A 60,948-nucleotide genomic window follows, 5' to 3' on the forward strand; every position below is an offset into this window, starting at 1 on the left:
ATGAATAACAACACAATTTCATTCGTGTCACGTCGTAAGTGAGGACAATTATCCCCCCATACATGCTGTTTATTTTTTTTCCATCAGTCATAACTTCTTTTTCTGCGTCACATGTAGTCGTGTCATTTTCTAAGACGTCCCCCATGAGAATTCTGTAGCGGTCTTAAACGTATTTTTCGATTTTTTTTTCACTGCTGTGGACGACGAATATCTCCTCGTTTGTTTGTTTTTTCTTTGTTTTTTTTGTGTTGTTGTTTTCTCCGGGTGCGTATAATATGCTTCAAAATATTGTTTAAGAATAGAATTTTGCGGCATACAATATCATTTCTCAGTTTACACAAAAGAGATAATGATAAAATTCAGTGGCTTTTCCCTATCGTTTGTAAAAATTCTGGGATATCTTTCTTCCTCATTCTTAAACTTCTAGATTACGTAGCATTCGCCATAGACACGTGACGTTTTCACAGGGTTTTTTTTTTTCACGTGTCGTATAACACAGTCAAGATCGATGGCAAAAGCCGAAGAAGGGCTTTGAATCAGTTTGTCTTTAGTCGATATGGAGGGGTCATTTTGAAGTCAGAAAACATGTTGAACACAGCGTCAACTACACGCAGGTTTTCTTCAAAATTGCACAAACGAATTGAAAGAGTGAATGGGTTTTATTCTTCCTTTGAAAATGCAACGGCTCATGTTATTGTTTTATGTGAGTGATAACCGTAGGACGGATGAAGAAAATGGGAAAGTCTTCCTTTCATTTAATGACTAATGTATAGTGGTTACATCCTGAGCATATTGCCTCAGTGTTTGGTTTTGAGACAGCCTTAGTATTAATATTGGTCGTAAAATGAAGATTAATCGAACACTGCACGTTCCATCGTACATTTTATCATGTACAACCTTGTGAATATGTATGTGCGTTTTCGTGTGTGAGTGTGTGTGTGTGTGTGTGTGTGTGTGAGTGTGAGTGGGTGTGTGTGTGTGTGTGTGTGTGTGTGTGTGTGTGTGTGTGTGTGTGCGTGTGGTGTGTTTGCTAGCGTGTGTGCGTGTGTACAAGATCGTAAAACGGCTCTCGAACCAAACAATTTCCGCAAAATCAGGAAGCAGCGCATGTAACGGTACGGTTGAGTGCAAAATACCACAGCAAAGTTATCTTGACGATCAAGAGTGATTACGTCGTAGCACGGAGAGAAACTCGATGATGTCGTTAATCAATACAGAGAAGTGCAAACACAAAGATCTAATATCCTCAGGTACATGTGACGATAAGTCACGTGCGTTCTAAGTGCTGTTATCCATTACAGGAAATTAAACGTTGTTGTGAATTTTCTGATAAACGAACAGCGACTAATACAGCTTCCAGTGGCTTATACTTGTACCGTTCTTCCGAAAAGTTATCTAATTAAAGGCTTAAACCACTGGCTAACAGAAAACAAACGAGTGAAAATTACAAATCAAGCAAGAGTAAGAAGAGGTATAGGAAAGATATATACACAGTCTCATTTATATCTGACTGAACTGAGCATTGTGTACAGTTTTCATTTCATGTTTATTACCTGAATTTTATTAAAGCCTTTCTTGCCTTCTGTATGCAATTCTGTAGAATCAGGAAGTACCAAAATTAGCAATGGTACGGCCAAGTTCCTCACTCCGTTAGAGCAGGCCTCATAGAAAAATGAGTACTTTCGGTGAAACAATAAAAGAATAATATAAATGTGTTAATGCCCCCTTTGTATATGTGCCTAGTGTACATCATAATTTTATGGATGAAACTTTTAGAGTTGCTCACAAACCATTGATCTCATTGTACATGACATTGTATTTCTTACTCTCTCTAAAAAAAGAGTGACAAACTTCACTCTTGAAGGAGTAAATAACAGAAAAGAATGAGTTTAGAGTGACATTAGAGTGAATTTTGAGTGAAAATGTTTATTTTCACTAAATTTGGAGTGACCTCAGGAATCACTCGAAGATTTAGGAGTGATCCTTGTCACTCCAGAAGTAATGACGCACTCATATTATAGGCCCTATTGGATATTGGAATATACATTAGTGAGAGTATCCCAGCTTTGTGAGTATCAATACCTACAATTTCTCTTTCTAGATGATCTTATGTGATTCTATGTCCATATTTCTGTTTTTTAATTTGTCATTTGACACTTATGTAGTCTCCCCTCCCTCCCTTATCCACTTGTTTCTCCTTCCAATATTGTTCTCAAGCCATCAACGCATAAGGTTTTCACAAACGGGGAAAGTGTTAACACACGGCCGAAATTCAAGACAACTATTTCCAAGCTTTATGTATGGTCTGACTCTCCTACTTATGTCTACGAATAATTACGACACCATGACGTCATTAAGTCCTTGAAATTGGGGTTCATTTATCTTTTTGTATTATTCGTTATGATTTTACTGTTGATTTCGTGGGAATGTCGCACAAAAAAAAATTGTTGATGGGCTTCGATAAAAACTGGGCATCTCGTTTGCTCCCGTTGTTTCATAATATAATACAATGATTCGGTTGTCATTTATTCTTTTTTACTCAGAGAGCAAGACCGTGTACATTAGTATGCGATATTCGGCTCTGTTTCTTTTTCTTTTCGCTGTTACTATTGTCGTTTCGGTAAATCAGTTCCCCCATTTCGTTGTATTCTGGAGATTGTTTCCCCCCTCCAATCGCTTCCTTCCCCTTCTTATTCCCTCGAGCCTTCTTTGTCGGCGAGTGATCGAGATCGAAGCTAACCAACCCAAATGGGTCTCGCCATGATGGGCAAATTGACGACCACAATTGATTTTCTAATTGGACGTTCAGCGATCGATCGTTGCCCGGAGACGGCTGGATCGAGAGCCGATCCAAGAACGGGGCGCCGAAGGGAAGAACGGTTCCCTTCTCCTCTCGCCTCCCCCAACCCACTTTTTAAAATCTTTATTCTTTATGTGTTGATCTGCAGTACATTGTGGGATCTATACGGTACAAACAGCTGGTTTTTTATGCCGTTAAGTTGTTAGTGAGCTGTATTTTGTGTCGAAGAATATGACCCATTTTCTTTTCTTTGGCCCAAATCCTCCGTTATTTCTTCGGAGCATCCAAAAGGCACAAGACTCATTTACAGTAAAATAAAGAAGATAGAAATGAACAGATGAGAAGAAATCATCGTCGATTTGTCATTCTTAGTATTGTAACATTCATCATATCAGTTCACACAACATTGATGCAGACTAATTTACTGAAGACACAGATATTTAAAAAAAATGAAAACAGAGTTGTAGCGTGAGGATAAAATGTCTGTGCTATTAAAGGGATGGTATATTTTGCTTGAGATGGGGAGTTAGATTTCAACTTTTCGCGAGATAATCAGAAACCACTCATGAAATATTAAAGAGCATACATTATTCTAAGAAGAATTCAAAGTTAATTTGATGTTTTGAAATCTCTGCGATATAAAAAATCCAAGTCAAAAACAAAATTGTCCTAAAAAAGCTGTCTTTGTTTTTAGATACTTCAACTATTTCAAAATCAATTTTCATCAAATAAACTTTGAATTCCTCTAAGAATTGTATGCTCTTTCATACTTCATATTTCTCATTATCTAACCAAAAAGTTGGAAACCTAAAGACCCATCTCACCTAAAACTGTACAATTCCTTTTTAGAGTTATAATCAAGAGGGGTAAAACACATTCTGGGTTTCTTCGTAATCCATGAGAATGAGAACATGACATTATTGACTCTATATATCAGTGTAGTCTGTTAGCTCCCTTGTCTTCTGGAGGGGTCTGCTGGTGTCCCACGTGACTGTTCTTCCCTCATTACATGAGAATGTAAAGGTAATTGACATTCGCCACACAACCATGGCCTCCTTAACTTCTACTCGAGTGTCCTCTCACACTTTTAGTTACTGGCCAAAAAAATGGTCAATAGGAAAATCAGCATTTTCCATGGCAACGGTCAGCTTCTTATAGGAAGACGAGAGACAGCGTGGAAGATGGAGAGGGCGCGAGAGTTAGTAAAATAAAGAGAGTGCATGAGAGATGCTTGAAGAGTGTGGTCGTAAGATTGACAAAAAGAGGCTGCAGAATTGGATGTCAAAACCAGCGATAGAAGTACTTTCCCCACTTACGCTCAAAGCGACTTTTACCCGCCAAAAACTGAACACTCCTGCCTGCGTCGCTCCACCTCAACGAGTGGCAGGTCGGAACCATGAGCTATAATATAGGAAGGACGCCACCATTGTTTATCATTCGACTTACTCGTATGTCTTTACGTCTAAGCCAGTTCACAGTTAGCACCAGTCTGCATTGACCTCTTCAACCACAGACATTGCAAAACATGGAATAGTCCTCAAGAAGAGCAATTGAAAACTGTCATGCAGGAAGTGGTAATTTACATGTCAGTGCGGCATGAATGGCTTTCGTTAATGTTGCTGAAAAGATGCACATTCACCTGTAAATATCAATTTGCATCTGGTTCATGTATAACACAGTTGTCATGAAGCCCTTTCTAGGTTTTGAATACTTCATTTGCAAATCCATTTCAAGAGAAGGTTTGCAATGGTCTTTATCTGCACATTCTCAGATTGGAACTGTGAACTGGCTTATAGGGCAGACGCGTGTCAGAAATTATATAAAGTTGCGCGAAAGACAACAATATGTGTATTGCGATTAGCGTTTAAGATAATCGATTTGTTTCTCTTCAATCCTAAGTTCTTCAAGGCTTGGGAAGGGTGTTTCCTAAATCTACAGCTTTTATCATTCAACTGTTATGACTTTTCTATACTCGAATTTTTCTAGGTCCCTAAACTTGACGAAGATCAAATCCCAACTTCAAAAAAAGCGTTACATTTTTATGATACTACTTTTATGATTCATAGCCAACTATTTTCTGCTGAAGTGGCATTCCCTGTCAATGACTTTGTACAAAGGTTCATTATGGCATATTTTGGGCAGTTAAGTCACAGAAGACCTAAGGACAACAATTGTATTAAAGTTATAGGTGGACGCCCGTCACGACGGAATAGGGGATGTGTTGATTGCAGCTGGGGGTCTTTTTTCATATTTACGATGCATACATCTATCCTTTTCATAGCTTTCCTTCACAACTATGATTCCTGCATTTCTCTGCGCATGTTAGATACTCTATAAATTTCTCTAAAATGTTTGTTCTGAGATTACAAGTGGAGAATTTAAATAAACTGAACCTAAAACTGAAGGATTAATAGACTCAAATTTTGCAATAATTCCTATTCTTGTTTTGAAGCACGTCAACAACAACAACAACAACAAATGAAAAAAAAGACAATAGAAATGATATTACGATGATGTAATTTAGTCTTGCAATATTGTGGCTTACACATTTGTAAGAACAGAAATTAAAGTTCTGGCTACCTAACGGAAATGAAATCTTTTAATTCTTTTTCCCCAAAACAAGTTTTACAAAGCGAAGGAAAATTCGCTATTGCGGTTACGAATCCGAAGGGAAACTAATTCATTTGTGTCCATATTTCCGTGATTTGACCAGAAGGGTGCGGATAAAGTTCATCTGGGAAATTGCAGATGGTTTCAAATTTCTAACTTATTCCATTATGATACAGTATAATAGAGATGTTGTCGCATATTGGCTCCATAAGCCATCATTATAAGCGGCTTTCTTGCGGTTGTTTTTCATTTCTCCACGTTTAACTTCCTCAAGTGTTCTGTACTTAATAACTTTCCCATCGCACTCGCATTTTGCTTCTTCATTTGTCATGGACATCATTTAATCACTACAAATCCTCTTTCTCTCCCCATCTCTCTCTCTCTCTAATTCCTCGCTTGTCCAACAAAAGGCGAAAATTATGCGGTTTCTTCCTCTATAGGCAATGAAGGTCATCAAGAAAAACGGAAGAAAATGTAATTTCACTGAATTTTCTTTCTGTGGTCAAGGTATTTACGCCGAAGGCCACTTAGTGTACAGTCATCCGGAGATTATCGAGTATTTGGTTAAGTTTCCTCGCTATATATTATTTTAAAACTTTACTGGATTAAAAATATCTCTCTTTCTCTTTATCTCTCTCTTTCTCTCTCTCTCTCTTCCCATCTTCATATTCTGTTTCTTCTTCTCCTTCTTTATCATTACCTTTTTCCACTTTTCCTTCGTCTTCTTCTTCTTCTTCTTCTTCTTCTCCTTCGTCTTCTTCTTCTTCGTCGTCTTCTTCTCCTCCTTCTATTATTATTATTGTTATTATTACTATTACTATTTCTATTACTATTACTATTACTACTACTATTACTATTACTATTACTATTACCATTACTATTACTATTACTATTACTATTACTATTACTATTACTATTACTATTACTACTACTATTACTATTACTATTACTATTACTATTACTACTACTATTATTATTACTATTACTATTACTATTACTATCACTATTACTATTACTATTATTATTACTATTACTATTACTACTATTGTGTTTGTTCCTGCAGTATTCATGGTAGTAGCAAACATATCATTACTTGGATATAAAGAAAAGGTGTTTCTTTTCAGTAGGCATCTTCTAGATTAATTTGCTCTTCCAAGCTGTCAGGTGACTTAAACGACAAACAATGAATTGTGAATGTTAAGCTGATGACAGATGATCATTGAGGTTCTGTCGAGAGAAAACGAGATCTTAATCGTTGTATTGTACTCAGATACAGTGTTGTGTTTTCGTACGTCATGCGCATGTCATGCAAGTCCCTGTAGAGGATATTGATGAGACGTGAAAATGTAGTAATGTTTCGCAAGAAAGAGGTGGTAACTGCAGTCTCATACATAATCCTAATAAACGTTGCTTGTGTGTGGGCATATGACCTATAACGGATGTCATTATCCCCTTTACAGAGAGCGAGAGTAAGGATATGTAAGGTATGAAGGGCAATTAAGTTTGCCCTATTGCAAGTCTCAGATTCTGTGAGGGCAGACTCATTACAACCATTGTTTCGCAAGGTAATAAATATCACGGCAGGTTTTTGTGAACGTGAATGCGATCATTATTACATACAAACGTCTATTAATGGAGGGGCATGTTTGTTTTGTTTTGTCTTTTTAAACAATGACTCGAATTTGTCTGTTGAGGGTTATCTGCTTCAGATGATCACCCATCAGAGTGAGCCTGACACAATTTCAAAAGAATTAAAGAGCAAAGAACAAGGGAATGAATGTCTATAACTCATGTTTGTGATAAGCACTGTGACCTGGCAGTATGGCGTCCGACTGTTCACACGTAAATAATGATCTTGCACAAGCGATGTCAATTCGTCTTGTAAGGATTAGAATCGGGAGTGTTGATATGATTGACGTTGCTTTTATGTTCGTTTAGAAGAGAAGTAAACTAATTGTCCAGTCATTAACTAACACAAGGGCAGGGAGATGAGAGAAATACGTATTTCTAGTCTCTTGCGAGATGTTTCCTTCCGCTCTTTCTGAAAAGTCACTCTTCTATACTGTCATGCATCGAGGGAAATTCGCCTTCTAAACCCATAAGCATCACAATCACCAACTAATCACCAAACAGACCACTTCTAATTGCGATGACACGATTAAGGTAACCGGATTACGTGCCTCATCACCGAACAGAAAATTCTCCGTCGATTCGACTTCGACGATAGTAATACGTCGAAGAAGCAGGGCTGGAAATGGATCTGTGGGCTTTTAATGATAAACTCCCCCCCCCCCCCCGCACACACACACAAAGGATAAACTGGACCACCATTCTCTAGGATAGTACAAGTTTTGCATCCCTATGAATTTTAAGCAAGAAAGAAAAAATGATAAAAATCTGCAGCTCAACCAACACTACATGCTGATTCAACCGACTGCCATAGTGCAATTTGATTAATCTGATGAAACATTAGGACATAAAAGTGGATTATTTGATTTTCACTAATGGACTGTACAATGGTTAAAACACACACACATACAAACAAACACACACACGCAGAAAGGAACACAACAACCTTTACAGTTTTGGAGTCTAATCCTTGAAGTACACTGAACGTAAGAAGTGGATGCCGCTTTTGCTTGGACTAGTTACAAAAACAGATGTCTGCTCAGTTTCTCGATATTTATATTTTCTTTTGTCCTTGCTCTAATCTAATCATGACATAGCAGACTAACTTGTGGAAAACAAAAAAGAACTATAGCGTGGTCTATTCGTCTTTCTTACTTTCTTTTAAATTGATGTCATTTCCGCTGTCACTTGGGATGCGTTCACCCCTACCTTATTTTCAGAGCGATCCAGAGCGGTCCCATAGCTGTCTATATCCGAGAGTCAGTCTCGAGTTCGGACTGAACCGCGCTCCTACAGCGAACCGTGTGAACGTAAACCGTGCGAAAGCGAACCGTGCGAAAGTGAATTGTGCTAAGAAGCTGATACGGGTAACAACTGCGGACCACATTGAAATGTGTATCCAAAGCCTGCAGGAGCGACCTGTATACCGTGCCACAAAACGGAATTGGACGCCACAGCAGCAGAGTTACAATTTCGCTTATAAAATCTGTGTAATAATATTTACATTGATATAAGGGACTACCAGTAAAGGTTTAGAATAAGTTTGAAGATTAAACGCTTTAAATCTAAAAACGCGCCGTACCAATTTCTACGTCTATTCATCTTATCTAAAGCAAAACAATATTTACTTTACTAGTTGTCAAATTATTGTACAATTTGTAGGAACCTGCACTATGAAAAAACAAGCAATGTAGGTAACCTAAATGTTCAATCAGACTTGGGGAAAAAGGGGGTAAACACAAATTCCTTTTTAACAGGGAGGTAAGATAGACCAGAGTACCGTCCTGTACAGTTAAACGGTTAATGTCATTCATTATTCAAGCACTTTAATTGAAAAATCAATATCACATTAGAAGATGAAATTAGAGTGAAATGGAATTTGAAAATGAGGTGGAATGCCAAGTAGTAATCCTTTATATCTCATCTTTTTATTGTGAGCGCTGAATATATAAGCTGGCACAAAATTCGTTCTGGCATGGTTTTACGCTCCATCACGGTTTAAATTTCTTCATCATCATCTTCTTCTTTTTTTTCGTCTTCTTCTTTTTTTTCGGGGGGGGGGGTGGGAGGGGGACTTATAAGACTATGGTTTATCTCAGTTATTCGAAATACATGTTCTTTTGATTGTGTATGCAGTGCTACATCATCAACGCTATATAGTCCGCGAATGAAAAGCGCACGCAACGAGCAACATGCAAAGCTGGCAGCATGAATTAGAACATGAGGTGTGCTGTGGGTATACGTCAACATTGTGATCGGGGTTTATATAGGTCATCCTACGCAATGACAGAGTTACTTTGGGTAACATGCCGCGTACATTGTGATCGAACAACGAGAGCCTGCAGGAAGCTCATGAATAATATGATCAGGCGCCTGATCATGATGCGTTTTCCCTGCGATAGATCCTCACATGTCCCCATTTTTCCGGCAGGGTCATCCCCCCCCCCCCCCCCGCCATGAAAAATAAATAAATAAATGACGTCCTAGAAAATATCTCGAGTTGAACTCTCTTCCCGCACTAACCAAACTTACGCATGACGCGAGATTAACTACAAAGATGCATCAAGTCTACGCAACCACCCCCCCCCCCCCCCACGAGATATCGGTATACATTTTATTTAATCTCATTTCATTTCATTTATTTTCATTTTCGACAAAGAAATCAAATTATTATTCATTTCCGTTGAAAATTGAAAGGACATCATGTTCTTCGTCTACACACTGTCTTGCACGGTGCTATCTTTTGTCATTTTATTTCACCGGATCGTGAAACGAAACCAGTTAGGTAACAACAAGGTTTCCTAAACCAAGGTTGAAATTATTTATCGTGCACTTAATTAACTATATAGTATAGCATTCCAGTATTTCGTTGAGAGAACAATGTTTATGTTTGTAAAGTTGGATTGGATTTTCTCTCAATACTGTCATTACGTTTTGACAAATCAATACATGATTTTCTGCATAATTTTGAAAATGTTGAAAATGAAGGGAAACTAAAAGGCAGAGCTTGTAAGATACGTTCCCCTCAAGGCTCAAAGCCATTATTGATAAAGTAAAAAAAAAAACGAAACATAAAAATACATGCCGATTACACAAAGAGGTTTTTGCTGTCGCGGCTCACTGCTGTTACTGTTTTAAAACGAGCATGTAGGTCCTACGCATAACGTGCATTTCTTTTCTTTCTTTTTTCCCCACCGGAAATGGCGAATCGTATTCAAGGTGTAACAAAGCATCATGTTCAAGTCATGTTATGAGCAAAATAAACAAACAAACAACATTAGTGGTAATGATAATAACAACAGCAACAAACAGTTAATTTCAATTTCAATTCAATTTATTTTCGTATTTCTCGATGGAAAATACATGGTATATAACAAAATATAATACAAAATGTCCAGCTTGGATATATACATGAAGAAATAGGAATATAAAAGTAATACATAACGGTCGATGTGTCATTTTCAGTCAAAGTAAAGGATGCGAAGAGAAATACGATGGGACCTACTAAAAAGCAAAACTTGTTGAGTGTAGGTCCCAACAAAAGCCTAGTAAGGGGAACAGGATGAGGAGCACGGGTACGATCAAGACCAAAAGTAAGGATAAATAAAAGAGAATGACTATAACTCGGGGCTCAGAAGATTCTTCTCACATGTATTTATGTGTGTGATAAAATGTGCTGGTAAAATGTGCTGGTGTTAAGCTAACACCAGCAGCCTCTAATTAATGATTAAAGGCGACTTTGATTAAAGGCGACTTTGATTCTCTCACAAAGCGAGGTTAGGCTAAACATTTGTTGGTGTTTCATTGTAGCTCTTACCCTGTTTTCTCTCTTGGATGAAGATATAAATGTGAATGGAGTGGAATCTATATTTTGCTTTGAATTTTTTTGCAGTTTCTCCCCAAGTTCTGGGCAATAAACGACTTCTTATTCATGGAACGTAAGATAGCTTGCGAGGAAAAGGAGCGAAGGGAGTGGTCCATTGATTAACGATACATACTGAAAAACACTTTCTCTGTATAATAACATCCTATGTGTACATATTAATAGAATATTGTAGACAACTATTCCTGTAATCGCTCCCATAACAACATCATAAAAGCAAACATGATAGCTGATGCAATGGAACTTCAGTTAGTTGTTGCCAAATTAAGTGTAAGAGCATTTTCCTCAAAATGCTCTACCATTTAAACATGTTAAAACGAACTGTCAAACATGTCAATCATTTTTATATTACCAGTCCGATTACATGATAATATCGTCTGTTGAGAATGATAAGGGCGTTAAGTTGTCACAAAACCCATTTAGTGTTCAAGACAACTTAACGCCCTTCTCATTCTCAACAGACGATATTCAGACTCACGACTAACTGCGTCGTTTTCAGTTAAATTTATATACCGTAGCAACTGTATAACACAAGATAAGTGAGCACAGGTATACTTTTTTTCTTTCTTTTAACTCGAATGTTAGTTGCTTCCGTTACATCGGTGTTAACTCCCCCCCCCCCCCCTCCCCAAATATCAATGGCGCGGGCGCAGATGGGTATCACATTCTCGCGCGTGTAGGCCTACTCAAAAATATTTGCTACGGGACTTGTAGCTCCTATGCAACCTCTACCCTATTTTACCATTTTGTTCATGACATTTGCTTGACGTGTCTGTGTGTTTCAGGTTGTGTATTTCTAAAATTGATAGCGGAAAAGATGGTGCACAGGGTCTATATACATAAATATCTACATTATTGTATCAAGTTGATTTACTTTCGGGCTGAGGGATATCTTGGATAGATGCTGAAAAACTGGGCAGCGTTTGTTTTTGGTTTTGGTTTTGGTTTTTTGGTTTTGGGGGTGTGTTTTTTTTCCTTCGCTTTTTTTTTTCTATCGAATTCAGGGTAATGAAGTCACTGTTAAAGTTCATCCGGGAATTCCGTTAGCAGTGACGCCATCATCAGGACACACCGCGAAGCTCGTACTTCTGTAAGCTTCCGCCAGACGGATTGCAAGGAAGTGGTGTATTGATACGCAGCGATGTTTACCGCCGCGTCCCCGGCCGTTCGCCCGCGGCTAACCGATGGTTGGCCGGCGGTGTGTTTACTCTCTGGGGCGGAGAAAAAGCACTTGATTCGTATTGATTGGTTGTTGCGCAAGTACCCGGTGTGGAGAAGTCACTCTTTTTTTTATGCATTTTCTTTAACCATTTGTTCTTATTCTTTTTTTTCTTTTTTCTTTTTGGCAAATCTCAAGAAGCAGTCAACATGCTTTTCGATCTTCTTCCTTCCTTCCTGTTTGGATCATAATATTCTCTCCTCCTCTTTCTCTTTCTCTTTCTCTACCCTCTTTCTCTTTGTCCTCCTCCAACACTGTCTACTCTTACATTAAAGTATTTCATGTGAGTCTACGCGCCTACATCTTTATTGTCATGTTATTATGTATATATTTCACATCATTTTAAACGAGCATATGCAAACATAATATGCATTCATATACGTGTATAGATATCGGTACCTATAGTTGAGGCTGCACACTGGCACTGGTCCAACGGTCCCTGACCAGTAAAAATCACTGTCGGACCAGAAACTTTTTCAAGAAATGGACCAGTGAAATATTGAAAAACTGGGTAATTACTGGTCCGACAGACAGGTCGGACCAGCAGGGAAAAAGGGGGGTTGTGTGCAGCCCTGCCGGGTAGGGGGTTACAATAATTTGTCGTAATAGACAGATAGATAGATAGATAGATAGATAGATAGATAGATAGATAGATAGATAGATAGATACATACATACATACATACATACATACATACATACATACATACATACATAGAGATAGGTATATAAGTAGATAGATAGATTGATAGATAGTTAGATAGAGATAGATAGATAGATAGAGATAGATAGACAGATAGATAGATAGATAGATAGATAGATAGATAGATAGATAGATATGTTATCATACAACCAAAACTACCCCATCACATAATAAAATGGCGTAACTGTTTAATTGAAAGGTTTTAAACAAAATTAATTAGCAGGACTTTTACGACACTTTTTGACCAACTCATGTGTGAAAACGAAAGTGATCTGTTCAGTCATGTAAGAGTGAGCACACATAAAAGACAACAAAGTGGTTACTTTTCAAGTTATTTATAGGTTATGTTTGGTGGTGTGTGAAACTAGATTTTGGTAAATTCTCTTTCTGGTCTGTGTGCTTTTGTTGTTTTATAATCCAATTTTTGATCAACTCAAACCTACCCCAACACTTGTCACTTTGTTTATTCTGTCTTTATTTTGTTTTGTTCATAAAATTCAAGGGAGCAAAAATAATGGCTGTTTAACCCTCTTTAAAGTGGACAAATTAATTGAGCTTACTTTTCTAACAGTATCTGATGTCAATTCTCTCAATTAACTGAATGAATTTTGCAACTCTACTATAGGACAATAATATGTAGGAGGGTTGTTCAGCATAACCAAATAGTGTCTGTGGCTGTGTGCATATGCGTTGATCAAGATCATGCCAGGTCTCGAGATATTGAAGTCATACTGCCTTATCGCTTGTTGTAGTTTGAGCAATTAGCATCACTTGAACCCGTGGTTTTATCTCACGATATCTGTTTATCACCAGGGCGCAGATATCAAAAAATGAACCCAATCATTTCGTATACAGCACACCACGACCACTGCAAAGTATGGTGTTTACCCAGTCCGGTCCGGCCCGGACCCGTTGCTACAGTCAGTGACAGTTAGACAAACACTCGTCTATTCTTCTTTTTAAAGAACGGGACAAGAGAACAGACAAAGAAAAGTCAAACCTTCTCGATTGTACTCGCTGCGTCATGTAATGTTTTTAGGGGGCCACATGCTTGCTGTGTACTGACGGTGGATTTGCACAGACGACTTCACGAAAATCGGATTTATGCAGGTTTACGTCGCACGTCGCGTGTTACTTATGAATGACCCAGCAGGAGTACGTGTTCCCGCGGATACTTCCTCTAGAGCAGTGCATAAAGTATAACGTCTGTGTACTTAGTACCTTGTATGCATGAGTTGAGAACAGCCAAACGCAGGAAGAGAGCAATATTTTTCTCGCATATTCTCGCACCAGCGGACATTAAGGGCGAAATCTCTCATGGATCGAAGAAAAATTGAAATCTCGTGATTTCTTCTCATGTCGCTCTTATTGCAAGCAGTAAGTATAACCTGATTACTCTGATTTTACTATGCGAGATCTTTACAATGCTGGACCTATCGACACTAATCGATCAAATCGATTGATTCTTCGGTAGTTTTCAGATCAATAACAATTCTGTAGATCGCATTACTTTACTGCTCTAATTTCACTCTTAGAAATGAGAGATGCCTGCCTCACTGTAGGTCGATCCTCCAGTTGTAATACATCCTCATATAGTTTCCTGAGATTTTGGTATCGGCAATCGACATTATATGACGTTTAGGTTCTTTATATCTTGTTTGCCTGAAAGTACTGGGACAGAGGATCAGTAAATTCTCATGCAGCTTTGCTTTCAGAGAAGCTTCGATAAATCAATGAAAGTCTGCCCACCGTATACTCAGAGGGCTTACTCCGAGGAATACAAATACTTAACTTATACACGAGAGTGAGAATCAATGTTTAAGTATTGCAATTATCATTGCTTAAATGCCTACTACTTACTTTCTGCGTTTTGGATTTTATGATAATAATAAAAACAAAAGAAACCTGAACATATATATATCAAAGTAGGGTGTCTGGATGCTAGAGCCGACAACATCCTGTTTTTAACAAATCGATTTCTTCTCCCATCGCCGTAAAATTTCTTGTAGATGTGGTAACTATGGCAACCACAATATCGCACTACTTCAGTATTGCGAGTTTTCAAACCATTAACTGTCAGCACGAGAGGTTGGAAAATGTTGGACGCCGCTGATCACTGATTTCTTCTATGTCTATTCTTTTTTCACATAAGACATAATATCGGTAACAATATTATATACGCCTATAATGTAGCCATTATATGTTTGTTATTGTGATTCGTTTTGAACTGTTTGATAATTTGATTGGCAATTTCTTTAAGAGGCAATGACATTGAAAGCCTGCACAGTTCTGTTGATGGGGATTAAAAAGTGTTTAAAAAACGTGAAAAGGCGATTGATGCATCCACACAGATCTTAAGAAAGAATTACTTCAATATTATGGATATATACCATCTCTCCTATCTGAAACATTAGTCTCTGCCCCCCCCCCTCCCTCTCCCTCTTTCTCTGCCCCTGACTTCCCTTCTCTCCCTTCTCTCCCCTCCCCCCGCCCACCCCCCTTCTCTCTCTCAGTTTCTCTCTAACTCTCCTTCGTCTCCCGTTCGGTAGGCATGAATACGGATTTGTCTGACATTATCTTTGCCACGTGAATTACAGCGCGGTGTTCATTTTACCCAACTGGAGAGTTTTCAGCGCCTTCATTAGTGTATCAAATTTCTCGTGCTTTTCTTGAGACAGTGCTATGATTCTGAAAGCATTATCCGTTCAATCGTTAACTGTGATATGTTACTGAAAACACGAAAAATGATTTGTCCTACCATTATCAAAACATGTTCTAAGCCCATATATCAAGTACATTTTCTTTTCTTCTTTTTTTAAATGGAATTGACAGACGATTGAGACCTAGCTCTTTACCAACTCACGGTTGAACATCATTTTAACCTATTATAGAGCAAAAACAGTGCATTTTGATAGACATTACGAGCACTACACAAAAGCGATACAACAGCCGGTGATTCCACTGAAATCATTCACTCATAAATGTTTATTCCAAACCAAATGGAAGGAATGTCAAATCGTTTGCCAGTTCGCCTGAAGAGCTGACATACCGCACAATTCATTTACCTGACCCTGTAATAATATTGCCCTTCCACTACTACACATGTATTATATCGGGAGGTTGTAGACCAAACAGGACAATAATTCAACACAAACAGACTCCGAAAAAGAAAAAGAAATCAATAACCCATTGAACTCGAATTCCAAGTAATATCACCGGAAATTGTATTATCTTCCGCACTGCTATGCCACGCATTTTTTTTTTTCAACAACGCGTTATGCGTTCACATCACGAATCGCTACACAATGATGTGACGAGAATTTTACAGAATAATCTGATCGCCGAGCACATTGTATGACGTCAGCAGGAGGGCTCGCGTAAAGAATGAAAGAAGTTTGGGGAAAAGTAGTCAGGGAGAAAAGTCCTTTCTTTCAGCTGTCATATCACGAAAGAAGTGATCTCATTATACGCGTACAAAGCAGATTTATAAAGCCAACTTGCACTGAGGACGGGGAGTGTGATAATGCAATTACTCACAGATTAATGCTCGTTCACTAAAATAGATTTATAGATTATTATAACACGTTGATGTCCGTGTTGGCCCGTCGCGATGTATGATTTACAATAAGCTTGTCCATCTGTTCGTATGATTAATGTAATTTTGCGCTAATTTTGGTCCTTCGAGCGTTCAAGCGTAGTTGATGACATGCGAAACCAACCAACCCTCTCTGAGGAAATGTTATCTGCTTTTCTTTATCTTTTTTTTTTCTTGCTTTATCATAACAAAAAATATTCAAGGGTTTTAGCATTTTAGGAGCTCACATACATACTAAATAATGGTCGCGAAATCCACCCGAAATAGATTCATTTGTCAAAACATAATGACAATATTGACAGAAATTCCAACAATACAAACATCAACACTGTTTTGTCACATCAACACTGTTTTGTCAACGCATTGCTGCAATGCTCTACAATATAGTTAATCAAGTGCATGATAAGTCATTTCAACCTTGGTTTAGGAAACCTTGTTGTTATTTAATTGGTTTCGTTTCACGATCCCGTGAAATAAAATTACAAAAGATAGCACTGTGCAAGTGTGTAGACGAAGAATATGATGTCTTTTCAATTTTCAACGGAAATTATTACAACGCAGAATACAACTATCTATGACACGTACTCATTACTCGAAACCAAATTTTGAAAAAAAAAATAATAGCGATAATAAATTGTCTGTGACGTTGTATGTGTGTAGCAGATCTGAAACGCTTTGTAACCCACCTTCAAGGTCTCACATGACGATGTGATAGATCACAAATAACAGAAATAAATAGATCACAATTAACAAAAAAACACTTTTCACCGATATGAATACTAATAGCATTTGAATAAAACTGAAGAAAGAAGTAAGCAATACTCTTTCTTTCCTCAAGAGATGAAAATTACCTTCTGATGTAGAGCTTGTCTTTGGAATTTGTCTGATTGTTTATTGTATCTGAGTTGAGTTCAGTACAGTTCGTCGCTACATAACACGATGACGTCTGGGACATTGCACAATCAAAAGAGACGTACAGTAATAAATCAATTCCGCACGTCATCAAAGCGAATGTTAGTATTAGCTGCTGTCAAAGATGATAATCTTCTTTTAAATGTGCTGCTTTTGTCGGCGAAATATCATTCTATCTTTAGATGATAGATAAATTTGTTTCCAAATAAATGCTGATTCCGTTTATACTCATCAAATCTTTGTAAGCCTAGAGGATGGCTGTCTCAGAATAGGAGAAGGGAAAAGGGGTGGGGTGGGGAGTAGGGGGGGAGGGAAGGGGACCTTATCCCATGTTTGCGCTTGTACACTGCTGCTGAAAAAAACAAAAAAGAATGGGTAGAAAAACACGCTTGATTTCGCTTATGCGTTGTTTCTTTGTGGTGAAACCCACGCCGACGCCCTCTCTCACGTCATGCGCACACAAGATTTGCGTTATGGATAATAATTATGCAATGTATTAAAATATGCATCATGCGATGGTCAACTTGGGAGACACTGACCGGAAAAAAAAAGCCTTCGGTCAAATCGGCTTGGCTAAGGGACATCTATGACATTATGACATATCCCTCTCTTCTTTTCAGTATACGCACTATTCCTACTAGTTGTTGGCTTTCCGCTAGTCACTTAAACTTGTGTCTTGCTTGCTTTACTTTGTTTTAGTGTTGTGTCTTTAGCGCAGCTTGCGTTAGACAGAGTAGGAGGTGTCTGCGTTGATGCGGTAATAGAACTTGAAAGAAAACGACAGGCAACCAGTGAGATGCAACGGAAGTGCGAACATACTGTGATAGACAAGAATTTAAGTAATGAAAATGGGAAGAACGCGATGGAGAATAGATTGAAATCAAAAGGAATCTGAGTACCGTTCAGTATCCTACTCTTCCCCCACTCTTTCTCTCTCTATTTATCTGTCTATCTATCCATCCATCTATTTATATCTATCTATCTATACCTATCTGTCTATCTATCTTCCTATTCATCCGTCTGTCTATCTCTATCTATCTTCCTATCTATCCATCTGTCTATCTCTATCTCTATCTCTATCTCTATCTCTCTCTCTATCAATCTGTCTGTCTATCTATCTATCTATCTGTCTATCTGTCTCTATCTGTCTATTCATCTATTTATCTATCTATCTTTCCTTCTGCCTGCCTATCTATCTGTCTGTCTATCTATCTATCTACCTATCTATCTGTCTATCTATCTATCTATCTATCTGATATCTATCTATCTATCTATCTATCTATCTGTCTATCTATCTATCTATCTCTCACTCACTCCCTTTTTCCTTTCCGGGCAGAGTAGACAAAAGAACTCTGCACTTTTTATAGTCAATTTTAGTTTGTTTCTTGCACCTCACTGCTTCTAATCCTTGGACCATTGTGGACAGGAAATGGAATATATCCATCTTCGTCCATTACCATGTCCCTCTTGGCGCAGGTGTACTAATGGTCAGCTAGGAAATGATAATGTTTTGGTGTAATTACGGATGAGATGTTATGAGGTAAACATGGTATTATTGGGCAGTATGTCAGTACGGTTGGAACGCAAAAGGCCAAGGAATGAGAAGGTAAGAGTTTGTCGAAAATGATGGCAAAGTTCACCTTGACCACAATGTCAGCCACGAACACCTTAAAAGATTTCATAAATTGGATTACTCAGAGATTTCCCTATACCTCTTCCTCTCTTGACTCAGATTAAAGAAGGGTGAATTATATTATTCTCCTTGATTAAAATTTTTCAGCAAGAATCTCAGGTACAAATGTAATTGGAATGTAAAATTGCGAGAATTATTTGATGTTGATAAGGTAGTCCACGTGTTGGCAAGATAAAAAGATAAGTAACAAAGCTGCAACAAAGTTCATGCTGTATTCACCAACGGTTTATTTCTTCACACAAATTTTCGAGCGTCTCGCCGCCCTTTCTCAAGTGTTGAGAAAGGGGCGGCGAGACGCTCGAAAATTTGTGTGAAGAAATAAACTCGTTGGTGAATACAGCATGAACTTTGTTGCAGCTTTGTTACTTATATATATATATATATTTACATACATATATATCACAGTATATATTCATATGCATTTTCATCATTGCATTTTACTAAAATAAAGCATCTAAGCATGATTTCTTTTTAATTCACCGACGAAATCACATTAAATTCACTATCACATGGATGAACCGGCAATGAATACAATAGGTCCTTTCGAGGTCTTTGTAACAAAGCTTCAAAAAATGTCCATACTAAATGCGCAGCACGAATAACCGCTTTCCTAAAATAAAGTAACTCCATTAGAACAACGCATTATATTAAAAAATACCGTTTTTCTCTTCTTTTTTTTTTCTTCTTCCGGTTTCATATCTTGGTTTAGCCACACAGTTAGTGACAGTGTGCTGTAAGCTTATCAAAGTTCTTCCCTTTTAATCCACTGATTGTATTGATCTTTTATGGATTCCGTCATTTGAAAATGATGGTGTTATTGAACACTTGCTGAACTCTCATTTGACCTTCACTCGTCCTTCAAAGATGACCTCGTATCAAAAAGTCCAACGACCTTAAAACGGTCCGAATTTTTATGGCGTGGTCGTAGAAGGTCAACATAATAGCTACATTTGGATTCCTCTTGTTTTTTGTAAAGGTAAGTTAGCTTATATGACTAGTGCATGACAAACGTGTCAACGTTTATTCGTTTTGTTATTCTTTGTACTGAAACCTTCTATCGTCTCTATGTTGTGGGAGGCGGGAATTTGCGTATTTACATTTTCCTGAATACCACCCTATAAATATTGGTTCAGATCTACTTCTTTGAGGTAAATTGCATTTTCTGTCTCTGTGCGGGTTAAGAAACCAGTACGCTGTACGCCGAAGCCTCATCCCGTGACATTTCGCTGACATTTGGAAAAGGCGAAAAGGGCTTTAAACTAAATAAGTTCATTTTCCCTGCATCTCTCTTGTTTGTGATGCTCCACTTCTCTCTATTAGTTCCTTTGCCCTCTCCCTATCTTTCCTTCTTTCTTTTTTCTCTCTCTCTATCTATCAGTCTATACACGCTATGATAGCGAGTTTCAGATCTGTGACGCGAACGATAAAACTTCAACTTCAACTTCAACTTTATTTTCATTTCCATGAAATAAACAGGAAAATTATTTACAATGTATTAGCAGAACATATTTGTAGTAATTTCAAAAAGTAAATTAACAAAATACACGTGATCATGAGTAACAACATAATTGCATTTTTCAAAGGTATATACGTATGCACAGTGCAAGGAAATAGAAATAGAGGGTCCCACTAAAAAAACGACGTTGATTATTGGCAAAAATGGTGTTTTGCACATGCACGAATCAGCTGTTTCTATTGTTGCCGTATAAATGTAATAATATGTAATGATATGGGTCCATATATGTACATAGATGATATATTCATATATGTTGATATATTTTCTTGGGGATGGGCTCATACTTTTGCGTTCTTCTTGTGTTTTTTTGTTTTTGTTTGCTTGTTTGTTTGCTATTTTTTCGTGATTGTATGTGGAATAGATCTTTAAACGCATTAAAATCCAGATAAATAGGTTACCTACAAGAGGAAAACATACAACCAGTGAGTTAATTGAGTACCTTTGTACCGCAAAAACCAGATACAATTTTTTTTGGCGCGCAGCTGATCAAGTGGGAGGTTTTAAAGTTAGGACAGGTGTCAGCAGGGCTTTCTTTATTACACTTCACATGGCAGACAGCAAAGCGGGGGAGACAATAAGCGGGCTATTTTGAATTTCAACTTGCCGATGTTCTTGTCTTTTTTTCTTGTCTTTTTTTGCGTTTGTGTTAGGTTTTGTGCGTAGTTGGAGTTTTGAAGTTTCAAGTTTTATTTTCTCATGTCACCCAAAGAAGGGCATTGAATAAAACATTAATACAGAATGACAGAATAAATGATATCAACGATTGATACTGCCGACAAAGAACAATATCATTAATTAATTTTGCAATATTTACAAAGGTTTATATTCATTTGTTGTGTGCGTGCAGGCTTGTGCGCATGCGCGCACGTGTGTGTGTCGGTGATGGCACCTGGTAAGCACATCTATCTCATTGATGTCGCCCTCTCTCACTCTATTATGGTAGAATTTTCATTTCATTTCATTTTATTTAATTTCCGACAAAAGTATACAATACAATATGACATTTACATGTGAAAAAATGAGTTCAATGTGACTTTTTCATATATTCAAGCGAAATTAATGCAGACCATTTTTTGACAATAAAACAAAACATATTTGTAATTTAAGGAAATGCATGAGCAAATTGCAACTGAATCGTATGGAGGAAAAGATGCTAGAAATGGCGGGAACTGCTACAAAGCCTAGCTTGTAGAATGCAGTCCCCTCATGAGAAGTAAGTAGTAAATAGTCAAATGAAACAATAAAAGTTCAGTGTACATCACTGCTTTTCGGGATATTTTATTTGATGGCGTCATCTCAGTTAGATGGTTAAAGAGGGATCGTGCAAAGAGAGGCGGAGATAAATATATTAGTTCCTCTATTATGCATGTATATAATGTATACCAAGAATTTGATCCCGAAACGACCATTTCCTGTCGATTAGGGAATAAACCTGCTAAGAATCAAGAGAAAATGATAAGAAAATATGGGACTTTGTAGTCATAAATTGCGGATTATTATGCAACAAGTAAGGAAACATTGGAAATGCTTTACATTTCTCTGTCTGACGATGGACGTACTTTTAATACACACACACACACACACACATTTATAGGTTCTCATTATATGAACAACTAATTACATAACTCAGATTCTATATGACTTCATGCGTATTTCTCGTTAAAAAGACACCGCATACTGACTGGAATAAAGGGTCATTTAATGGCCAGGTTTGCTCTGACGCAGCTGAAAATCACATCACCTCCTCATGTAAGCTCAAAATGTTTCGTTGTCATCGTGTTTGAGAGTACCGTCGTAATTCGATGTCGCTGCTGGCCGCATGTGACATAATCAATGATAGACGATACGATGAGGCCGTTTTGAATTTCTTGAAGAAGAATTACCAGGCTCCTACCGAGTCAAATTGGGAAAACGTGAGCATTGAGGTGTGATTATTCCACCCTCTTCTAGATTTGCTCTTCCTTATAGAGTATTGGAGTTCCTCTGAGGCCATTCAGGCAATATTTTCCATTGTAGTGGAGTTCTTTATCCTTCTTTCTATTATATGTTATGGTTCTTCGAATGTCAGCCTCACTTTTCCCATACAACTCGCCCAGGCAATAGTGAAGGCAAGCGAAGGATGCGAAATTTGCTGCACGGAGGGAAGAGAAGGTCGTGTTCCTCAAGTGCTATTCTTTGAAGCATGCAAATTATAATCCATGAACTTTCGTCTTCCGTTCCTTTTCCTGAAACGGATGAAACAAATGAAGAAGCAAACACGTGTATTGTTCCGAGTCCTAACGGATGTAAGGCTCCGTGATTTAGCTATTTTCTTCTCTCTGCTTAGGATTTTGTACTAGTGACCAGAAACAAAATAAAAATCAAAGCAAACAAACTGCACATAATTCTAGTTCACAAGTGTACACTTCTTTTTCTTTTTCTTTTCAATTTCGGCGATGGCACCCAACCTTTCATAACACTATCTGCCATCTTTCCGATTCAAATCATATCAAGTCAGCTATGTGTATGAAGAAAAGTAAACATAGAAAATCCTTATACAGGGAAGGTCGCGGCTGCTTTTAAAGCTGTTGTGCAATTCCAAAATAGATTGTTCTAAACTACAACTTTCTGATGTGAATCGTTTTTATTTTCCATACAGGCTGTTGTTGTTGTTGTTGTTGTTGTTGTTGTTGTTGTTGTTGTTGTTGTTGTTGTTGTTGTTGTTGTTGTTGTTGTTGAAAGGGGTTGGGGGATGGTTTGTTTTGGGTGTGTGTTTGTTTTTCTAGGAGGGGGGGGGGGCTTTTGTCATTTTGAGCATACAGATATTTTCCATAGTGGATATGGGCTCTTTTCTTGTGAAAGGTGCAAATATTTGAGTACATTAGGTTTAAGAAAGGGGTAATAACTTAGTTATTTCTAACAAATTTCTAACGATTTGCTGTGGATTCTGTTTTATAACAACGTTTTGCTTGATTATATTATAGTATCACTGTAAAAACCTCCAGGCCGGAACATTGTCAAAATTTCGACCCTTGGTGAATTGCTCTCAGAGTCTCTTGTATAATAAATAAAGAAAAACTACGTTTTTGACGATTTCTTTGGCATAATTCGTAAATCTGCTTTTCGTTTTCTTTTTTTTTAATAAGCAACACTAACATTTTAACCAAAAATTTGAAACAAATAGCACTTGAATCGCACGTGATGCAAGAAGTAGACGCAATTAGGGTCGTGTCATTCAAATTCCGGTTCAACCTCCGCATGAAACATGCACCGGGAGAAGGCTCGTGAGCACTCGGCTCATCACTAGCAGTCCCGCCGTGCATGTGTTTACAATTCATTTATTGCCAATCCCGGGCGGGATGGATCGGACGATGAGGAACACGTAGCGAGTGATCACCCCCGGAGGGTGACAGCACCGAATTGGTGATTGGAGGGAAGAGGAGGAGGGGGAGGAGGATGACGGGGGTGGGTGGATGGGAGACGATGATGACGATTTCATCGGAAGCCGAGAGGGTCTAACTATATTTTTTTTAAGTAAGCCGTTGTCTCTTTTACTCAATCTCTTCTTCGGTCCCTCTGATCGTCCCTCCCTTCCCTCACCCTTCCTTTTTTTTTCTCCCCCCCCCCCCTCTCTCGCGCTAGCTTTCACACACTATACTCGTGCATCGGTTAAACAACGTCAAAACAGGCTTTTTAATCAAGGACCATTTGATCACTTCCATCACCATTTCCACTCTTGCCCGAATACTGGCATTTTGTGTCAGAGAAAAGGTTTAGAGACGACAGACGACAGACCCAAGACTTGCAAAGACTTGCTTAGATGCCTTTTCGAAGGACAAGGAAGTCACGTGACGTGTAGAGATGTATTGTGTAATAATACTCCGGAACAAATTGAAAAATATGTTAATGTTCTCCAAAGTAATGATAGCAAGACGAGAAAGTAATAAATCATCTTCTTGACATAATAAGGCCGAGTCATTTGAGCAAATTGATATACACTCAATTATATTTTCCAGAATTCCCTCTCCCCGTGGAAATATTCTTCTCGCGCCATTAAAAAAAAAAACAACACACACACACATAAACACACACACACGCACACAAGTAATTTTGTGGAATGGATCCCACATTTGAAATTCATCAATATTCAAGCTCCATATCATTGAAAACTTGAAAAATATCATTAAAAAAAAGATGACTCCTGTTGAAGTAGTTTACATTGCATACGTATCAATTCCTATTGTCATGAGATTATGTCCAATTTACATGAAAGTATATAATAATACCTTGAATACATGACAGTCCTATACACAAGCAAATCTTCCGTTGCCAAATGAATGTTTAAGCCGCCTTTGAAATATACAAGATATTTTGATATGTTTAAATATAATCATGCTTGACTACTTACGTTTGTTTTATTTTGCACCTTGCTCACCCCCCCCCCCAACAAAAAAAAAAAAACAGTTGAGGTGTATTAATTGCCCTGCCTGAATTGAGTATAATTATGGAGCGTCATGCATGGAGTCTATACGCAGGACGATCACAAAACCTTTCTAATTTGCATAAATCTATCAATGAAGACATCATCCCACAAATGCACACACAAAAAAAAAGTCTCTGACGTCACGGAAGACCGCTTGAGGGCTCACACGTGTACACGCGACTCGTGAGATCTTTCTTGGCAGACGGCTAGCCGATCAGCTCTTCGTAATCATGTTGATTAGACCTTTCAGGCGTTGGATCTCTAAAGAGGAGGAAGCAGATAAGTAGATATACAGATAGATCGAGAGATGGCGGAGGAAGGAAGGAAGGAAGGAAGAAGCTACCAGGAGAACGAAGGAGTTGAGCGACCGAAAATTGGGATTTAAAGACTTGATGCAGGAAAACTATCCGAAAGACTGACAACTCTGTTCAGCAGCAGCCTGTGGCACTGGGATCGATTGTCCTCATACTTTTCAGTTCGTTTCCGCGTAAAGAACAAAAAAAAAAGAGGTGATTTGACTAGGCTGTTTCTTTGATTTCGTAATAACGGAAATTTAAGTCAAAGGGATGCCCGTAAACAAGATTACTCTATTGAATATTCAAGCTAAATGAACTGTATTGTGTCAAAAATGTCCACGTATGCACACAGGTATCGCCATTCGTTCGCTATTTTGGTCACATCTCACTTTGTCTTACTCAGTGAGCACTGCTTGTTTTTTTTTTACAAGCATTTCAGAAATCAGTGTAAGGTTTCCGTGATGCATTGTGTGAGAAGAATCTCGAATCTAGTAATCCAAGACTGTGACATCTTGCCGGATCAAACCAAGACACTGAATGCGTCTGCGCAGAAGACTCCTCCCACTGGTACTTTTTTTTAAATGTGGATTCACGTCATCGTCTTTCCAGCCAGTTTACGGGTGGAGCGTGTTGTCTGCGCAGGCGACAGTTTCGCCGCTGACACACGATCTGTATGTTTCGCGCAGGGAGGCGGTTGTTCTTCCTTCAACCGGGCCTAAAGTCGGCAGTCTTTGTGAAATTTGCGAATTCTCATTGATCACCTGTGTCTGTTTTGCAAAATGCATTTTGCTCGAAGCACCATGATTCTCTCAAAAGCCCGATATTTATGAAAAAAGCTGGCATCGTTTCTGCATGTTTACTTCAGACGAGAAGGGACACGTTCTTTATTATTGAGTGGTGTTTGTGTCACTGACTGCGTACAGAGGGACGAAAAGGTGATTACGAATCGCAAACAACGGTGAGTTAAAAATGGGGACACATCCACGGGGGATTTCCAAAATATTCAGCGTTTAGAACTTAGGATTGGCGCACTCTGGGTAAACAACCTTCGTACCTATACACCAGCTAGATGTTGCCATCGTCTCTCTCTCTCTCTCTCTCTCTCTCTCTCCCTCTATCTATCTATCTCTCTCTCTCTCACCCTGTCTGTCTCTCACTCCCCCATCGAAGATCAGTGATCTTTCCGAGATTTTGATTGGAACGTTATAAGTTATAAGCGCAATAGTGTGAATGCCGTGGTATTTTACCGGGAAATTATCACATAATCCAAAGCAAACGATCCGTGTTCACGGGTAACTTGGATCAATGGAGTTCTCATAGGTATATTATCCCCCCCCCCCCCCCCTAAATCACTGTATAGCAGTTAAGGGCATTAATCGCCAATATTGATTTCGGCACATAGGTGTGCCTTTGACCATGGGCTTGTGTTCTTGTGTGTGTATATCGCGTAATATATATACACGTATGTTTGTGTGTGTATATTGCATAATATATATACACGTATGTTTCTGTGTATATTTATATATATTAATATATGTATATAATTATATCGCCATGTATGTAATTGAACGTATTTGTTAGAAAGTATAAAACAAAACAAAAATGAAATAAAAAATCGTGGAGACCTCCATGAAAATATGTCATTCCCAGAGTGCATGTGGAATATCAGTCTGTTCTGCGTATAAAAGTTGGCACTTCTGCGTTAGATATGAACGTACTACACTGAAGTATAACAAAAGTGGAAAAAAAAAACACAAATGTAAGTTTAGACATCTTTGAGGTACAGCGTGAAGAATAAAAAAATTCTTGTTGTTGCTTGTGACCAAAGACATTACCCTATAAAATCTCTTTGGGTGTAACATGTATCATCATAGAAAATAGGGCGTTTCACACGAGTGCTACACGTCGTATAGTTCCTATGCTCATGTGTTGTCACGGTACTGATTTCTTTACTAATTTTGACATGAAAAAGTCAATACATATAAAAGCAGTGTCACGCATGGGCAAAATACATCGAAAGCAGAGGCAGTAAAAATAAAATGGTCATGGGGGCATTTCATGAAGCGTTTGGGTCAGATATTTTCTGACAAACTGTTACAAGCTACTGAAATCCTTGCATCTGATTGGCTGAGAGCAAGTTTGTATGACACTTTGTCGACAAAATGCTTCATGAAATGCTCCGTTGATCTCTCTTTACAATCAAATCATATGGAATCTAAGTCATTCAAGATTCTCATCTTCTCTTTGATGATATATGTATATATATATACTTGGTGATATCTTCATTCATAATACACCCCTTGTTGCTATTGCGGCTTGATACCTCATACAGTCAGTATACGTTCGACGTGAATGTGGAGAGAAAAGAGTCTCATACAGTAATGACACTGCAAATCATTCTGACATTATCAAGATTTCAGCCGTAGTTAGCGGCGTGGTCATTAAAGAGACTAATATGTTTTGCAAGATGAAGGCGCTTTTATCCTTGCCGTCGTCATTAAAAAAAAGGGGGAAAGTTGCTAGAGACGTTGACCTCCGTCGAGTTGCGATCTTTATCACTGCCGCACAGGAGCCTCTCGAATTGTGCTTTCGAATTTTGCCAAACATCCAAGTCGTGAGCAAATAAGCCGGTGGAAAAAAAAGGAGGGAGATAGATTTTCTCTGGTTTGTTGTTCTTGTTTCATTCTTTCATTATTATTATCTTTTAATATTATCTCACTATGCATCAACCTCTCCATTCCAGCCATCTATACACGGCGGTGAGTTGGCTCAGTCGGTAGCGCGTCTACCTCACGATCACGCGGCCCGGGTTCGAACTCGAGCCTTGACTGAGCAATGTTGTGTGTAAGCATACCGTCCCCTCTATATCGAGAGGCAAAACACTCTGTCCCTCGGATAGGACATAAAATGGAGGTCCCGTGTATGAGAGAGTAACAACTCATGCACGTAGAAGATTCCACTTCATTCATTCATCGCAAGAGCAGGGTGTTTAACCCGGTGAAGTGGTCCCACCTCACATCCAACTGGACCCATAGAAGACCAGCTTAACGTAGCTGAATATGGGCTATCCAGCCATCTTCTCAGATGGAAATGAACAAACAGGCTGATAAGGAATGTCTTTTTACAGCGGAAGAAAGACTCCTTGTTAGTATTTCCACTTTGGAAGTAAAATTGCCAAGGAAATATTTGATGGGAAATGTTTTGAGAAAAAAAAAACAAGAACAAGAACAATAAAAACAAAGATAATTTATTCAGACACGCTAAAATGATGTAGAATACAATGTCACGTCCTTCGTGATAAAACATTGATATGGCTAACCTGTATCCATATTAACTGTCGCAACCTATTTTAAAAGCAAAGCGTGACACAATCCTCTCATTCTTTGGCTATAAAATTGGATTGCCCCATTAAATAACAATAATTTTTCTGTGTTTGCTCCGCAGAGGTGAGCTCCTGAAAGACTGCAATGGCGTACAATCGTGGGAAGAACGTCTATCGCCTCGAGAAGTCAACCTCGAAACCATCCGGGACGGCGAGGAAAGGAGAGAAACAGAAGTGGTACGAAGATCCACGCACGACCAGTGACCACAATGCCAAGTATCTCAGCAAGCTGCAGGAGATGAAGGAACAGCTGCAGAAAGAGGGGCAGTTCGTCGGGTCACAAGTCGGCGGCAAGACCGAGCACACCCGCCACAGGACTCATCCGCTTCCCCGGCCTGGACTCACCCGCCATCTCTCGCTCAACCTCCCTGTGTTCGTGACCAACCCGGATTTTTCCAGCGTACCACGAGCGGGACGCCTCTCCATGTACAAGTCTAACAAGCACGTACCAGCCATACACCCAGTTCAAGGTGTGGGACTATTGGAAGACTCGCGCACGGATCATCATCCGAGAAAGATATTTAAGAGAAATGAAAACGTCCCACATAGACAAACTTCGTTGGACAAGGGGCTCTTTGATCTTAATAAAGGAAGCCAACCGCCCGGTTTGAAGCGTTTTCCACGTTCCCAAAAGGCCACGCAACTCCCCTCACGAGTGCAAAGATCTGACATGGATCCAAAGGAAGAGACCTGTATGCATTTAAAATCCTACAACGTTGCATGTTCGCACGGCCATGGTCTTGGGCGGCTTCGGTCGCGGTCAACATGCAGCGAGAACGAAGCACTCATGTCTGCACTGAGTCACACACGGTCTCTCGGACGAATTCACCCCGACACGCAGGGCGTTCTGTGCAAGGGAAGGTCATCTTCTAAGTACCGGTTTGATCACTCGAATTCCTCCGACCACCCACATGGCGTTGGTCTTGAGCTCGCCCCAGTGAAGCGATCGATCAAAGTTGAAGTTCCGTTCGACAAAGGGGAGGGAGATTTGGGGGACGTCGACTCAGAGTCGAGCGGCTACAAGGCTCCCATTGGCACGCCACATACAGTTTCGTCTCAGCGATCAGATGTTCCCTGTGCCTACTGCAACAGCGACAGCGGTATGTCCATCGGGAAGGCGAGCTCGTCGACAGGTTCTAGCAACAAGGATACAAGCGACACGGACGAGTGGTCCGACATCGGGGTTACCTTGTCGCAGATTCGTCTCAGTCATTCGCAGTCAGAGCCATCGATCAAAGACTTCACAAGGATCATGGCTAACGAAGACGTCCCTGACGTCGAATACGACGTCGATGACGATAACGGCAACCACGCTCAACCTACGTCGTCGAGGAGCAGCGAGGATGCCATCCCCGTGTTGCAGATCAACTCCCGCTCAGAGGAGGAGAACGAGTCGCAGATGGAAAACAAACTCACGATAAACACGCCTTTCATCATGTTCCGCCCCGCCACGCCCCGGATGCCCGAGCCAGAGGAGAAGAGCTACGACAACGAGGTCGGCCGCGTGCTCGTCAAGGCGGCCACGCAGGCAGAGTTGAGGCGGAAAGAAATGCGACGACTGCTGGAGGATATTGAGGAATTCAACTCGGCCAACAAGAATCTCTACAACAAAGTGCATCCTGTCTCATCCTAGCTATACGGGGAATACTTGCATCCCATGACAACACAGACAGAACGATTTGGTGCTCACTGGTATTCGATCAACTGTTCACTGCCCGCAAGTGCCTGGATGAATGACGATGTTTAGAGACTGCAGGGTGACGCACGTTCTCAAAGGACCTTGGCACGATAAAACCCTTGGAATATCCATAAACGATGAAAAAGAACCGTTTTGTGAACACGATCTGTCTCAAATTCCTCAAAGTCAAACACAATATTCCAATAAATACATGGATATTCATGACATTTAAATCCTCCTCCTTCTCCTTCTTCTGCTTTTAACATTTTCCCTTTCTTCCTCTTCATTGTCTCATCATTTTCAGCATTAAATCTTCTGTTATAACCTAACTCTTGCAACAGCCCACTATATCCCATTCTGTCTCGATGTCTCTTTCATCCACAAGACATGAAGCAGTGTATCATGTCCTTATTATCTTGGATCTCCCGTTACTTCGAGACACGTACTAGAAGTACTGCCGCTGCTGAATACGATTTCTATGAAACCCAATCTCTCACTCCGTCGTCAATGTTTCCGCTACTCCGCTTTGCCGCTTTGCCAACGAGATTGAGACATCTCTGGAGGATTCCATGTACCTCAGATAAACCAACGTCAAACTGTGCGGTCATGATGGTAATGGTTTCGGATTATCTTCATCATGAAGTGTTTTACTTGTTCCTTTGTCGATTACCGGAAATGGTTTGATGTTATTTTTTGTAACAGCTTGGCCTCAGTCATGCTATAGATGCTCCTCTCTTGATAACGCTTGGGCACTGTAATTGAACTGGTGTCATAGTGTGTGTTCATACAGCAAAAATTTTGCTGATTACTTATCAAGAGCTGTCTCGCATAAGTTGTGTCTATGCACTATATTATGGTGAGATTCATAACAAATGTTGTCTCATCCACGTACTGTAAGTTTAGTCTCCGTGGTCATTGCTAATAGTAGAATGACCAATGTCCATGGCACAGTCGCTGAAACGCGAGAAAAGGTTTCTGTGTCATGGTCAGTTGTAACCGGTATAATGATATGTCGTCCCCTCCCCTCCTCCCTTATGCCGCTCTTATTCAATCTCCAACCACCATCTCCACCATTCTCCTTACATCACTTACGCTCAACAAACACATTCTCGCTGCGTTATAGTCTCCTTATCTGTCTTTCTTATTTTATCTCTGTCCCTCACCTCTTCATTATAGTATTTTGTATTTCACTTTATTTTCATTATGATATATATTTCACTTTGGCTATTTTTTTTTCGCATTACTTCAACGTTTTTCTCTCTCTTCCTCTGTACCATTCCCGCTCTTCTCTTAAGATGGTAATTGTCTGTTTGCCTCGACAGCATCCCATTGGCCCTTTGCATGGGTGATATGTTAACTATTATGCTCTCACGGTAAGAGAATATATCTCTCGTATTTACAATGTTCTCGGAAGTTATTGTTGAGTATATCCAGACAGATAGAAGGAAAATACGAGAAAAACCCTGCGTTAAACTCTATGTCTCTATCTATCTGTGTGTCTGTTTGTCTGGCTCCCCCTTTACTCTCTTTCTCCCTATCTTTTTCTCTTACTTTCTATGAATAGTCATTTTCTATAAAGCAGTTCAGTATTTTCACTCCCCCAAATTGTCGTGATATAACTATGACATTTACATTTGCTTTGAATCTCTCGTTCTCCTTACTTTTTTCCTCCACCTTGTGTTCTTCGTCTCATCTTCCTCTCCTTCGCCTCCTAGCTCTATCTTATGACATCACCTCCTACTAGTTTACTCGGCACGCATCGCATTCATTATCTCGTCGTTATTTCTTCGCACGCCCACTGGCGAAATGCGCCGAGATTTCAGCGAAACTGTGATGAGGGAAATGCTGTCATCAGGTCGTATCGGGCGGATAAGATTACTCGGGGTATACTTTTACCCGCCCCCCCTCCCTCCTTTCCCTTTGAAGACGAATAAGTTGAAATGAGTGTTAAAGAGGATCTTAATGAATAAATGGTGTCTCTCATGTTCCTCAAATTGTCCTTATATAGCGTCAACAGATTTTTGTGGAGATGACTTGCAGCTAGAGTTATATGTCATTAGATGTCCTCTCCGCTTTACCTATTTCGTTCCCAATGCAGATTTTTTTCTCTCTCTCTCTCTCTTTCCTCCCCCCTCCCACCTCCTCCTCCCCTCTCCCTCTCCCCCTCTCCCCCTCTCCCCTCTCTTTTTCCTTCATGTTTTCTCTCTCTCGTCCTTTTTCTGTTCCATTGTTCGTCTTATTTCTCTCCCCTAACCCTTTCTCATTACTTAAAATGTTCACGATTTCTGCATAGTTACATGCTGAGAGTAACCGTATAGTGTTTTTCTCCCATTTTAACCTTGTTGTTGTGGTGGTGGTGGTCACTGACCTTAAAGGACAAGTTCACCTTCATAAACATAAGGATTGAGAAAATGCAACAATATTAGTGGAACACATCAGTGAAAGTTTGAGGAAAATTGGACAATCGATGCAAAAGTTATGAATTTTTTAAATTTTTGTGTTGGAACCGCTGGATGAGGAGACTACTACAGCTTGTGAGTCATATGCGTACAACAGTATAAAGAAAATATAAAAGAAAATTCAATATATTTTCACTTTTTTCGCATAATAAAAGAGCAATTGACTTGCCTCTTTCTAAAGGCAGGGGGAATAATATTACCCATAACATTTATCGGTAACGAGTCAGGGGAATGTGTACTTTTTTCAAAAGATGGAATTTTGTGAAATTCTCTCTATATTTTCCTTATATTGTTGTACGCATGTGACATCTAAGTTATTCATACACTGCAGTAGTCTTCTCATCCAGCGGGTACTGCACAAAAACTTCAAAAATTCATAACTTTTGAACGGATTGTCTGATTTTCCTCAAACTTTCAATGATGTGTTCTACTAATATTGCTACATTCTCTCAATCCTTATGTTTATGAAGGTGAACTTGTCCTTTAATAGCATTTTTACGTGAAATTGGAAAGTGTGCGTGCGTAGACTTCGCATGCAATATTATGTGCATTCGTTGAATACTCCCCATCAGTTTGAACGTAGGAGATGGAAGACTGCTTCATACAGCTCTCTGCCTTACACGCCCACTACGCCCACCACCACCACCGCCGCCTACTCACTCAGAATCGTGTCCCTTTAAAGTATGCTACTCTTTTGCAATACGTCATCTTCCTGTGCCATGAATCCAATCATCCCAGATGAGAAGCAAAAATAGTACCAGATTACTATTCCCATGTGTTGGATTGATATTAAGCATAAAAAGATGGGTGGAGTTATGAAAGAAATTCTTCCCCTTCTGACTCCAATAAATCTTGTGGGGATTGATCTCACTATATATTGATGTCATTGTAGTATGCATGCTCTTTTTTTCACATCCTCAAAGCTAATGACCTTTTGTAGTAGGCCTATACAGTTCCAGTGGCACGTAGAGATGATTGGTTAGAGACGGTTAAACTGGACGAAGTTAGTGATAACATTTTATAGTTCATCACCAGCTTCTAAACAACTCCCCCTTTTTCCTCCAGTATAAGCTCAAGCCCGGTTTATTACTTCTAGTGTTTTTAAAAATTCACGTTATGATCGCCGGTCTGCCTGCCTACACCCTCCATTGCATGTTCAGATATTTTGAGAGTCTTAACTGATTCATTTCTTGAACGTCTCCAAAGATACGATAGAATTAGGCAAGGATTTGTGGGATTCGAGACTTTTGCCACCAACCTGTCCGTGCTCCTCCAGCGTTCCAGTTTTTCTTACTCATTCTGTCCATCCTATCTAATAGTCCTTTTACCCTTTGTGTCTCCTCCTACTCGTCATTCTCCTCCACCCACTACTTCTTCTCCTTCTCTTCAATGTTTGTCTTCTTTTTCTCCTTCTCCTCCTCCTTCTCCTCCTCCTTCTTCTTCTGTTTCATCGGGGGTTTTTTGTTCGTCCTCATCTTTTCTTCGTTTTCCCTCCAGTACTTCTCTTTTCCAATCTTTCTCCTCCTTCTCCAAATCCGCCTTTTGCTTTTTTTTTTCCTCTGATGTGTTTCTATGCTTAAGTTCTCTTCTCTCCCTCTTACTTCCCGTTCTTCTCCCACTTCATCATCTTCACCTTCTCCAACATAATCATCGTCATCATCAGCTTCTTATCTTTCACTTCTTTTTCCATTTCCTTTTCCATTTCCTGCCTCGGGTTCCCCGAGTCTGCGAATCTCGTCTCCATTGTATTCACTGACTGAGAACTAGATTGATTTCTCTCTGCGCACATCCACAACCTCTCATCAGTCACCCGCCAACCACACGTAACCAGAACCCTTCATCTATTCATATAACCACATAGAGCACAGAACTGGGAGAGGGGATAAGGACCGCACCATCTTAATTGATGTGGCCCTGAAATCGTCGACGTCGAAATCTGTCAAATTATCTTTTCGCCCTCCACCACCCCCCCCCCTTTCTTGTATGAAGCCACTTTTAGTAGGGTAACATTTTGGACATTCTTTCTGCAGATGAAACCAAGTTTGGATCCACTTAGTTGTCATGAGCTAAGATGATCACATAATTACAAAGCAGTGTGTAACTATACCTCTGTATAACTCAAGCGGGAACATTGACAATATTTTTTTTCTTTAATCGAAATATTGCCTGGGGGATAAAGACGACAATATTATGAAAGGGATAATCAGATGGTTGCTGGCTGGAAGTTATTGATATTACAAGCTAATTCTGAAAGCGGCGTAGTTTTCCAATTTGAAGGAAGCCAACACAACATGTTCAAACGAGACCTCCGGATGATTTTCAGACTTTTACATTTGAACAAGTATAAATTAGTTATACTGATTACAGAGTTTCAGAATTTATAGGGATTGGGATGAAGAATAGAAATGTTTTCAAAATTTATAATAATTCCAATAAACAAGGATGATGACATGGCAGCGTAGCCTCACCATAGGAATGCATCAGTTAGGGCACAGGAAGCAAAACAAAAGAAGAAGGCATGCATAAATTCTACACAGGTGAACTTGTTAAGCAAGCGGTACTGTAATGGAATTCAACTGGTACATTTCGGAAATCTGTGAGCCTCCTATGTCATCATCATTGTTCAATGTAATTTGTTTACGGTTTTTCGGAGTGTCGGTTTCTCTGCTCAAAGACCGCAATGAATTCCGCAAATCTATGCATGGAGCTGTTGATTTATGTAGGCCTATATACTACATGATGTGACATTATGAAAATCGTCTGGAATGCCCCTCTAAACGTACTTCAAGCTCTAAGCGCATAATACAGCGCACGCACTTGTTACTTCGTGTTCTTGAGCGGAGCATAAACGAAAGAGCAGGATTTTTTTCCATAGTTGTAGAAGAAGGGATGCTGACGTCCACCACTCACCTTCTGAGCTCAGGTTGAACATCTGCGTCGCTGGACGATTTGTTTCAACGTTCACTTCATTAACTTCTAATGTTAAATCTTTCCGGTGGTATAGATTTCCGAAATCCTGTTTTACGGAGAACTCGATCCTGTCCCGCGGCACAACGTGATCAGTTTTGTAGCTCGGGGCAAGTTTAGGCCTATGAGCAAAGGTTTGAGAAGTTCAACGAACTCCCACGGGGAAGCATGTATGATAATACCAGACGAGCAAATTTGTAACGAAATGATTTCCACGACGGAATGCAAATGGCGCCATTCATTTCATCTTGACGACCAATTTGTCGGGTATTCTATTTCTCTCTAACAACCCCCCCCCCCCCCCCCCCTCTCTCTCTCTCTCTCTCTCTCTCTCTCCCTCTCTTCAACCCTGTCTCCGGGAAATATGGGAATTTGCTTTATATTTATTGTAATTATGTCACAGCAAATTGGTCGTTCTTAGTATGTTTCATCGTTTTTCGCAGCTGCCACAGCAACCACAGTACCTATTAGCGATATGACCGCACGACTTCGTATGTGACTTTGTCCTTGAGGATGAGTTAGTCGTGTTTGCTTTTGTTTGTTTTGTTTTGTTTTTTGTTTTTCATTCAATTTCCGTAAGGTCGATTGTATCTCCGACTAGATCAACTAATGAATCTCGAGAGACTCGAGAGAGATTCGCTGTTGACTTCGCATCCTGTCATTATTGCAATCGTACTTCACCGAGTCATGTGGCAAGGACAAAGAAGGGGACAATAAACGAACTGGCAAGGGTTAAAATGATACAGTTTTGGTGGAGATGAGGTTATAGTTTCCAACGTTTTGTTTATGGTGATAATTTGGGATAATGAGATGAAAGAGCGTAATACAAGAGGAATCAAAGGTTTATTTGATGAAAATTGGTGTTTAAATGGCTGAGATATCCAAAACAAAGCAATCCTAATAAGAGAAGGGACCACCTTTAATTAGGGTCGCTTTGTTTTACTTTGATTTTGGATATCTCAGCCATTTTAAAAACCCATTTTATCAAATAAACTTTGAATTCCTGCTAGAATTATATGCTCTTAATTCACAAAGTGGTTTCTATGTATCTCGCAAAAAGTTATCAGCTGAATCCTCACTTCAGCCAATACTATACCATAAAGGTGCTGTTGTGCTCAACAGCGTGTACTGCTCTCGCATCAAGTCTTGAGTGTGTGTCTGTGTCTGTGTGTCTGTATTTTTCTCCCCTTCTCGCCCCCCCCCCCCCCTTTCTCTCTCTCTCTCCCTCCGCTCTGCTTTGCATGTGTGTTTCTGCGTGTGGGCGTGTGTGTGTGTGTGTGTGTGTGTGTGTGTGTTATTCTTGGAAAAATTGCACTTTTTGTGAGATAATAATTACGTCTTAAGGTCTGCGTGGCCAAGGCCATTTTAACAATAGGTGTTGATCACTCCGAATTGTACAATACGGTGACAAATTAGTGCTCCATCCAGCGTTTAAAGTCATTTCCATTTGGACAAGTATGAATTGTGAGAGTGCAGAATCCAGTAACGTGTCAAGTGTTGCTACGTCAGGCAAGTATAGTGGACGACTCGCGAAAGCTTTGATGTTGTCAAGGGAAGTTAGTCTGACGGCAGTACGCGGAGAACAGTTGAATTCATGTCACCAACGATTTATCAGAAAAAAAAATATCTATTTTTGAAAATACACTTGGACTGAGGTTTTACGAGATGTTGAAAAGACGGCTATTGTGTACAGTGTGTAAATAATTTTATTTATTTATTTATGTATTGTTTATAAATATTTTATTTACACGAGGGTGTATATTACCAAGTGAGAGGAAGGTTATTGAATGGAGTTTCTTACTGATGACGTAATATATATCGTTGTATATACGGAATGTAATTATACGGAGTATTGCCTTGTGAAGCAGGAATGCTTGGTTTTGTGTACGACAAGAGTTACTTCAACTCACATAAAAAATCAAAACCTGTCATAGAGGATGTCAAATATTACTAGTATCCGATGAAGACAAAATTTTTCATGTTTTGTGCTGAAAAGAGTTCCGTGAGTTAATGTGCAAGTTCTATTGTACTTTGCTATTCTGATTCAAGTTGCATCTCAGACATGAGACAATACGGATTCGTATAAAAAGAATTCAATGCCAATGTTGTTGTTACGTCAAATTCTTGCCTTTGAGAAAATTCATGTTTATATAGGGTATAGGGAATGAAATGTTATTAGAGTAATTTTTCAAGTTCGAAAAGGAGTTTGGCCATAATCATTGAAAGACATATTTCTCTTTCTTCTTCTTCTTCTTCTGATCATCCTCCTTTATCTATGATGAATGAAGTTCCATTCAGATCGGGGTTTTTTTACCATTTGATATCGAGTAATCATTGGTTAAAAACTTGTCTGTTTTTTCATCTCGTACGGCGGGCAAGTCTGCAATAAAAAGTATAATAATTTATAATTACTTGGTAAATGTGCATTGTATACTCAACTATGAAAGAAAATATTGGATTATGATGAGCAATCATGCGACCAATGTTTTGCATCTGTCGAAGCAGTAGTTTCATCCTGACCCTAAAAAGAAACGCTTGCCAGAGAAGTTGAAAATATATGTTACAGAATCGCAGAAAGAAGAAAAAAATAAAAGATGCAAGTTTGACTAGAATTTTCTGTGTAGTTTATGAGAATGATAGAATATCCACTGCACTATTATGTACTCTATTGACAGCCTCAGTATTATAAAGAAACTTAGTTTGCACCCAATGGGGGAGGAGACTGAACATTCCCGCCAGACTGAAATGTTACAAAACACAATCTTTTACTCGAATTTGTGGATAGAAGAAAATGAAGATGCAATTTAAGAACCAGTCCCTGCAATGTTTGTAACGACGTTTGATATTTTCTGCGTGTTGCACTTTCGAGTATGTATCACCTATAGCTTGTGATTTGTGGGCGAAATACGAACACACCAATCTTTAGAGTGAATGTGTGACGATCGACAGCAAGTATCTTCGTGTTGTTTCACCAGTAAGATTAGTCACTTCTTAAACTGTTAAGTGTCATTTTCATATGAATTCTTCTCCGTGTTGCCATACATATTTGTGTTTAACAAGATTTATAATCAATCAATTTCGACAAGACGAATATTGACTTCTCATACAGTGAATAAATAGAATAATTATGTAGATATTAAGTCGACCTCTCTCTCTTATTTATATATATTTCTTACTGCGTATCTTATTCCTATTGTATACCCATAGCGTATATTTTCCAGACACATACTTAGAGAATTACTCCATTGGATTTCACGACTTGGTGTTATGCTTGGGTACTTTTACAAACTTTATCCATAACTCTCCTCCGTGACAAATAATGTATTCTATAGCAATATCTGCAAAATCGAAAAACATATCATTTATGGGTTGATCCTAAGTGCAACAAAGTCAGATTCAGTGCAACTGCTTGGCAAATTGCCCCTTCATCGACGTAAGTAAATACTGAATAATCGATGCTTATTTATAGTGCAATTTATCAATCAGTTGCAATAAAAACGATTCCACGCACACAAAAAAAAATATTAATTCAAATAAAGCCAGATTCGTCAACAAGTAAATTTATGCATGCTCTCGTGTTATAAAGTACAGATACATGTATAAGAGCATTATTTTCGGACTTGAATCAACGAGGCTCTATGGACAACGTAGGTATAAACATTCAACATTTCGTTGAAATGACATACGCAGTATAAGCCCGGAGACAGACAGACAGACAGACAGACAAACAGACTCAAACACAGACACACACATCGGACACATACAGAGTCTCACCCACGCTGACGTTTATGGCATTTCCGTTCTGAAATTAATACTGATATTGATGAAAGACAATTCGGAAAAAAATAGGGGGAGGATTCATTTCTCTTTCGCCGCAAACCAATTGATATATACACAAGATGATAACATTCAGCCGGAGGGAACGTCATGAGCGACGCGAAGTACAATCCGTGTTTATTGGCTACTCCGTCAAATTTGGTTTATTGCCTTCTTGGTCTGCGGCAGCGCTATCAGAGAGTTTGGGCAAAATTACTTAGGATGACATATTGAAGGTTCCAAGACGCTAAGACGAATTACAGGATGTTTCAGACTACAGGGTTACACTGTTTGAAAGGGATGGAGATAATATTAAAGTAAGTTTGATTGGTTAGGCTGAGAATATACGTGATAACATAGAATATATTTGTATCATGTTGTATGATATAGAAATATATATTACAACATAATATGATACAAATTGATATACGAAAAGAGAGGGGAGAGAGGAGGGAGATAGAGGAGAGAGAGAGAGAGAGAGAGAGAGAGAGCAAATGACAGAGAAAGAGAGAACAATAATATTATGGAGTCCACCTGAGCCCCTGATACTTATCACTGCATAAATCTATCATAATATCATTAAAGGGTTCAACGCTAGCAAATTTCCCTGTTCGCACGGTCAAGCATACTGAATATCACTTTGTATCTGTGTCTTTGGTACAGTCAAGAGAGAATTAAGTCCATCAATTTCTAGTTTGCCAAATCTCTTTTGTTCTTTCATAATCCGAGATTATTATTATTATTTTTCTTTTAGTGTGATAGCCAATATCATAGATAAGCTCCGTGAGGAGAGAAGTGAACGAATTAATGAAATTCCCCGGAGATTTCAAACAACTTAGGGAATCGAGATTTTGCACGTGCTGCTTCTATAAAATTATAATTTAGAATGAATTACATTCAAATATCAGCAAAATCTCATCATTGAAAACTTTCAAATCGTATCTCTGCCAAGCTCCTGCGTGGAAGGAAATATAGCACTAATAATGATGATAATAATAATGATAATAATAATGTTGATGATAAGAATAATAAATAAATAATAATAATGATAATAATAATAGTAAGAATAATAATAATAATAATAATAATAATAACAATAATAATAATAATAATAATAATAGTGGTAGAACTAGGAGATTGTAGCATAAATGACACATTCTACTGTCATTATTGTGATTTCCTTTACATTTATAGTGTTGCAGAAATTATGGGTGTACAGTCCAAAAACTCAGCAGGTAAGATGATAAAGGTCTTCCAGCATGCAAAGATGAGGCCTGATACATCAAGCGATGAGCTGTATCTTGAGAATGAAAAATGTCGTCGCTGGTAGATCTCCTTCGTCTCTCCTACATCTTTCTCATCGCCCTGGCCGCGTGTGGCAATAATATATCAACACAATGTCATGCATTCGCATTGCCATGGCAACATACGACAATTTTGTCCAGGAGCGCTGTCAAGCGTGACATGATGACAATGAATAACGCTGCTGGAAATAATTGGCCTCGTTCGCTACATAGGGCGTCTGATCTCCCTCATGTTGAAAAGTCCTTGAGAAATCAGAGTTTGCTTGTTGTTGTTTTTGTTGTTTTACATCTTCCTGATTAGACGGGAATGACCTTTAATGCAGTGTGTCACATCCTGCGGAGAATATTTTGGCATGGCTGCAATCACGGCAGTTTCATGAGGGAAATGACACATTATCATTAAACCATGGGACTTGAGAATGTGTGGCGGGAATGAAATTTTTAAAGATTACCTAAAAATAAAATTGGTTCCTAGACAATATGGTAGAGGTTATAGGGGTTTCTTGCGCTCCTATGCCTATGATAATATGCAGTATCATCAGGGTAATACAATGAATCATCACGACCGCTGTGGATAATTTATAAGAATTGTGGTGATCGTGACCGGTGATGACGAAAACAAGATGGACAACAATAACTGATGACAATAACGCTGTCGATGATCACAACATCAAAACAGAAACTGAATCATGTTTGTTATGATGAAGAGGGGAAGAAGACGATCACGATGATGGAGATAATAGTACACGATGACGAAAGTGATGATAAGGACAAGCATTATGATGACCATAATATATCACAAAAAGGAACGATATCTAGTTGGCTATGTTGTGGTGTCCGGGTGCTGTTCGTTATTCCGAAGGTTCGTTAACCCGAAACACACAACTGCCCTATACCTATAGATGTTCGTTCATCCGAAAATGAAAAATCGTTAATCCGAACATTTGTGGCGTTATTCTGAAGGTTCGTTATTCCGAAGGTTCGTTAATCCGAAAATGAAATAGGGTTCGCTATTCCGAAGGCTCGTTTATCCGAGAATGAAATAGGGTTTGTTATTCCGAAGGCTCGTTGATCCGAAAATGAAATAGGGTCCGTAACGACCCTTCGGAATAACGAACTTTGCTTCATTTTCGGATTAACGAACCTTCGGAATAACGAGCTTTGTTTCATTTTCTGATTAATGAACCTTCGGAATAACAAACTTTATCACATTTTCGGATTAACGAACCTTCGAAATAACGAATCTTCGGAATAACGAACCTTCGGAATAACGAACCTTCGGACTTGAGAACCTTCGGAATAACAAACCTTCGGTATAACGAACTGTAACCGTGATATCCATGGGAGTGTGGATGGTAAATCTAATGTGTACGGGGAAGAGAGGTTTGCGGTAGCACCATACGTATGTAGTCCTTGAAAGGACTCTTGTTCGGCGAAAGAAGACCGACCCCGCCAGAAAGAGAAGAGAGGGAGAGTATAATATACAGAAAGCAAACAGTGACGGTCGAAGGGCAAACAGGGCGGTGAGCTGGAAGTTAGGAGTGCTCTAATGGACACGGAAGGACAGGGACTGTAGTGAGGTAAGAGAGAAAAAATAATAATAAAAAGGGGGTGGATGAAGAAGGGTGGATTAAAGAACTCCCATGGGAAAGAATTGAGAGAGAAAAGAATATCTAATCAAAAGTGTAGTCCTGATAATGACTCCTGTATGAGGAGGACGGAGGCTGTGAATGTGGGAGATTTAGTTCTCGTCAATCAATAAACTGCTATTGACTAATACTTTCACGAGGAACACTTTGGGGTGAAATGGTAATCTTTACCTCGCAATTTCGTCGATTTTCTAATGCACGATGCATGGCACACGGCTGGACACCTTTCCGATAAGATTTCATCTTACTTATAATTATGTGCAATGTTCTCTCAATGCGAATGCTGTAAAATGCTGCACATATAAGTTAAGTGATGGGAAAATCATTCTGGCTTTCAAAAGACTATGACCTTTGTACAAAAGATACTTTAATTAGATACCTGTACATCATTTATTTGTATGCATTATCTTTTATTGGAACGTCCATTCATCGTTGTCTAGAAGTTGCTTTTTATTCAAGTACTCATTATTATCCAACCATGTAGGTATATATTTATTTGTTCATACAACATCTTCATTACTGACGATGTGTCTATAATGCTCATCAACTCACTTATTATTATTATCATTATCCAAGTATATTTTGTTTGATATATCCAGTGGGTTGAAGAACATTTTTAAAAAAGGACAGCGACAATAAGCAGAATATACTTTTAATCTTAACAGAAGAAAGAACCATAAATGGAAATCTTAACTTTCTATTCTGCGATAATCTCATCAAATAAAGACTTTTTAATATACCATGATGTCATAGTATATTGTATAGATAAACACCATAGCAGCAGTTCAATCATTGTTATTTTCATTGTCTCCTATGGTGAGTAAACAGTCAACTTTTTGTACACTCTACTCTTTTAATTCCTAAGATTGAAAACTCAATCTATTAGATTGAATTTTCAATGTGCCACACATTACTGTCAGGGACGAATCTAACCGGATTGAGAGTCAATCTATCATTAGATTGAAAATAGATTGAGATTTGAATCTAATAGATTAAGAATTTCAATCTATTTTCAATCTAGAATTAGGGTGAAATCTTCCAATCTTTGGCATAGACTGAACTATTCAATCTAAAAGATTGAAACTTAGATTGAATTATCAGATTGAAAATCAATTATTTTGTGTTGGATTGAGGCCTTCCACAAGCACGAATGTACATTCATACACATACAACTGTACAACACATACATACATCTGGACATGTGACAAAAACAGATGTAACATTAAATATCAAGATGAAAATCATAATTTCATACATTTTGTTTATAGTACCAGTGCAATGATTATAAAATAAGATTAATCTACCTATCCCGACACGTAACGGACGGACCGACAGTCACAAACTGTGCGAAATATCCCGCTCTGGCGAAATCTGTTTAGCGCCCTCTTCTGCGTATAAACACACTTCCAATTTGTCAACAACAACGAGCGGCTAAATTCAATGAACGAGGCCGACTTGTTTCCGAATATTTGTTCCCGACTCCGTATTTCTTACAAAATTTAGCACCGCATGAAGGGAATAAGCCGTCTCCTAAATGTGGGTGTACAGCTGCGTTAATATTCTCCGACATAAACGGGTAATTGTTAGAAATACATAGATAATATGTTGCAGCTTCTCTATTCGAATTATTGTAGTCCCGTGTACTGATATTTTTGTCAGTACGTCAGTCCGCAGGCGATTCCTGGCAGACTCAGGCAGAGAGAGGCGAGAGCAATTGCAAGGAAGACAGTGTGAGGCCAAGGCGTCGTCAAATTCTGCCAATATTATGGTAAGTGTAAAATAAAAAAAAAATGAATTGAAGTCATTGACGCCTTCTTTGCATCAATTCCTCCAGTAGTCGGGAGAACTATGTGCTTGTAAATATCTGTAAATAAATTGTATTATAATGTAAACAAATACTATAGCACCAGTCTGCAAGAATCTTCAGTCTATTGAAGGTGGCAGACTTAATCAGAAGAAGAAGAAAAAGAAGAACTGCCAAAAGTTGCAGAGTTGTAAAAGTTAGTAGTGTCTAAAGTAAAACGTGACTGTCGTGAGGCCTGGAGGTTTATGAATGAATAGACGGTCTACCACAGGATTACAATGATACTTACACAGCTGTACGTTGGTATGTCTGTCAAAAAGAAAGCTCAACACAACAGAGATAGTTTATGAAACAGAGAGGGGTTTCTCCAGTCAGAGAGGGAGAATAGGGGAGTTGCAGCAAGATCCAAGAAGAGTGAGTCTGGTAGTGGAAAAGCATTCGGGTGGTGTTGCAGTTTTGATGAAATGTGTTTTCCATCGCTTTGCCTTTGGCCACTTTGTGAGGAAGCTGTCTCTTTAAGGGTTTTGTACATTCACCCGCCAGGTGGGTCACTGTTTCATCAGTAAAATTTTTACAGCCACCACCAAAGGCATCCTGGGCTTGTTTTGCCTCTTATCTTGCTTTAACCCCGGCGCGGGGCACTGTAAGGGGTCGCTGCTGCGGTTAATCTTGCTTATGGTGTGTTGGCGAGAGTTGGTTGGGTATACCCCGCTGAGCAGTTGAGCTTTGATGGGTGTTGGTGGTTGGAGATGTGGTGAGTGAATGATGGAGGGCAGGAGTTTCCTTACATTACACCTTACATTTCTTTTTGGATGTTGTTTTTCATTTTGACAAGCCGAACTAAACTGGTTTGATGCACTTCCACTTGTAAAGTTGTTGTAGCTGTTGTTGTAAAGTTGTTGAAACTGACCGGCCGTGTTAGATTACGGCAGTAATTTTAGCTATTCCAGTTGCAGTCAGCACTGATCAGCAAGCGGCTGACATCTTGAGATGTAACGGCTTAATTCAACAAGAAATTAGTATGATAAAGAATGCTCAAGGACATGTGTGTGTAACAAAAAGTCACAGTGTGAACTTGCGACCATTTATATGTTGTGAGATGGATCCATGAGAAGTGAAGAGGAGGCCTCATGTATGAGCACTGTAGGGAGGGCGCCTCTTGAGTAACCCAGTGGTGCTCATGAGGGGGAAAGTGCCTTGTGAGACGGAGCTCCCCTCATAAGCGGATTTCCCGGGCTGAGTTATTCCAGTAGCCACCAGATTGCCAAGTACAAAGGTTGAACTTTAGAAATGACTGATGCCAAAAGCGCAGATGACTGTGTGATTTGTATGAATCTAAACAGAACACCAGAATACAGTTTGCAATTTGATGGCATGGCACATGCTATTTAATTTCATTGTTGCCTCCTTTTTGACATGTTCTGTATTTTCTTTCTCTTTCTGTTTGTCATAGATCCTCAAAAATAGTTGAACATGGCTGCAAGGGCGGGTTCGAACAAGGGAAAGGTAAGAATCTTCCATCAATGCTCTGTGTGTATCAGACTAGGGAGAGGTCCATCCTGTGATCACTTATGTGCTATGTCCGTAGTTTATATTTGTCAAGTAGTTTATGTATCAGAATACTGTGCTGTTGTTGACTATACCTTGCTAAGAGGGATGTAGACTACTTTATATTACTGGAAGAAGAAGAAGAAGAACCAACTCACATTTTGTAGCTCAGAGACTCAGAGATGCTAATAGTGTTTAATTTCTATGTGAATGTCTGTGTGATGTTTTGTGGCCGCAGCATACTAATTGAATTGAATGATCTCACTAAAGACATTGGACTGCTCCAAATGTGATGGTATTTTGTTTTTCAAACATTTTACACTTTTTCTATCTTTTATTCATTTGATACACCAAGCAGGGCTTGACACTATTTTTCTTTCTTTTTTTTCTTCTTTTTTCTTTTTTTTTTTTTTTTGGGGGGGGGGGGGTCTGGTCTAGCCAGTAAAATCTTTATATCTGAAATTTTGGTGGCCTGATATAAAAGCGAATATAACAATCCATTTTGAATCTTAGTTATCTGATTGGACTACCAAAAGATAAATGTGGTGGCCCTACACCAATTTTTAGTGACCCTGGGCCACTGTATCACCAGTAATGTCAAGCCTTGCCAAGTACTGATTTGAAATCTGTCATCCATTTCTCCCCACATGATCCAGAGTCAAAAATTTGCTAAACCAAGACAACTGAATGAGAGGAAGCCTATCAGTCGAAGGGCAGGGTGAGTAAGAGAAGGTATCCTTTATGTAGATGCTACATAATTATGATACTGTTTATCATGATTATTGTAATTTTTGGGGAAAAAAAATAATACCAAAATGATATATATACATATTATATATTTACTCACTTTATTTCATCCAGTTTTGATCACCTACTATTGTATGAACTGTTATTTTCAAGAGGGTTTGATTTTCGTGAATTTCGCAAATTACAGTTGAGAGATACATGTATTGGACTTGCTGGGAAAAGCTTATTTGTAATCATTTTGTAGCAAAGAAAGCTCCTGGAAAACTGCTTATGAAATCCAGTAGTGGCGAGCCATTGGAGGGAAATTGAGTCAAAAGGGGCCTGAGCTTTCGATTCTAGCAGAATCTTCATCAGAGGCAAAATGGACAATTTGTCTCTGATGAAGATTCTGCTAGGATGGAAAGCTCAGGCCCCTTTTGACTCCATCATAATAATTTTGTATGGTTGCTTGTTAAAATCATGAGGTAGACAATGATGGAATACCAGTGTATGAAAAATGAGAGTAAAGAGCAAGTGTGACATTTTGCTGTTCTTGTCTTCCGTCACAAATCCTCCAGGAATAGTACAAAGAGGCCGGCCAGTCCATCCTCGGTCAATTCTGGCTACTCCCTCTACTCCACGGACACAGAGGACCCTGTGGCCGCCACTCACAGGGGACTGGACAGGTGTGCTGCCCTCTTGGCCAACATGCTGGACATGGATCATGCTGACCACGGTGAGCAGTACACTGAATTTGCCTGGAAATGATGAGGATTTGATAGAGATACTTGAATTGCTATATTTATTATTGTCGTCTGTTTGAGCTTACCTACTGGAGCTAAAGGCTGAAGTCAGGCATAGCAAAATACAATCCATAGTTGACACCTCTTGTCTGTTTACGACCATTCATGGTCTGACGTCCATCATCCACTGACTGTGATTTAAATGTGTTTTGTCTTCTCCTTTAGAACCCACACAGTCGGACTTCAGCTATTAGAAACTGGGGATAATTTATTCTAAGGCCTGGGATATTTTAAAAAAAAAAAGTAAGATTGTGCGAAGGGTATAACCCATCGTCGCTGGGGTGACAAGACCTTGTATCTGCAATTTTGGTGAAAATGACTTTTTTGGATCAATAGTCAAATAATGGGTTCAGTGATGTCCTGTCCAAATATCAACTGTCTTGCTCCAAAAATGAAGCCACCACGGCATTTCAAAGGAAAGGCTATCCCATTCGCTATAGTGCTTTGGCCGCCATGTTTTTTGGCTCTCCCGAACATTTGACATTTTGTAGATGCGAGGTCTTGTCGCCCCACCAGCGATATGTGGCCTTCATAGGGGCCTCGGACAGGCCTCCCAACTGCCAGAACTGAATTTCGAACTCTGACTGTCTTTATTTTGTTTTGTTTTATATCAGATCCAGAACTGCAAACAAGTTGCAGTGCATGTTGATGCATAACAGGTCAGGCAATAGAAATTGTTAATGGCAGTGGCAGCAATGGTCCACCTGAGACCCTTGTTGGAGCAACAAGTCAATGAAGGGGATCCAGCTTTCCATTTGCAAAAGTATGCTAAATGTGATGAATATGTAACAAAACAAAAAAAAGAAAAAAAGAAAGAAGAGACTGGAGTATTCTAACTCTCTAGGGCTGACATTTTCTTTTCTATATACTGCAAAGATGTCTTGTGTGTGTATGAGAAGTTTGGGTATTGTGGAATATTTTCAAGCTTTCTGTACGATGTTTTGCATTTAAAAAAGTTCAGAGTAAGACAACGATGAGTTTAGACTAGATGATACTCAAAATGGAGGTCTTCTACAATTCCAGATATGCTTTTCAAATCTTGTTTGTCAATACAGTAGTCCCTGCATCACAGGGTAACAGTTGGTGGGGTACTCCTATTTATTGGAGAAAATTTGACAAAACTCTTCATATTAGTGTATTAAGACTTCTCACTTTTATATTAGAGGATTGTATAACCCCGTATCACCACAGTAATGTTGACTGCGACAGGAACAAGTACATGTCAAATCTAGTTTAATCTATGACCTGGGTTAAAGGCATCGTCTCTTTGCTGTTTGCAGATGAAGCACCTACCAAACTTGAGAAGCAATCTGGCAGACCAAGGACCAAGCCGCCCCCTGTGGCCAGAGTCACCGATCAGGGGAAAAGAGGAATGAAGAAGCCGAGAGAGGCGGGGAAGCAGAGGAGGGCGGAACATTCATCACAGCGTAAGGATACCACAACTGGTAAGAGGATGTCTGTCCATCCAAGATTAAGTTAGGCTTAAGAGGAGTCACAGTTTTTAGTGAGTAGCAGTGGAATGCATTAATTTTTATTCTAAAGGGGTGTTCACACCATGCCTGCGTAGAGTTGCATTGTGCAGTGCTCCAAGTGTACTGAAATAATTATGCTGCTTACTCATGGGGAAAAAAAAGATTGAAGGAAGCCAGTAAAGCAAGAATGAGTAGATGTTAGGGTTTATCCTTGTATCCAGTCTCAAAATAAGAATGAGGAGATGTTTGTGTAAATCCTTGTATCCAGTCTCAAAATAAGAATGAGGAGATGTTTGGGTAAATCCTTGTATCCAGTCTCAAAATATCTTTGTTTGGTTTTTTTTTTTAGACTTGTAAAGGGTAGTGTACTGCTCTAGTTCTGCGTAGACGTTTGCATGCAGTGTCTTATGCTATTATGTGGACATGGCATTCAGTAGCGTAGTGTTGCATCGATTTGCATATATAAATTGCATGTTTTAGCATCCTGTGCTCTACACTGAAAGTAATTTTTGCATCAATCCTGCATACACCTTTGCAGCATTTGCCGTATTGTTATGCAGGCTAGTGTGGGCACAGCATGTGGTAGCATAAGTCCGGCATAGTCGGTACACAAAACTACACAACTCTATGCAGGCCTGATGTGAGAGCCCTTAAATCGAAAGGAACCAGTCTTGTTTGTGCTTTTTGTTGGAGTATCAGTATTTGCAATTATTATCCATAGTTGTGACTATTAGTGTGTGGTCAGATTCTACGTGAATTAATGTCTGTGGTGAATTCACATGCTCTAAGTTTGCAGGGATTGTATCTCGAGTGTTTGAAGCAGAAGTTTGAAACTGCATATAATGATTGTCAGATTCAGTCTCTGAACGGTCACTGGTCAAGGGGGGGGGGGGGGGACCATGAGGAGGAAAGCATGGAAATAACATGATTGCATGATGGCATAATTTCCTCAATTTGGACCACAATGTCTAATTGTAGTGCACAAATAAAACTAGGGATATAAATGTGTTTGTATGTTCAGTCAAAGACTGCCTGTCATTTACACCTCTTATGTGATTTATGTCATCCATTCTCCAGGACAGGCAAGGCAGAAAAAGCTTGGAGGAAAAGGCTCTACCCCTTTCAACCACCAACTCGTGTCTTCCACCCCAACTAGGACCAAGAGGGAGACAGCAGGTGAGGATGCCAAGAAAAGGAAGCGCCCAGGAGAACCGGGGGGAGCAGCCCAAGTCCATGACCGACACCAGCGAGGTGTACCAAGAATACCAGCCAGGGTCTCCGTTGGAAACAAGGAGAATGTTCCAACATCTCGCCATGACCACCGCCATTCTCAAGAATCTCAGGAGCTAGGGGGGCAAAGACAGTTTGTCGAGACCCATGAAGTCTCTCCCCGGACTCTGAACGAGGGAGTGGTAAAAAAGACAAGGGTACACCCGCCACTCGTCAAAAATCCGATGTCAGAGCAAATCTCGTCTTCCCGCGGGCACAATCTTGCAGCCACAGAGGGACAACCTTTGACACAAACAACTCGCCAGCATGGATGTGTCCAGCAGCAACATTCACCTCAACAACTGGGAACTGTACCACGAATTGCTACAACAAACTCCCAGATGATGCAGCCACCAAGTGGCACCAGCTCATCACAAGCAGTAGCTGGGTTGCCATGCCAGAACCCCACAATGTTGCAGCAACAACACACATTGGTTGATCATTCTACTCATGCAAGCAAGGATAACATGTCAACAGTATTTCCCAGTAGGCCCTTTTCTGATGAGACAGCAGCTGAAATTGCAGCTCGCCAACCAGGGATCAGCCCACACTGGAATGGTATTTTGGCACCAAGGGATGGACAACAATGGACAAATGAGTTGCAGCAACATGCTCAGGTCCCTTCACAATGGAGACATGTTAATTCTCAATGTCAAGAACGCCAGCACATAGCAATGCAATACCCAACAGAACCTGGACAAGTTGGTTTTGAGCCAAGTAGAGCAGTGACCCAAGAGAGGTCAAATGTCAAAACCAGCCAATCATCTACCACAGCAGGTAGTCAGCAGGGTTCAGAGAAAACCACTCAGTCTATATTACGGGACCTTGTGGGCAAACTCCAGGAGATGAACAGAAGCCAGCAAGCTCACACTGGCAATCTCTCCATCCCTCACTCAGGTACTTTCAACCCTCACAGTAGTGGAATAGTCCAAGAGAGTAGTAGCATGCAGTGTGGGACTAGACCATTGCAAGCTGGATATAGGGGTGATGTAAGTCATGTGGGGTCTGAGAAGGAAAGAAAGATAATCAACCGAACTGAAGGCCTCCAAGGAAGGGAACCACACCCATTTACTGGTGTGGGGATTGGTGAGGAGAGCACTCCTACCACCTGCAGTAATGATTTTCACCACGAGCTCCCCGTCAGAGACACTGGGCAGTCATGTGACAAGCAGCCAGCCAGTCAGAGCCCTGTGTCCGTTGTTAGCCAGATGCAAAGAATAGCAGATCAATTTGCAGAGGAGCCGGAATCTAGTCAGCCTCAAAATTACCATCAACAACAGCCTGTTGATGCAGGGAAAGATCGTAAAGGTGAGAGACAGTAGCATGCTGGTAGCAAACTAAATATATTATGCAATTGTTTGTCAGAATTGTATCCAATTTCTTCCTCATCCACCCTGTCAACTGACAATACATTCTATAAGCACACTGACATTGGGAGTAAAGGTGTTTGTCACCCAGACCCAAATCAACTCGCTGTGTGGCTTTGCTATTGACTTCTATGCCTAACAGTGTGCAAGCCATTTCAGTTTATAATCTCTTTGTAAAAGTAGTCTAAAGTAACAGAGTGTCTAACTGACATAGTACAGATAAGCAAATGCATGTTTGAAATGTCAAAAAAAGTCAGTGAAGCTGTAGAGACACATTATGTTGTATGTATCATATAGTGATAAATCTCTTTTTTGGCTGGCTTCACTTAGTTTCTGAGCTGGTTTTATCTCGTTCTTGTTCTCCTTCCCCAGCAAATCCAAGACAGAGTACCTCTCCAAGGAGGGAGGGGAAAGATGAGGTCGGAATCCAGGTTTGTACCCCGCCCCAGACCACCCGTCCCCCGTGGGCTTCTGTCACTAGGGAGAAGGGCAGCAGTGCATTGTGGGATCAAGTGCGGACTCTCCAGTATCTAACCAGGGAGCTGCGGACAGCAACCATGGCGACAGGTAGCAATGGCCACTACTGTAAAAGCAAAAAAATTGACACAATTGAGTTTTTTCTTGTTTAGTGGAATTTGATGAATTTAGATTTTTTTTTCAAATTTGTTGCCGATCAGTGCATTACTCGTAGTGCAGTAAACTTCTTGCTTCAATCTTTTATTGTTGTTTTTGTGCTGGTATAACCTCACAGGAAGTACAGCTGTATTCTGTGTTCAAAGTATACAGTAGCATTAACACATTGAAAACTAGTCCTGAGTATACTCGGGCTGATGTCTATGGGCAATGCGGCTTGTAACAAAACCAGCCCATCCTCAAAGGGTTAAGAACAGTATATTGCAGATTATTTACGTCGATGTGGGGCAATTGTCAATCGGTTGCAATGAAAACGTCTTGACGGAAGAATTTTCGTGAATTTGAAAATACAGCAGATTGTCACCACAAGTGTAGTAAAGGTTGATAAAAAGACTGGATCGCTTTCTCTCAAATGTCACATCCAGCCGACATGCAGACCCAGGACCTCCTGTCCGAGCTGGAAGAAGTCGTCGAGACGCTGCCGTACACCAGTCTGGGTCGCGACCTCCAGACGGAGGTCAGCCTGGCCCTCCAGCCAATGAGGAGCGAGAACAGCCAGCTGAGGCGCAAGCTGCGGCTGGCCAGTCAGCAGCTCCGGCAGCTGGAATTGCAGGCCCAGGGGAAGGGGAGCGACCAGTCTGGGGTCAGCTTCGAAGGTGGGTGACAATGATCTGTTCCTCCCTGATATGAGGCTACAGAAGCAAGTCCTGTGGGAAACTGAAATTGTTTACACTCTGACTCTGCCTAGAGAGCAAGAGAAAGCAAATTACCAGGGGAAATTTTTTTTTCCAAATATATAAATGTCTTAGCTGCACTCAAGCATATGGCACAATCTGCCTGGTTGATACCATTTGCTGACTATTGCTAGTCACGTGGGGCAAACCATGAGGGGTTTGCATCATTTGCTAATTTTCATAGTTGCAGTGATGTTCAGTTTTCTCTTGGGGTATGCAAGTTTGTTTTTCTGACAAATGCAAATCCTTTCAAGGTTCACAAATTCTCCTTATGATGACAGTGACCATATAAAATTTTGACTACTACATGCCCATGGACATCATTGGTTGCAACAAATATTAGAAGAACCTAATTGAGAAGTAACTTGCCCCAATACCAGTTAAATTCTTGAATAAAAGATTCACTCAATCTGGGCGGGTTCTAGAAAAAATTAAGTGCAATGTTATCACTATAGTAATTCCAAACATGAGAAAACAAGTAGCATTATCAATGCAAATTTATCAACGTTATGATCAGTGGTTGTGATTGTCAGTAAAATATTACTTAAACAGGACCCATGACATATTTTTGCCTTTTATTCTTTGTCTGTTTTATTGTGAGCTTGTGAACTTGAGCCTTTTTTATCTCTCTTCAGATTTCGAGAGATTTCCAGTCAAATTAAATTACTCTGAAGACTGATGTCAAGATTTATGACGAGGTAAAACTGTAAATGGATTTTGTTATGACTGAATTTTGTTGTTTGTCTCATTTCCTCTTATTTCTCTTCTTTTTTATCTGTATCACTCTTCTGTCATTCTTTCCTCACGTCAGTTCTTACCCTGCAATCCCTGAACGTCAATCTGCAGAAACAAGCCGAAGAGCTCCACCTAGAGTCAGACCGCCAGCAAGCTGCAGCCAACGAGATGAGAGCCACCATAAAGAGCCTGACAGATGACAAGCGCAGTATGCAAGAAATTTTCAACAAAATGGTACCCACCGTTCCCTCTACTCGTTGCTCTTTTAAACAAATTCAAACTAGTCCTTTGGGAGTTTTGTGTCACAAAATCGTCTAGTAATAATTGAATAGGCAACTGTGAATTTCACTATCCTTGCAAAATTGGAAAGAGATATAGGGGCTGGTAAAATCATACTATAATTCGAGCAACGTTTGTCTGTCTTGTCTGTTTGTCTGTCTGTCTGTTTGTTCCTCTACTCCTCCCAGGTCCTTGGTCCGATCTCCATCAAACTTAGTGGGTGGATGCAGGTTGACCGCGAAATTGCCCTTGAGGGGTTCATTTTTGGAAAGGTCAAGGTCACTGGGGTCAAAGGTCACATAACTTCTAATCTTCGTCAGCTGCAATAATCAGACACCCGATAGAGGGCGCTATGTAGGCCTACTTATATGGGGATTCCCCCAGAAATATCCTCAATGGGGATTTCCCAGGTGTAGGCCTACTTATGCTTCCAGCAAGTTTGGCCAAGATCGGACCAGGGAGTAGCACAAAACAGTTATTTGACCTCCGTTGACCCAGTTACCTTGACCATTTCTGGGGGAATCCCCATAGAGGATTTCTGGCTCTCCACGGGTACATTGACTAGTTCATTAAATTTGCACAAAATCAGCATGAATTTTTCAATGTTTACCAGTTTGAGAGAGAAACAGGAACTTTGAGCTTCTTGAAAGTTTTGCCAATTGGAGAAACGGTAGTAACTTTAGCAATTAAGAGACTTTGCAGGGGTCGCACTTAACTTTTTTTTTAACTAGCCAGGCGGACTACTTAGAATCAATTTTGACACTGAAGCAATATTTTGGCTAGCCAGACGGACTAGTTACTTCAGAATTTTATGATTTTTAGCTAGTCCGACATGATTTTGTGTGGCCAATGGCCAGCGGACCATCGCCAATTACGAACCCTGCTTTGGAAAATTCTGCTACTGAAACAAATATGTATGAACAATACAGAGCTTAAAAGAAAGATAAGTTGAAATACTGACAATAAAATTGATTAAACTTCAAATTCACAGCTAGTATCATTGATAGAAATCAGTTAACCTAGGTATGTACATATTTGTGATATATTTATATCTTTGTATGTTTGCTTTCATCGTAGGATGCCAACATCAAGAGAAAGAGGCAGGACTGGACGCTTGAGACTAGCAACCTCTGCCAGGAGCTCTCTCGTCTCCGGTCCAAACTGGAGGCGGAGACCCTCAAGGCGGAGTCTCAGGAGAGGGAGAAAGAAATACTCCGGCTGAGCGTGGAGCAGCGAGACAAGGAGATCAAACGCTTGCAGGATATGACCAGGTGGGGCATCATCGTCTTGGTTGCCATGGTAATGGCATCCCTCTCATCATGGCACCCCTTACAGAATTAGGCCATTATGTGCAATGCTTCCACGGCTCTCTCAAATGGAAAAATGCCTCCTGGATTAAAAAATATGTTCCTTGGGAAGTAAGATATTAGAAGTAATATATTAGAAGATGAGATAGATAGATACTGTAAAAGTGGAAATTTTTGTGGCGTTGAAATTTTTGCGCATTTTGTGCAACCAGAAGCTAGCGCGAAAATAAAAGCAAGTAAATATTTTTGCTTGCCATATGTTCCAGTAGTTGATGTCTTGATTCTGCAAAACTCTCCTTAACCGGCCGAGCGCAAAAATTTGTTGTGCGAAAATATCCACTATTACAGTTGATAGATAGATAGATAGATAGATAGATAGATAGATAGATAGATAGATAGATAGATAGATACTAGACAGACAGACTGACAGACAGACAGACAGACAGACAGATAGACAGACAGACAGACAGACAGACAGACAGACACACACACACACAGACAGACAGACAGACAGACAGACAGACAGACAGATAGATAGATAGATAGATGGATGGATGATAGCAGGTATGGTATTATGCATATATGTGCTGTTACCTTCATTCTCCTCAGGGATATGCAGCGGATTATATCCACAGTTGTTCCGGACCCCTCGCCCAAGACCTCGCTTCCAGACGAGAGCAAGCAAACACGGCTGGAATCTTGGCTGGACCAGCACAGATCATCAGAGGGCGCCACCAATTCTTACACAGGCGAAGACAGGTAAGGTCTGACATCTGTACATACTTTACATGATGTAAAGGCATGAGTTAGCAATTATGATTATAATGGTTGTTTTTACAGCGCAGTATCCACAGAAGTGCTCAAGCCACTTAAAAGAGGTAAAAATGGAAAATTATGCAAATAGGAAACAATGCACACAAAGCAAACAATATAAGACGAAACATGTTACTCATATACAATTTTTTTTTCACATGATTTTAGATTCACCTTGAAGATGTCAATATTCTGAGTTTCCCGAATATCTAATGGCAATTTATTCCAAGGCGATTGACCCATATAAACAGTATCAGTCCCCGAAATGACATGGGGGGGGGGGGGGCACCGCGAGAGGAGGAGATTGTTTTGGTTTTGGCATGGGCTATGTAGCTCCATGGTGCGTGTGTGTGTGTACGTGTGTGTACGTGTGCATTACACATTGTCAGCACCTTCAAACTGGCAATGCTCTCCTTCTTATTCCTGTATTTTCGTTATTTACGGGTCAATTTTTTTCGTTCGAAATGTAAAATGGATGACCATAGAATTTCTCAATAGAATATAAAATTGAAAACTTTAGAAAGGATAGAGAAAATTGAGTTCACTTTGAATGGTCTGCCACAGGCAGATATCCTTATCATGCTCTTACGTAATACGACAGCTGCTGGAGTCATTAAACCCTGGCTTGGCCTCCAGGTTTGTCACGCCTGAGCAGAAAGTTAATTTGCAATGGACAAATACTTCGACTCCCAACTCCCAAACAAAAAATCTTTAGCGAGGTATAGCACCCCATCAGCTTCGTGGAAGTGGGGTCTCGCCTCAAACGAGGGATTGACGGCATGGTAATTCAAAAATAATGCTGATGTTTTTAATCCAGTTTCCTTTGTGTAGTCAGTTTGTAAAAATAAATAGACATTCATCAATGATTATCAGAAAGGTGTATATCAGTCAGGATACTTGAATCCTGTTCCAGATTATTGCTGACTTCTTCTCATCTGGGAAGCCTTGTGCAGCCTCAGCTTCAAATAGTGTGAAGTACATGCACCTACCAGCAAGGATCTTTCACAAATTGTCTGGGAATCAGTCAACAACGTATATGTATCAGTACACCGTGTCCCAGGCCACACAATTAAAAAACGATGCTGGTAGGGAAATGGCAGTTTAGTATGGTTTGTCCACTCTTAGCATTTTAGTGAAGGTTAACAGTAAGTTTGTTCATTCTTTGTGAAGGTTGACAAAAGGAAGTAATGGTAGTTTTTGGGTTTTGTTTTGTTTTTTGTTTTTTGTTTTTTTTTTTTTAAGACGATCTAGTTAAATAGTGTGTTTTTACATGGATGATGACATTGCATTTATGTATTACTCTTGCCTTCATTGACTGTCGTTGGTTGGGTGGTAATGAATTTGTATGGTGTGTATGTCTTGTTTTTGGTTTGTTCTTTCTGTGTGAGTCTGTGTGTGTGTGTGTGTGTGTGTGCATATGTGTCAGTGTGCATGTGTGTGTAAACTTTCCCCATGCTGAGGCAGTGAAGCGAATAAACAGTTTAATCGAATAGTTCAGCACAGTTGAGGATCAATTTTTTTTTTTTCATTTGACTCTTTCACCTAGGCAAAATACCCAAAGATAGCTGAATACAGTGAGTGTCATTTTTCAGATTCTGAAGTCTTCATATCTGTACTAACCTTTCAGATCAGTGTGATATAATATATCAAGCTATAGAGCATTTCTATATCAGACCGTGCGTTAGTTTAGGAGAAACTGATGATTTTGTTTTTAAAGCATATGGTATATTTTCCCTGTATCTCTCACAGACATGGGCTTGATTTCAAGAGCAGAGAGCCTCAACATACTTACACAGGTCAGAGGTCACCAAGGACCTTAGACTCCACACAGTCACTTCTATCTAATTCAAGCACACTGGAGGAGGATCCTTTCCTTCCCGCTCGACAGCAGCATAATGTAGGGACTAGCCCCTCTATTTTGTGGATAGACTCTCCTGCAGATTCCACAAACGTTCAGGCCGCTGTAGAGCGAGGGACAGGAATAGGATCAACAGCTGTTAGGAATGACTTTGCTTTTAGGGCTGAATCTGGTCCACCGGCCGAAGGCCTAAGCTTGTCCAGAGCAGACGACAGTTTTGATGCTGATGTCACTTCCTACCTGAGCTTTGCCAAACCCGATGTGGCCCAAGGGAAGCGCTGGGCGCTCGAGGCTCCGTCGGTTGGTCCACATCAAGCCACTTCCACAGATGGTGCAGGGCGTTCGGAGGATTTGAGTGTGTGGAGAACTGGAAACGCAGGGCCACATGGGAGAACAGATCAGGAGAGACTGCAGCCATTTTCCACTCACTTAAGCGGTCTGACCAGTGCAGTAAATGGTACCACTAGACCAGAGAATACACATGTTTATGTCAATGGAGGACTAACAGATGCTGGCCGCACGCTGTGTCACTCCACGGAGGTTGGCTCTGTTGTGTCCGAGTCAACAATTTCTTCCATCGCCACTCAGTACGAAGCCCAGTTTCAGGTTGGCCTATCAAAGCTTGATGCGGACATTGCAAGACTGCAAAGCAACTTGAAAGGACTGATCAAGAGATGATAGTGGTATAAGTGCAGATTGTACGTGTTTTGGAATGTACTCTTTGAATATATAGATATAAACTTATTATCATAAATTATTTACTATATTGTAAAATGTTTCATGGTCAACATACTTAAAGGTCCTGTTTACCTTTGGGAACAGAGATTTAAAAAATGTTCACGATATCACATTTGATGCATTTATGTAAAGGCCTGTCTGTTGTATCACAGAACATCCTACCATATAAAAATTTTGCAATAAAGCCTTAGATAAAAGGAGATACAGTATCAGTATTTTTCTCAATAAACAGTACCTATAGACGGTTTAGTCTGGAAACATTCTTATTATAACTATTGTTCACATTTTGTGTATTTAACAAACCTTAACATCAAATTTTTACATTGGTTGTTTCTATCCCTGACTCACATTTTACAACTATTTTCAAGCACTAATGCTGGGTTTTTGTTTCTTCTGCAAATGGTAAATTATGCCTTTAATATGGCAGTTTCTTTAGATTTGAAATTAGAGCTCGTTTCACATACCCGTACAAATTACCAGCAGCCATCAAAAGGGTTAATTTCTTCCAGTCTTTTTGTGGAACATTCAGATGCAATATATTTGGTTATTTGCATTGGAGAAGTTTTTCCATCAAAAACTAAAACCCATTTTCAACCACTGTGTCTCTCTTTCAGAGTATTTTTAGCATCTGTCATCTATAAAACTTCAGAGATAACCTAAAGGAATATACATTTCAGATTTGCACTACAACTGTATTACATATAATGTTTATCTCATTTTTCTTGTCTGCCAAAATAATCTATTGCAAATTATTGCCCATAGAATTGTCAAAATTTAGAAGAAAAAAAATCATAATAATCTAGCAGTCTTGGATGGTATGGTGCTGGGAACAGTGCACGGCCAGTGCCACGTTTTCAAAAGTGGGGGGAGGGGGAGGGGGGGCAGTTTACATTTCTGGTGCCACTTCCGGATTTCCTCAGCTAACAAGCAAAAAAAAAAAATGGCCTCCAGCACAACTTTCTCATTCCCTTTCTGGGTTTCTTCAGCTGGACAAGCAAAAAAAAAAAAAAAAAAAAAAAAAAAAGAAAAGAAAGAAAGGCCTTACCCGTGCTTCCACTTCGAGGATACATCACCTGACCAAAAAAAATGCTCTTGTACAACTTGCAATTGGCAAAAGCTTAAACACATTACATGTTTTTTTGTGTGTGTTTTTTTTCAGGTGCCACTTCCAGGATAAAAAAAAGGTGGGGGCCCAAAGTGGTTACATCCCATGTATTCCTATGTATTGTGGAAAAAAAAGTGGGGGTCCCCTAACCCTCCACCCCCCCCCCCCCCCAATCCAGAAACACACCATGAATTGATATGGTTATATTAGCTAACCCATGTACAAATGTATTCATTTTTTTTTAAGTACACCCAATTAGTGTAACTTCATTCCCTTATTGTCCATCATAAAAATATCAAAGCTTGTCTAAATTTTGCCATGGTTTGCTGCACATAGTAGCGTTCATGTACGCGAAACAATTTCATTTTGCGGAAATAGAATGATAATAGCTTACAACGACATCTCGTGTACTCTTGCATATTATTTGTGTGTGTGTTTTGTTGCTTTGTGCCACTCAATATTTTCTCATAATAAAAGAAGAAAATGCGAGATTGCCTTTTTGTTTATGCTGTATTTGTCCATAGTTTATTGGATTGTGACTAGTTTGTCAATGATCTCTGTGGAGTGTTCATCGACAGCATGTCTTAAAATTTTGTGCTTTAATTTACTTTCTGCGTTACATCACGCATTATGTATGTAATGTTGATTGCACTACTTAATTCGTAGAATTATCATCACTATTAGCATCATACTTCTAGAAGAAACTGGAGTAGACTGAGGTAGTAGTTGTAGAAGTACACATGTAGTACTGTAGCAATAGTACACTGTACCATCAACATCATCATAACCATTACATTAAATACACGTGTATCATACTTTTTTGTCGTCAGAACTATGAATGCACTTGAGTTATCACAGCAACAGTATTTGGACACCAACCCTAAAAGACTGAAGGTGCAGTGTATATGGATTTAAACTTATCTATATGAACAAAAGTTGCTCCAGATACAAAAGATAACCATATTGATATCTATAACAGTAGTGTGAAGAACATTGTTGAGCATCTTCTTTCCTTCAGCTCATTAAAGGACCCACAACCCATGGCCGGTGCCATATTTTCCAAAGTGGGGGGGGGGGGGGGGGGGGGGGGCACTTTCAGGTTTCATCAGCTAACAAACAAAAGAAAAAAAAGGTCAGTAGAAGTGAGCACAACAACAATGCTAAATAGTATGCACTCACCCACGA

General features: G+C 39.6%; 2 protein-coding genes across 2 annotated transcripts; both read left to right on the top strand.

Moving 5' to 3' along the window:
* Positions 1 to 28,865: 28,865 nt before the first annotated feature.
* LOC139738548 (uncharacterized) lies at positions 28,866 to 30,424 on the top strand (the record flags this gene model as incomplete). The annotated part of the gene is made up of 1 exon (XM_071649169.1): positions 28,866 to 30,424. A coding segment is annotated over one exon (1,467 nt), but the record flags the coding sequence as incomplete, so codon positions are not given.
* Positions 30,425 to 45,849: 15,425 nt separating this feature from the next.
* Positions 45,850 to 58,598, top strand: LOC139738549 (uncharacterized). The gene is made up of 11 exons (XM_071649170.1): positions 45,850 to 45,882; positions 46,581 to 46,642; positions 47,229 to 47,386; positions 48,734 to 48,898; positions 50,003 to 51,445; positions 51,934 to 52,128; positions 52,620 to 52,850; positions 53,740 to 53,897; positions 55,020 to 55,213; positions 55,859 to 56,008; positions 57,812 to 58,598. Exons 1-11 carry the CDS (start codon positions 45,850 to 45,852, stop codon positions 58,596 to 58,598), a joined length of 3,576 nt encoding a protein of 1,191 aa, XP_071505271.1.
* The last annotated feature ends 2,350 nt before the right edge of the window (positions 58,599 to 60,948 follow it).

Source organism: Diadema antillarum, unplaced genomic scaffold (assembly GCF_040938485.1).
Source record: "Diadema antillarum isolate AM-2024a unplaced genomic scaffold, OU_Dant_1.0 seq00000754_RagTag, whole genome shotgun sequence".
NCBI lineage: Eukaryota > Metazoa > Echinodermata > Echinoidea > Diadematoida > Diadematidae > Diadema > Diadema antillarum.

Bases quoted from the DNA above. Each gene is read 5' to 3' on its own strand.
- LOC139738549 (XM_071649170.1), top strand. From the start codon at position 45,850: ATGGCTGCAAGGGCGGGTTCGAACAAGGGAAAG. The intron at 46,643-47,228 runs GTGAGTAAGAGA...CAAATCCTCCAG, and splicing joins CCTATCAGTCGAAGGGCAGG to GAATAGTACAAAGAGGCCGG. The intron at 51,446-51,933 runs GTCAGCCTCAAA...CTCCTTCCCCAG, and splicing joins TGCAGAGGAGCCGGAATCTA to CAAATCCAAGACAGAGTACC.